This window comes from Monodon monoceros, unplaced genomic scaffold (genome assembly GCF_005190385.1).
Source record: "Monodon monoceros isolate NGI ecotype Baffin Bay Population unplaced genomic scaffold, NGI_Narwhal_1 Super_Scaffold_3, whole genome shotgun sequence".
NCBI lineage: Eukaryota > Metazoa > Chordata > Mammalia > Artiodactyla > Monodontidae > Monodon > Monodon monoceros.
This window is the reverse complement of record NW_021703780.1, coordinates 57,722,089-57,792,932: the sequence shown is the minus strand read 5'-3', so window position 1 is coordinate 57,792,932 and position 70,844 is coordinate 57,722,089. Positions and strand designations below refer to the sequence as shown.

At 51.7% G+C, this 70,844-nt stretch overlaps 1 protein-coding gene across 6 annotated transcripts; it reads left to right on the top strand.

Annotated features, from left to right (window-relative positions):
* Positions 1–28,277: 28,277 nt before the first annotated feature.
* Positions 28,278–61,321, top strand: VIPR1 (vasoactive intestinal peptide receptor 1). 6 transcript variants are annotated; one of them, XM_029244447.1, is made up of 13 exons: positions 28,314–28,482; positions 39,668–39,776; positions 43,748–43,855; positions 49,786–49,892; positions 51,253–51,356; positions 51,783–51,915; positions 54,489–54,642; positions 55,166–55,226; positions 55,432–55,498; positions 55,872–55,963; positions 58,838–58,967; positions 59,198–59,239; positions 59,897–61,321. In XM_029244447.1, the coding sequence occupies exons 1-13, from the start codon at positions 28,405–28,407 to the stop codon at positions 60,086–60,088; spliced, it is 1,377 nt and encodes a 458-aa protein (XP_029100280.1). In that variant the 5' UTR covers positions 28,314–28,404; the 3' UTR covers positions 60,089–61,321. The 6 variants fall into 6 exon arrangements, with proteins under 6 accessions (XP_029100282.1, XP_029100280.1, XP_029100279.1 ...); XM_029244446.1 differs by having other exon boundaries at positions 28,380–28,482; positions 51,250–51,356; XM_029244449.1 differs by lacking the exon at positions 39,668–39,776 and having other exon boundaries at positions 28,278–28,482; positions 51,256–51,356.
* Positions 61,322–70,844: the final 9,523 nt, after the last annotated feature.

The following is a 70,844-nucleotide window of genomic DNA, read 5'->3' as shown; positions in this document are numbered from 1 at the left end:
GAGAAAATATTTGAAAATATTTCCCATATAAGGGGAGGGAAATAGTTAATCAAGTCCAGGAAACACAGAGAGTCCCATACAGGATAAATCCAAGAAGAAACACGCCAAGACACATATTAATCAAGCTATCAAAAATTAAATACAAAGAAAACATATTAAAAGCAGCAAGGGAAAAACAACAAATAACACACAAGGGAATCCCCATAAGGTTAACAGCTGATCTCTCAGCAGAAACTGCAAGCCAGAAGGGAGAGAGAGGACATATTTAAAGTGATGAAGGAGAAAAACCTACTACCAAGATTACTCTACCCAGCAAGTATCTCATTCAGATTTGAAAGAGAAATTGAAACCCTTACAGACAAGCAAAAGCTGAGAGAGTTCAGCACCACCAAACCAGCTTTACAACAAATGCTAAAGGAACTTCTCTAGGCAAGAAACACAAGAGAAGGAAAAGACCTACAATAACAAGCCCAAAACAATTAAGAATATGGGAATAGGAACAAACGTATCAATAATTACCTTAAATGTAAATGGATTAAATGCTCCCACTACAAGATACAGACTGGCTGAATGGATACAAAAACAAGACCCATATATGTACTGTCTACAAGAGACCCACTTCAGACCTAGGCACACATACAGACTGAAAGTGAGGGGATGGAAAAAGATATTCCATGCAAATGGAAATCAAAAGAAAGCTGGACTAGCAATTCTCATATCACACAAAATAGACTTTAAAATAAAGATTATTACAAGAGACAAAGAAGGACACTACATAATGATCAGGGGATCGATCCAAGAAGAAGATATAACAATGGTAAATACTTATGCACCCAACATAGGAGCACTTCAATACATAAGGCAAATACTAACAGCCATAAAAGGGGAAATCGACAGTAACACATTCATAGCAGGGGACTTTAACACCCCACTTACACCAATGGAAAGGTCATCCAAAATGAAAATAAATAAGGAAACACAAGCTTTAAATGATACATTAAATAAGATGGACTTAATTGATATCCATAGGAAATGCCACGAAAAACAACAGAATACAAATTTTTCTCAAGTGCTCATGGAACATTCTACAGGATAGATCCTATCTTGGGTCACAAATCAAGCCTTGGTAAATTTAAGAAAATTGAAATTGTATCAAGTATCTTTTCTGACCACAACGCTATGAGACTAGATATCAATTACAGGAAAAGATCTGTAAAATAATACAAACTCATGGAGGCTAAACAATACACTACTTAATAACGAAGTGATCACTGAAGAAATCAAAGAGGAAATTAAAAAATACCTAGAAACAAATGACAATGGAGACACGACGACCCAAAACCTATGGGATGCAGCAAAAGCAGTTCTAAGAGGGAAGTTTATAGCAATACAATCCTACCTTAAGAAACAGGAAACATCTCGAATAAACAACCTAACCTTGCACCTAAAGCAAATAGAGACAGAAGAGCAAAACAACCCCAAAGTTAGGAGAAGGAAACAAATCATAAAGATCAGATCAGAAATAAATGCAAAGGAAATTAAGGAAACAATAGCAAAAATCAATAAAACTAAAAGCTGGTTCTCCGAGAAGATAAACAAAATTGATAAACCTTTGACAAACCATTGATAAACCATTAGTTCTTTGAGAAGATAAACAAAATTGATAAACCTTTAGCCAGACTCATGAAGATAAAAAGGGAGACGACTCAAAACAATAGAATTAGAAATGAAAAAGGACAAGTAACAACTGACACTGCAGAAATACAAAAGATCATGAGACATTACTACAAGCAACTCTATGCCAATAAAATGGAAAACCTGGAGGGATAGACACATTCTTAGAAACGCACAACCTGCCAAGACTGAATCAGGAAGCAATAGAAAATATGAACAGACAAATCACAAGCACTGAAATTGACACTGTGATTAAAAATCTTCCAACAAACAAAAGCCCAGGACCAGATGGCTTCACAGGCGAATTCTATCAAACATTTAGAGGAGAGATAACACCTATCCTTCTCAAACTGTTCCAAAATATAGCAGAGGGAGGAACACTCCCAAACTCATTCTACGAGGCCACCATCACCCTGATACAAAAACCAGACAAAGATGTCACAAAGAAAGAAAACTACAGGCCAATATCACTGATGAACATAGATGCAAAAATCCTCAACAAACTATTAGCAAACAGAATCCAACAGCACATTAAAAGGATCATACACCATGATCAAGTGGGGTTTATTCCAGCAATGCAAGGATTCTTCAATATATGCAAATCAATCAACATGATGAACCATATTAGCAAATTGAAGGAGAAAAACCATATGATCATCTCAATAGATGCAGAGAAAGCTTTCGACAAAATTCAACACTCATTTATGATAAAAACCCTGCAGAAAGGAGGCATAGAGAGAATTTTCCTCAACATAATAAAGGCCATATATGACAAACCGACAGCCAACATCATCCTCACTGGTGAAAAACTGAAATCATTTCCACTAAGATCAGGAACAAGACCAGGTTGCCCACTCTCACCACTCTTATTCAACATAGTTTTGGAAGTATTAGCCACAGCAATCATAGAAGAAAAGGAAATAAAAGGGATCCAAATTGGAAAAGAAGAAGTAAATCTGTCACTCTTTGTAGATGACATGATAGTATACATAGAGAATCCTAAAGATGCTACCAGAAAACTACAAGAGCTAATCAATGAATTTGGTAAAGTAGCAGGATACAAAATTAATGCACAGAAATCTCTGGCATTCCTATACACTAATGGTGAAAAATCGGAAAGTGAAATTAAGAAAACACTCCCATTTACCATTGCAACAAAAAGAATAAAATATCTAGGAATAAACCTACCTACGGAGACAAAAGGCCTGTATGCAGAAAATTATAAGACACTGATGAAAGAAATTAACGATGATACAAAGAGATGGAGAGATATAGCATGTTCCTGGATTGGAAGAATCAACATTGTGAAAATGAGTCTACTTTGCAAAGCAATCTACAGATTCAATGCAATCCCTATCAAACTACCACTGGCATTTTTTACAGAACTAGAACAAAAAATTTCACCATTTGTATGGAAACACAAAAGACCCCGAATACCCAAAGCAATCTTGAGAATGAAAAATGGAGCTGGAGGAATCAGGCTCCCTGACTTCAGACTATACTACAAAGCTATAGTAATCAAGACAGTATGGTACTGGCACAAAAACAGAAATATATATCAATGGAACAGGATAGAAAGCCCAGAGATAAACGCACACACATATGGTCACCTTATCCTTGATAAAGAAGTCAAGAATATACAGTGGAGAAAAGACAGCCTCTTCAATAAGTGGTGCTGGGAAAACTGGACAGGTACATGTAAAAGTATGTGATTAGAACACTCCCTAACACCATACACAAAAATAAGCTCAAAATGGATTAAAGACCTAAATGTAAGGACAGAAACTCTCAAATTCTTAGAGGAAAACATAGGCAGAACACTCTATGGCATAAATCACAGCAAGATCCTTTTTGACCCACCTCCTAGAGAAATGGAAATAAAAAAAAAATAAACAAATGGGACTTAATGAAACTTAAAACTTTTTCACAGCAAAGGAAACCACAAACAAGACCAAAAGACAACCCTCAGAATGGGAGAACATATTTGCAAATGAAGTAACTGACAGAGGATTAATCTCAGAAATTTACAAGCAGCTCATGCAGCTCAATAACAAAAAAACAAACAACCCAATCCAAAAATGGGCAGAAGACCTAAATAGACATTTCTCCAAAGAACATATACAGATTGCCAACAAACATATGAAAGCATGCTCAACATCATTAATCATTAGAGAAATGCCAATCAAAACTACAATGAGATATCATCTCACACCGGTCAGAATGGCCATCATCAAAAAATGTAGAAACAATAAATGCTGGAGAGGCTGTGGAGAAAAGAGAACACTCTTGCACTGCTGGTGGGAATGTGAATTGGTACAGCCACTATGGAGAACAGTATGGAGGTTCCTTAAAAAACTACAAATAGAACTACCATATGAGCCAGCAATCCCACTACTGGGCATATACGCTGAGAAAACCATAATTCAAAAAGAGTCATGTACCAAAATGTTCATTGCAGCTCTATTTACAATAGCCAGGAGATGGAAACAACCTAAGTGTCCATCATCGGATGAATGGATAGAGAAGATGTGGCACATATATACAATGGAATATTACTCAGTCATAAAAAGAAACGAAATTGAGCTATTTGTAATGAGGTGGATGGACCTGCAGTCTGTCATACAGAGTGAAGTAAGTCAGAAAGAAAGAGAAATACCGTATGCTAACACATATATATGGAATTTAAGGGAAAAAAATGTCATGAAGAACCTAGGGGTAAGACAGGAATAAAGACACAGACCTACTAGAAAACGGACCTGAGGATATGGGTAGCGGGAAGGGTAAGCTGTGACAAAGCGAGAGAGAGGCATGGACATATATACACTACCAAACGTAAGGTAGATAGCTAGTGGGAAGCAGCCGCATAGCACAGGGAGATCAGCTCGGTGCTTTGTGACCTCCTGGAGGTGTGGGATAGGGAGGGTGGGAGGGAGGGAGACGCAGAGGGAAGAGATATGGGGACATATGTATATGTAAAACTGATTCACTTTGTTATAAAACAGAAACTAACACACCATTGTAAAGGAATTATACCCCAATAAAGATGTAAAAAAGAACTGGAAAAGTCCTGGGTGAGGAGCTTCTAATATTGTACTTCCCAGCATACATGAGATACACAGGCGATGGAGCCCCGACCTCCTCATCCCTCCAGCCACCACCATGGGGAGAAACAAGCCACATAGCCAGCCTGGCCTATGGTTTGGGGGATTCAGGCTGAGTTGTCTTCGGTCCCTCCATCAGGTCAGAGAGAAAAGACAAACACTGGTGAACCCACTACCTCCCCCAGCAAGGCCTTTTGGGGCAAAGGAAAACCCATTTGAGGCCATGAATCCAAAAAACTCACATTCACACCCATTCCGTACTCATACGTGCACCTTTCTGCCTTGAAGGAAATTGCTTTCCATTTGAAGAGTTGTGAGCACAGAAAAGATGAGTTACAATCTAGAAGTCTGTGCCCAGTGCCAAAGCAGACGGGCCCACGGGAAGGACTATGGTGTGGAGACTGCCAGAACCTCTCCTGGGGCCCAGGCTCTGGGGGCATGGCTTACACTGGTCATGTCATTTTATGCTCCTGACAGCCCTGAGAAGGGGCTCTATTTCACAGAGGAGGACCCAACGCTTTCAGGTTCAGAGTAACCTGCCGAAGTTCACAGCAATAGTGAGTGGTGGACCCCAGGTCTGTCTGACTCCAGAGGCCATCCTCTTAAACCCACGCCCTGCTGCTTTTGTGCTCCAGGGACAGAAGACCTGGGTGGGTCCTGATACTGCTGCTTAATAGCTGTGTGACCTAGGACAAGAAACTTCACTCTCCAAACCTCAGTTTCTCTGCCTGAAAGATGGGGCTAGAAGTAGTGCTGACTTCATCAGGTTATGTGGAAAGTTCTAATCCATAATAAGCTCTCCATGAATGCCAAGGGCGATCCAGGAGTGCAGTTCAGAGGTGGTATAAGCGAGCCAGACTGATAGTGGGGGGAGCTAACAGGCAGAGGCTGAAGCCTGGGGCATCAGCCCGTTGGATCTCAACCCTGGCTGTACGTCAGAATCATCTGGGGAGTCACACCCCAAACCAGGTAATTATGAACATCTGAAAGTAGGACCCAAGCATCGGTATTTCTGCAAATCCTCAGGTGACTCCAGTGTGCAGACAGAGTTGAAAGCCATTGGCCTATAGCCCTTTGCTCTTAGACGTGAGGACCTTCGATAAGCATGGGTGTCACTGGGAGCATGTCAGAAATGCAGAATCTCAGACCCACCTCAGATCTGCTGAATCAGAATCTGCATTTGAGCAACATCCCTGGGTGATTCGTGTGCACATTATTTTCTTTTTATTTTGATTAATTAATTAATTTATTTGGCCACACCACACAGCATGTGGGATCTTAGTTCCCCGACCAGGGATTGCACCTGTGCCCCCTGCAGTGGAAGCGCGGAACCCTAACCGATGGACCCAGGGAAATCCCTTGTGTGTACATTAAATTCTAAGCATCCCTTGGCTGGCCTGTGGGTCACAGATGGGGTAAATCAGCAAAATGCCAGGCCCTGAACCCCATTAAAAGCCAAAGTACAAGTGAGGGGGGAAATGAGGGGTGGCTATTTAGAGCAATCATTCACGGATAACCTCATCTCCTGGCAAATGCAAAGGGCAAGGGCAGGGTAGGTCTTATATGTTTAAACTTCAATGAATCCACGATCGCGGACACTCAGGAAGTCGGAGATTCTACCGGCCGCCCAGTGTTTGCTCATCCACCACTGTATCAGCCAGAAGACTAACATTATCTGGTGTCAACAATGCATGTAGCCTGGGATTAGCAGGAAAATATCAGCCTGCATGAAGCCTTGGAATCATGATAGGGAAATAATTCCCAAAGGGCCTTTTCCTCACCCAGAATGAGCAGCTCTTCATCGATGGGCAAACAGGGGCTGCTGAGGCAGGGTCTGAGGAGAGTGGGTGGTGGCTGGGTCCCAGCAGGGCTATGAGCTCAACCTCTGTGACAGAGCTCGGGGCAGCCTCTGTTGTGGCCCCAGAAACAGGACTTTCTTGGGAGGGAAAAGGGGTCTACAACATCTGGAACCTGAAGGAATGATATAAAGTAAATTTTTAAAATAAATTTATTTATTTATTTTTGGCTGTGTTGGGTCTTCGTTGCTGTGCACGTGGCTTTCTCTAGTTGCGGCGAGCGGGGGCTACTCTTTGTTGCAGCGCGCGGGCTTCTCATTGGGGTGGCTTCTCTTGTTGCGGAGCATGGGCTCCAGGCACAGGGGCTTCAGTAGTTGTGGCTTGCAGGCTCTAAAGTGCAGATTCAGTAGTTGTGGCTCATGGGCTTAGTTGCTCCGCGGCATGTGGGATCTTCCCGGACCAGGGCTCGAACCCGCATCCCCCGCACTGGCAGGCGGACTCTCAACCACTGGGCCACCAGGGAAGCCCTATAAACTAAATTTTAATCAGTATTTACTATCTCTGGTAATCCCGATGGGTTCAACATATTTGATAAAAGGCAGCTGGAAAGCAGATTCTACATCTTATACTGAAAGCATTCAAGAAGACTGTATAAACACGAAGACTCAGTTTTAAAAAGCAGTTCAGTCTGGTTCAGTATTCACCGTTATCTTAGCAGAGGCAATTCTTTGGGTTGGCCTTTGATAATCTAATCAAAGCTATGGATCCTCTCTCTAAAAAAATGGACATAGGGCTTCCCTGCTGGTGCAGTGGTTAAGAATCCGCCTGTCAATGCAGGGGACACGCGTTCGAGCCCTGGTCCGGGAAGATCCCACATGCTGCGGAGCAACTAAGCCCATGCGCCATAGCTACTGAATCTGTGCTCTAGAGCCCATGAGCCAGAACTACTGAAGCCCACGTGCCTAGAGCCCGTGCTGCGAAACAATAGAAGTCACCGCAATGAGAAGCCTGTGCACCGCAACGAAGAGTAGCCCCTGTTCGCCACAATTAGAGAAAGCCTGCGCACAGCAACAAAGACCCAATGCAGACAAAAATAAATACATTTTTTAAAAAATGGACATAAACACAAACTACCTACACAAAGTACCGACAGCTTCAGGGAATCCACAGACCCCTGAATCACTTCCTTGAATCCATCTTAGAGTGTCCTGGAGCAGACCAAAATGGAATTCTGCTGGTTTGCTTCCCACCATTCATTAGCACTTCTGATTATGCCACATTTATTTCTTTCGGGGTCCACCTACTTCCATTCCCTGTACTCAAGGTTGGAGCATGTGACGTGGGGCTGAATCACGCAGTGCATCCCATACTCCTGGCTACAGTGACTGGTCAAGGGATAGACACATGAACCTATTTAGGACCAAAAAGTGTCAGTGAAAATTAAAGGAAGGCCATTTACTCTTTCCTATTGATGTGGAACAGGAATGCTGTAACCACAGCAGCGAGGAGCTGCCAGTTGCCATCTTGGGATCACAGGGGAGAGTCTTTGTGCTAATAGACTCAACACAAAGTAAGCAGAGCCCAGAAATTATGAGAGAAACCAGATCCTGAACCCGACATTTCAGCCTTGAAGTCCTGTCGTATCTATCTTTGGATGGTTTAGTAAATAAAACTGTAAGTTCGGGCTTCCCTGGTGGCACAGTGGTTGAGAGTCCGCCTGCCGATGCAGGGGACACGGGTTCGTGCCCCGGTCCGGAAGATCCCACATGCCGCGGAGCAGCTGGGCCCGTGAGCCATGGCCGCTGAGCCTGCGCGTCCAGAGCCTGTGCTCCGCCAACAGGAGAGGCCACAACAGTGAGAGGCCTGTGTACCGCAAAAAAACCCAAAAAAACCCGTAAGTCCATGCTTAAAGCAGTTTGAGTCACATGCCACAGAAAGTGCTCAGATGAATAATCTTCATTAACTCATTGGATAGCCTGATGGCCCTTCATGCAGCTACCAGTTAAATAAATAATGTCACTATGCAAGTGTTCTTTATGACTTGTTTCGGCCTTTCAGTTTCAGGAAATCTCTTCATCCCTACGGTTAATCCTCTGCTTATCCCAGACTCCTGTATAAATAAACCCTTTCCGATACAAGTCTCCTTCACTTACACGTACCAGTGATGTTTATCACGTACCACAGAATTGCACATTGTGATATCATATTACAATAGGTGAATTGTGTACATCTGATTAAAGCAGCCTAACCTGCGGTCCACATTTTGGACCTCAATACTTAACAACACAGGTATTCTGAAATCAAAAGTTTCAATGCTATGACTGTCATTAAACGCAACTTTAAGCAAGATCATTCTTAGGCCTCAACGATACGCATGTCATTGTTTTGCAGATTACAGATTGTTGATTTCTAGCAAGCCAGAGTGGAAAGAGGCTTCAGCCACCCAGACCCCAGATTTAGGTGAATTCTCTTCAGCCCTGTGAAAAAGGCTGTGCCATGCAATAAAGCCAGGCAGACCTGAGATGAAATTTGGCTCCTCCAATTTACTAACTCATGCTACATCCGAGTCTCCGGTTCCCCATCTATAAAAATGGATGTATTCGCTACTATATATAAAGTAGATAAACAACAAGGAGCTACTGTATAGCACAGGGAACTATATTCAGTATCTTCCATTAACCTATAATGGAAAAGAATCTGAAAAATTATAGATATATATTTATATGTGTAACTGAATCAGTTTGCTGTACACCAGAAACTAACACAACACTGTAAGTCAACCATACTTCAATAAAAAATGATTCATCAAGCTTAAGATTTTAAAACTGCACTGTGTGTAACTTATACCCCAGTCTTTTAAAACACAGACTAATATATATACATACCATATGCACATTATATATACACACATATATAATATATATGTATGCATTTTATATAAAATATATATGTCTGTATGTAGCTATTTTATAAATATATGTATTATATATTACATACATGTTACCATTTCCAAGTCTAATCAAGAAATTATTCTTTTGGCTACTGTTTTTTAAAGATTTTTTTGATGTGAACCGTTTTTAAGTCTTTATTGAATTTGTTACAATACTGCTTCTGTTTTATGTTTTGGTTTGGTTTTTTTTTTTTTTTTTTGGCTGTGAGGCATGTGGGATCCTAGTTCCCCATCCAGGGATCGAACCCACACCACCTGCACTGGAAGGCAAACCACTGGAGCACCAGGGAAGTCCCTTGGCTACTTTCACTCCTGGAGGTTTTGATTTTTGCTTTCCTCAAAATCAGTCTCCTTTTCTTCTCTTTAAATTTTGATTTTATTAATATGATTCTATTGTTGGCAAAAACATATTTTAAGCTTTTAATTTTAGCTATTTTCTAAATAGATGACTCATCTGGAGTCATGTAGTACTACTCTCAAACACACCAGGGATCAAGCCCATTTTGCCCAAACACACTGCATAACCTTCCTCCTTCTGAGATCTTGCCACCTCCCCAGAATCCACCAGAAGTGGGCAAGGTCCTCTTTGTCTCAGACCTCCGTGCCTTCACACATGCTGTTCCCTGTGCCTGGAAAACCCTTCCTTCTTTCTTGGCATGTCTGACTTCCATACATCCTTCCAAACCTAACCAGCCTTCTTGGTATCCTCCCCCTTTCCTTTATCTGCTTTCCATGCATGGCCTCTGTGTCAGACTTCTTCCCACTGAACTCTGTCTGTTTTCAACTCTGTGAATTTCTCCAGCTCATCTCCAGAGACATGTCTGCGTGGGCTTTACTTCCCCTTCCATTAGTGCCCAGCAAACAGAGGGGCCGCAGTTTGTCAGAACATGACCCCCCAAATGGATAGAAAAACCTTAAGTTCAACTGAAACATAACAGTTTTACAGGGTTTTCATAAATAAGAAATTTCCAATATTGCAGAAGTTCATCTGGAGACTGAGGAAATGAAGTGTTCATAAAAACAAAAGTGCTGTGAATGCAACGGTGTAAGTGAGAAGCTTCTCTTTTCTATGAAAACTAATTGCCCCCCACAGGTTGATGGCAAAAAATGGAGCAATGAAGGATGCCAGAATTATTTATAAAGATCTAGCTCCTGTGGCTTTGATAAATTTATCATGAAATGCCCTACAGAACCTCAACCCCAGTGGGAGCCTGTTGCTTCTGTGATCACAACCTGAGATATGTTTAAGGTTCTACCTCGGGCTGGGTTTCAGAAACATCAAATGCCTGAATTTGTGTGTGTGTGTGTGTGTGTGTGTGTGTGTAAAAGAAGTCGTAAACGCTTTGGAGAACTAGAGAACTATTTGGAAATATATCTCATCAGGGACTGCAAGCCTTTGAAATATCTATTCCAAATCCCCACTCATTTTTTCCTTCGTACAGCTCCTGGGTAGAAAGACACAGAAGACCTGCTTTTGTGAATTTAAATACAGGCTTTCTAGAAATCTGGTGGATGTTAGTGATTCTTGGGGATAAACAGATAAAAGCTCTGAGTAAAAACCTTGGTTCCACCCAAGATTCATGATCCCAGAGATGTATCCAACTCATCTACCTTCCTCCACGTTGCCACCAACTCCAGTCCTCTGGGGCTTTCCTTCAACGTGTGAAATACTTTTAGTAAATAAGTTGAAAGAAGAGGAGGAAAGAAGTCAGGTGGAGGTAATCATCATCTGAGCATCTCTGGACCCTCTCCAGGTGGCTCTGGGAAGACAGAAATGTTAACAGGATCTGAAAGTAACATCTCTCCATAAATTCATGGCAAACAGCATTTTCCTACTTCTGATTCTACTCTGCTCTAATGGAACTCGGCTCTACGAACCATGAAGCTCCCAATATCCAGGCAGGAGGACAAAAGGAAAGGAAACCCTGAGTAGTTGTATGATCTTGGTGCCTATTTAGAAGGATGTTAAAACGGGGCTCCTCTGGCCTCAGTTTCAGAAGATGCTTCCCTATGTTAACCACCAGATAGCCAAGTCAATCTGAGACACAGCCTTCCCATACACAAACTTACCAAGTAAGTGGGAACCTTCAGCTGGATCAAGGATGTCAAGCAAGATGAAAGCATGGAAAGAGATATGATTTGAGGAGGAATTCTTTGGAGAAAACTGTGCTGGGACTTCAAGAGTTTAGATGGAATGCTACCTCCATTGCTTTTGGTCTAGAGAGAGGGCTTCAGTGGGAATATTCAGAAGGCTTTTGGGTTCTCTGAGCTGGGGAACAACATGGCCTGGAGTAGTACTCCTGCCTGGGAAATCAAGGGCGTGTGTGTGTGTGTGTGTGTGTGTGTGTCCTGTGGACCAGGTGTGGGCCCTGTTGAGTCTTATTGAATTATATCTCGATAAGGCTGTTATTTTAAAAGAGAAAGAGAGAGAAAGAAAGAGAGAGAGCAGTGGGGTACCTCAGTCTTTGAGCCAAACAGGCCTGTGCTGATACCAGCTCCATCACTTACTGGCCATGTGGAAATCTCTCGAAGCCTCTGTTTCCTTACCTGTAAAGTAGGAACTTAAATACCTACTATACAGGCTTATTATGAAGACTGAGTAAGACTGAATAAGATCAGGTGTATGAGCTGCTAAATATGCTGTAAGAATACAGGATAGAGCACATAATAAGTGGATGCTAATAGTAATATTAGTAATAGTATTAAAGGATGAGATGTGCTTGGCCTCAGAGGTCTTTTCATTCATTCATTCACTCATTCATTCATTCATTCATTGAGTGAATACATACCAAGGGCTACCCTGTGCCTGACAATGTTCACAGCACTGGGGATATGGCAATGGACAAATCAAGAAAAAAAAAATCCTACAATGGAATACTATTCAGCCAAACAAAAAGAATGAAATTTTGCCATTTGCAGCAACATGGGTGGGCTTGGAGGGCATTATACTAAGTGAAATAAGTCAGACAGAGAAAGACAAATACTGTATGATATCACTTATATGTAAAATCTAAAACATACAACATGGGACTTCCCTGGTGGTCCAGTGGCTAAGACTCCGTGCTCCCAGTGCAGGGGGCCCGGGTTCGATCCCTGGTCAGAGAACTAGATCCCACATGCCACAGCTAAGAGTTTGCATGCCACAACGAAGATCCTGTGTGCCGCAACTAAGACCCAACGCAACCAAATAAATAAATATTAAAAAAAAAAAGTACAACAAGCTAGTGCATATACAAAAAAGAGGCAAACTCACTGTTATAAAGAATAAACTAGGGTTTACCAGTGCAGAGAGAGAAGAGGGGAGGAGCAATACAGGGGTGAAAGAGAGGGAGGTACAAACATTTGGGTGTAAGATCGGCTACAAGGATGCATTATACAACATGGGGAATACAGCCAATATTTTGTAATAACTGCAAACTTAAAAAAATTGTTATATTTTATTTTTATTATTATTTTAAAATTTTATTGGCATATAGTTGGTTTACAATGTTGTGTTAGTTTCAGGTGTACAGTAAAGTGATTCAGTTATACATATACATATATTCATTCTTTTTCTGATTCTAAAAATTATATTTAAAAAACTCCTGGTCTTGTGGAGCTTACATTCTAGAAAGGGGAGAAATACTACACAGACAGACAGACGTGGCAAATATCAGACAGGGACAGACGAAGGCCTCCAGGCCTTCTCAGAGCAGCTCGTTTTCAGGTTTTGCATTTCAGCCTTTAAATGAGGTTTCCCTTGAACCCATAATCCTCAAGGCTACAATCCTCAAGTTTGCAAAACTTCTGCCCATGGTATTCCCAAGACACTCCAAGCTGCATCTTGGGGCAAACTTGACATCTCAGGCATAACTATTCTTTCCATATTTGATGCTAATGACCTGACTTAAAACAGGCCCTCCGGAAATAGAGACACAGATGTAGAGAACAAGTGCATGGACACCAAGGGGGGAAAGCAGCGGGGGTGGTGGTGGGATGAATTGGGAGATTGGCATTGACATATATACACTAATATGTATAAAATAGATAACTAATAAGAACCTGCCCTATAGCACAGGAAACTCCACTCCTCTGTACAGTAGAAACTAACACAACATTGTAAAACAATTATAACCCCCCCAAAAACAACAGGCCCTCTTACAAAATCGATTTTCCCATCACTTTCGAGAGAAAGCTATACTTCCCAGCAAACACAGTTCCAAGTAGTCATCGAGATTCCTGCTGATAATAGGGCCTCATGTCTCTCTGATTCAGTCTGGATCTTTCAAAACGCCTTGATTAAATTTGGCTCTTCTGAAATGTCAGTGGCTTTGACTCAGGAAGTGTGAATTCTCAGCAAGTCTGCCAAGTGTAGGACGCTTCCCTTCATCACACATTCACTTTCTTCAGTGACTGAGGCCTGTGTCTTACACAAATGAGTGCATTTTTAGCCTGATGGCTGAGGAAGAACTCTTTCCAGAATTAAATTCCCATTTCCCTTTGTCTTGCAGGCTCACTGTGCCCTGTGGGGACGTCATGCCCAGGTCCCCTTAGTCTCCTGAGCCTGGCGGTGCAGGTTCCCAGCTCACTGGGCAGAGATGTTTGAATGACAAGGGGATGTTGAGGCAACATCTACTGGGAGGGTGTCCTTGGCTGTGATAAAGCACTTCTCAGTTTTCAGAAGTCTCTGCTGGCTCCTCTGTCTTCTCTCCCTCCCGAGCTCATGGCAGAGAGATGGGCTACGATTCTCTGCTGCGATGCATTTGACTGATAGAACAGACACAATGACAGTCCCCTCTGGGAAGCAGCTCGAGAACTGACTGCTGTATTTTCTGACAGATGACAAGGGAGGAGGATATGAATGGACCAGGTACACCTGTCCTTTAATAGCCTGACACCTGGAACAACCAGCACTCCAGTGGTCATGGAAACAATGAACAGGGTTGGGATGGGAATAGTGCCGAGACGGTGGGGAGATTTCACTGAGACCCTCTGTGTGTTGCTGGGGAACACGTGGAAATATTAGCTGCATCTCCTCGTGTGTCCTTGTTGTTTCTTAGCCCAATAGCTAAGACCTCCCACAGGGGCAGGATGAGAGAACAAGAAACTCAAAACCTTGGCTTGGCTTTTAAATGTCAAAAGTCATTCTGAGTTGTAAGAAACTGAAGGACTTGGCATGAAATTTACAGATCATCTAGAAACTTTGAAGACTTGTGATAGCTCAGAGCCAGTTTTCCCTGCCCCAAAGGAGAGGAGGGTCCCAGGATTAAGGAAGGGACAGCCTCTGGGGGGTCATGTGGGCAGCAAGGGAGGTGGACACTGGGGCTTTCCCTGGAAATGGCGTTGCTCCTCCACCACCCGCTATATGGAAACTGCGGGGCATTTCCTAGGGACCTAGGGACCAGGGGGATAGGATAGGGACCTCAGACAGGCATGGGGTCCACGCCTAAGGTTGCAGATAAAACACAATACTAGGGACAGACTAAAAAATCACTCATTGTTTACCTGAAATTCAAATTTAACTGGGTGACCCGTATTTTTCCTTGCTAAATCTGGCAGCCCTACTACTGGGAGAATCTAAAAGGCCCCCTCACTCTGAGCTTGAAGAGGGAGACGCAGGCAAGGAAGGGCCGCAGGACACAGCAGCCTGGGGTGCATCGCCACCCCGTGACCAGCAGCAGGGGAAGGAAAATGTTTGGTCTGCATCCCAGGGAGCCCCAGAGCCAGCCTCTGGGTGAGGTTTCAGAAATCAGTTGAGGAGAAGACAGCTGCCACCTGCAGGGACCCCTTTCTTCAGAGCACCAGAGCAGATTGATGGTGGGACTCAGACCAGATTTTCACACACACACACACACACACACACACCATACGTGTGCCTCTGTGCAAAAACCCCCCATGGATCAAGTCCTGTGCCAGTTGGTGTACTTTTATGCTTAATCCTTTCTAAATGCGTTATTCTTTCCTTTGTCAGCCCCTCTACCCTTGCAACTACCCCGTAAGGTAGGTGTTTTTTATCTCCATTTTCCTGATGAAGCAATATAGACAAAGAAGTTAGGTATCCCAGAGTCACCTTGCTGGCAGGTGGCAGAACTGAGGCGTGAGGCCGGCTGTTTAGTTCCGGAACCCGCACTCTCAACCTCCACGGGCTTGGTCTAAGGAATTCCAGAGCAGGAGGACACTGTTGCAGGTCTATGACTGAGGGCAGCCTGGGCAACGACACTCCCAGGACTGTGGAGAGCACCAGCCCAGCCCGAAAGATGCTCGGGGTCTCCAGCCATCCCTCCTGTCAGCCCTGGCCTCCCGGGAATGCAGGGATACACCAGGACACAGGAAGGAGGATTAAGAGATGAGCTTTAGGGCTTCCCTGGTGGTGCAGTGGTTGGGAGTCCGCCTGCCGATGCAGGGGACACGGGTTCGTGCCCCGTCCTGGAGGATCCCACGTGCCGTGGAGCGGCTGGGCCCGTGAGCCATGGCCGCTGGGCCTGCGCGTCCGGAGCCTGTGCTCCGTGGTGGGAGAAGCCACAGCAGTGAGAGGCCCACATACTGCAAAAAAAAAAAGATATGAGCTTTAGACACTGTGGATGGGCACAAAAGGGAGTAATGGCCCCAGAAGAGAACCAGCAATGCCTCCCTCACAAATCCCCACATACTCTAAGCCAGGACACAGAGACCCTCTGATCTGGAGTGGAAGGAATTTGCAGGGGTGGTGGAAGCTGTTCTCTCCAGGTACAAAAGACATCAGTGTCTTGTAGAAGACTCCCCCAACAGAGTCTTAAGTCCCCAGGTCATGAACTCTGGAAAACTGGCAAGGATTTGGGGTGACCTGATCATGAAGCATCTCTCTTTGTATTTCTTCTGATTTTTCTATCTTCCCAACACTCAGTCTCTGCCACAGGCTGTGGCCAATGACAGTAATGTGGGAGTAGAATGTAACACACATTGGTGTTAGACGTGGAATAGCACGATGGTTAGGTAAGAGAGGCTCTGAAGCCAGCCTGCCTGTGTTCAAATGCCAGCTCTACTGGGTGACATTGGACAAGCTCCTGACCCTCTCTGTGCCTCTGTTTCCACATCTGGAAAATAAGGACGATAATAGCACGTGCTTCACAATCTTTCGGAGGAGTAAATGAGATAATATATGTAAAGATCTTAGAGCAGGCCTGAAACATAAAAGCCCTCAAGAAGTTAAGATTCTGGGAGAGTGGGGCTCAGTTTAAAAGCTATTGCAGTGACACAATTAGTTTTGAGTCTGAGGGAGGAAACTGAGGAACAATTCTAGCCCCTTGTCCAAGGCCTGGAGTCGCTAAGTAGCAGAGCAGTAATTCCCATTTTATCTGGATGGCTCCAAAGCCAGGGCTCCGTTCCTTACACCCTCCTCTTTCTATTTACATCAAGTAAACTGGGCTGAGCGGCATCCTGAGGCCTCAGGAACTTGGCGCCACTGCCACCTGGTGGTGATGCTGCCACATGGCCCGAGGCTGGGACTCGCCACTGAAGGCAACCAGAGATGAAGAATCGAGGACTCCCAAGGGGCAGCTTGACCAGTGAAATGAGACAGGTCCCCAAAGTCTCTCTGGAAACCTTGTCCACAGGGAGCTCAAGATTCTCGAGATTAGAATCTCTCCTTCTTAAAAAGGCTCTTTGAGACAAATGCTTGCCAAGGTCTACATGTGTGATTAGTTGTTTAATCAGATTAGCCAGCTCTTGGGCAGGAGAAAAGTCAAGGGAATGGGACATGGGACAGGTAAATTTTGATGGAGAAGATGCATTCAGAAGGACTTAAAGCATAAGCCTCAGCTAAAGAGGTCAGATTTGGGCTTCTGCATATTCACAATGGAGGTGCTTAGCATGATCCGAAGGTGGCCTCCCCGAACAGCTTGGGCGCTGGTGGGGAGAAGGGGTGCAGTATTAGAACTCTTTCTATTTCGTGTGACAGAAGGCCGGCAGACACTGGCTTAGGCAAAGAAGGGAGCTGTATCTCAGAAACTAAAAAGTCCACAGGCAAATCGGCTTTAGGTACCTGCTGTATAGCACAGGCAACTCCACTTCGCTGTACAATAGAAAATAACACAACATTGTAAAACAGCTACACCCCAATTTTTTTAAAAAAAAGGTTTCAAGGAAAAAAAAAGTCTGCCTTAGGTGCATCTGGATCCAGGGACTCAAATAATGTCAGCAGATATGTCTCTCATCATCTCTTGGGTCTGATATCCTGTGTCCTGGCTCAAATCTCAGGCAGGTCAATGTGGCCACAACAGCAGCAGGCTTATGTTTTCCTGGCTTACTAGCAGAGAAACACACTTTTTTCCCAGAGTTCTGGCAAAAGTTCCAGGGCTGGTGCTCACTGGCTCAGCTTGAGGCATGTGACCATCAGCAAGGCTCTCACTGGTCAGGCCTAAGGCATGTACCCACTACTGGAGCCAGAGTAAGGCTGACCCCCACTCCACCATTGAACCATGTGGGCCAAGAGTAGGGGAGCAGTAGTTTCCACCCCAGTAATCAAGACGGTGCTACCAGAAGGGCACGTGTTCTGCATGGATATATTTTTCACCGTGACATCAGGAGGACTAAGGAAGAGTCTCCAATAGCTGAGTGGCCAGCATGTGCCAGGCTAGAGCACCCTGGCCATGATGAAACACATCCAGCCCCTCCACATGGAGGGAAGGCCACGACCCCAACCCTACTCTGGTCGCAGATTAAGGGATCCTCAGGCCCAAGCTTCCCCATGAGTTGATGTTTCTCTGAGACCAGGGATGGGACATTTCCTTAATGCACACAGTTGTGTACTTTCTTGGGGCAAGGCCTTTCTCCTGGTCCTCTGGTGGTGCCCAGTTGTCCTCAAATGTGGCCTTGGCTCTAGCTTGCAAGGCCTCTACCCTCTACTCCCTTCTTGCTCCCCAGCTGTAGGTTATACACACACACACACACACACACACACACACACACACACACACACAATCCCGCCTCCACCACCAGTTCCAGGCCTCCCTTCCCTTGTGCTCCGGCCCCTTCAGAGCACTGTTCCCACTGAGCCCCACCTCTGGACTGCATCACTCAGAGAGCCTAAGCCCAGCCTACGGCCTCCACTCACACCCTAACTCATCCCTGCAGAAGATTCTGGTCTCCTCAACCACTCTGAGGGCTCCAAGGGCAGGGGCTGAGCTTCCTCCTTGCCTCCTCACCCCTTTCAAGGCAGAGGACAGAGATGTCTCCACACCTCAAGGGCGGATAAATTATCTCATATCTGGAGCAAATTATCTCATATCAAGAGACAAGAGAGCCAACAGCCAATCCAGGGTGGCTACCCAGAAGCAGCAATGGGTGTGAGGATTCACTTGGGCTGCAGCAGAACTGTTTAACTTGTCTGGGCCCCTGGCCCCATCTTTCTGGGCCCTGTCCCATCCCAGGCAAGAAGAGGTCGAGGGCAGGGGGAGCTGACAAGTGACTTGGGCCTGGGCAGGGTCAGGATAAAGGGGAAGTAAGAGAGAGGCATGTGCAGCTGAGGCTATTTTTACCCAGATCTGAGCAAAAAGAAGTGTGGGCAGCTCTGGCCAGTTAGTCCCATCCCCTGGTGCCTGGCCACAAAGTCAAGAGACCTGAGGGCAGGGCTGTGTCTCCCCTCAGGGCTGTGTCTCCCCTCCCAGGCTCCGTGAGGCAGGGCTGCGTCTCCACCCTTAGACTGGGGCTCTTCGAGGGAAAGGCTGTGTTTTTTCAGAGTCATGCTCCCTGATTTAGGGCTGTGTCTCCCCTCTGACTGGAGGTCCTTGAGGACAGGCCTGGGTCTCCCCTCAGAGTCGGGTTCCCTGAAGGAGTGCTGTATCTCCCCCTCACTGTGGCTTCTCAAGGGCAGGGCTGGGTTTCCTCAGAGTGAGCTCCCTGAGCGAGGGCTGTATCTCCCCCTCAGACTGTGGTTCTTTGAGAGCAGGGCTGTGTTTCCTCATAGTGGGGCTCCCTGAGGTAGGGAGGTGTCTCCCCTCAGTCTGGTGCAGCACCCACTGGATTGGGAGCCAGAGGGAGAGATGGGAAGAGGACAGGCAGAAGTGAGAACTTCCCCCAGGTGTCCTGGAGACTCCCAGCCTTGAGGCCCTGGCCTCTCTCTAGGGATTGTGGACTTGGAGACTCAGGCACTGCCTGACGGGAGCCAGCCACATATTCTCACTCCCTGTGACAGGCAAGGTGGATTGGGGTCAGAAGCCAGGCTAGGCTGATGCCCATATTCAGAAGTTAGGTATGATCCTGGGGTCATGGGTCACTCTGGATTGAGGCCCATGATCAGGATCAAAGGTTAGTTTTAATTGAGACCCATGATAAGGGTCAGGGTTCAGGTTAGAGGCAGGGATCAGTCTAAAATCATGTGTAACTCTGGGCGGAGGCCTTAGGTCATTAGGGATCAGCCTGTGATCAAGGGTCAGATTTGGCCTAGAGTCAAAGATAGGTCTAAGCAGGATAGGCTTGCTGGAGGAGCTCCAGCTCTCTTGCTATCCAATCATCACCACTCTGGGCCTATCATCCCAGGTCTTCCCAGAGGCGGTGACTGACATGGACTCAAGCCCTGAAGCATGACAAAGTCTCCCCTGAGAGACGTGTGGAGGAAGGCATTCCTGACAGAAGGAACAGCACAGGCAACGCCAGGGAGGCATGAAAGAGCTTGGTGTTCTACAAGGCAGAGCCCAAGGCTTGGGCAAGAGTGGGGTAGAGTATCCAAGGCCAGACTAAGGAGGGGCTGGGGAGAGCTTCCCTCAGAGCCTGTGAGAGGGCAGCATTAGAATCCTGGGACAAAGGGAGGGCGGCGTCAGCTATGGGTTTTAGGAAGACTCATTCACTTATTTGTTCATTCAATAAACACCAGTAGAGGGCCATGTGCCAGGCACCATTCCGGGGACCTGAGATACACTGGGGAACAAAACACCTGGAAATCCCTGCCCTCGTGGAACTTCTATTCTAGCAGAGAGAAACAGACAATATGTGTAATGGAGTATGTTCACAAGTAACTAAAGGACATTGTACCTTAGGAGGTGATAAGCACATTGGGGAAAAGATGTAGACAGAGTGAGGGGGCCCAGTCCAGGATTCGGAGGGGAGGAAGCAGTTTAGAGTATGAAGTAAGGGAGTCAGCCTTAAAGAGAAAGGTGAGGAGCTATGGTGATACCTGGAAGAAGAGCATTCCAAGCAGAGGGACCTAAGACCCAAGAGCAAGAGTGGGCTAGGGATCGGAAAACAAACTTACGGGTACTAAAGGGGAAGGTGGGGGAGGATGAGTTAAGAGTTTGGGATTAACATATACACACTACTATACATAAAATAGATAAACTACAAGAACCTACTGTAGGGCTTCCCTGGTGGTGCAGTGGTTGAGAGTCCGCCTGCTGATGCAGGGGACGCGGGTTCGTGCCCCGGTCTGGGAGGATCCCACATGCCGCAGAGTGGCTGGGCCCGTGAGCCATGGCCGCTGAGCCCGCGAAAAAAAAAAAAAAAAAGAACCTACTGTATAGTACAGGGAACTACATTCAATATCTTGTAATAGCCTATAATGGAAAAGAATATATGTATATGTATAACTGAATCACTTTGCTGTACACCAGAAACTAACACAACATTGTAAATTAACTACATTTCAATTTTTAAAAAAGAGTGGGCCAGAAATGAGTTCTTGGACTAGCAGGGAGGCCAGGGTGGCTGGAGACAAGAGTGGGAGAAGCAGAGGAGAGGTAAAGAGGAGGTGATGGGGGTCTCACTCAGGATTTGTAAGCACTTTGAACTAAGAAGCAAATCACCTCATTTATGTTTTAAGATGTGTTTTAAAATAATCAGTCTTAGAGAAATAGTTAAATAACACCACAGAATGCAATCACCAAAACTCCGACTGTGGGAAGCCAGTGAACAGGACCAGTCCAATTTCTTCCAAGGAGAACTTGTGAGGAAAGGAGAGGCAGAGAGATGAGGGAGCCTCTATATTGAATTATAATATGTGAACCTTATTTAAACAAACAACTGGTAGAAAATAAAAGTATTTATAAGGCAAAGAAAGAAAATTAAATAATGACATTATTTAACGCTGTTAAGGAATTTTGGCAGGTGGCAAGGTGTGGTGAGCATAAAAATGGTATTGAGTGATCTTTTTTTGTGGGTATTGTGGGTCTTTCTTTCTTTTTTTTCTTTTTTTCTTTTTTTTTTGAGTGCTTATCCTGTAGAGGTACCTACTGAGATATATTAAATATAAAATGATAGATCGGTGATTTGATTTAAAATGATCATGGCTGGGGTGGGGACACAGAGAAAACAAAGTGATGGGGGATACGTGGGAGTTCATTATGCTATTTTATCCACTTTGTATATTTTGAAGCTTTTCTTAACAAGTTAAAAAACAATAATAATACTCAACTGGCCTGCTGAGGTTGGAGAGTAGGAGGCCAACACCTTGATTTCCACAGAGGACCTAGCTAGACCATATCTGGACTTCTGACCTACAGAAAATAGGAGGTAATAAATGGGTGTTGCTTTAAGATGCTAAGTTTGTGGTCATTTGTAACACAGCAACAGAAAACTAATACAGTTCCCTTATCCCTTTCCCCTCCCTTGCCTTACAGAGAGAAAACAGGACTTAGGCGTTTATCTTTCCTGGACATTTTTTAGACTTTTTCTATATATTTTTGTATCCATAAAAGTTACATAGTATTGTTTGCAGATTTTAAGTTCTATATAAGGAACACTGTATTTTACACCTCATTCTGCAACCTGCTTTTCTTGCTCAATACCATATTTTGAGATATCTATCCCTGCTGGGAAATGTGGCTCTAGTTAATTTTTTTTTTTTTTTTTGACAGCTGAATGGAATTCCTGAGGGAAGGGTGTTCAGGTCTTCCACTCTGACTGTAGATTTGACAATTCATCCTTTTTTCATGTATCTTGAGGCTATATCATTAGATGCTTAGATGTTCATGATTATTTCATCTTTTTGATAGATTGAATGTTCTAATAGTACGAACTATTCCCCTTAAATTTCCCATCTTAAATTCTCCTCCTTTCACATTTACTGTGATGATTAATGTTTGTGATTATTTCTGATATCTGATTTTATGCTTCTATGTATCATGTATTCTTGTTTCTAATCTCCCACATTGACGGAGTTTTCTTTGTGTTATTTTTCCTTCTTCTAGTTGTTTGGGAGTTCCATTGAGACTTCCATCTTTTTCTGTCGATAACCTTAAATTTTTAACACACACACTAGTCTCTGATGGCATCAATTATGTTACTTAATCCCCAGGTCTGTTTTGTCCCGTTGACATTATCTTCCTTGTCCAGAATCTCTGTCCAAGGCCAGCTACACAACAATTCACAGGAACCCGGGGCTGGGAGTGGAGAGGTGAGCGTGGGAACTGAGATCTTCTGTGGACCTAGGCTGAGCTCCTCCTGGGATCGGGGTGCTACAAGGGCCACAGAGTCCATTGCCTCAGGAATGAGCTCTGAGACACAGCCTGGTGCTGGGGTCCTGGGCACCCTCCCTGTGACTCATTCCCTCTCTGCCACTAATCACCCAGAGCCTTGCCCCTAACTCAGCCTCCTCCCAATACATGCTGGCCACGCCCTGCTCTCAGACCCGGCTGGGAGCAGATGCGTCTGTCCTGACTCACACCCATACACAGCACACACACTCACGTGCTCTTATACACGGACACACACACTCACGTGCTCTTATACACGGACACACACACACACATGCGCACACAGATACGGCAGTAGGCATTTGACCAAGAAACTGTGGCTGCTGTTATAGAGTAAATGGGGGAGGCGGGGAGTCCTCACCTCTGGAGTCTCCCAGACTTGCTGTACCACGATGCCAAGCCGCATGATGACAGACCGCTGACCCCCTCATAATAAGCCCTGGGATTCTGAGGAAAGGAGCTCCCTCTTGAGTCATCCCTGTCTGTGCCCAGAATAGGCATTCCCCAAGGGTAGGACCTTAGGCTCCTCTTCCTCTGTCTCCTGGAGCAGGAGCTCTCCCCCGGCCTTCATTTTCCACGCCTCAGTTTCCCCTCTGTGGTAGCCGCAGACATGCCTCACTTGGATCTCCTGTCAAGAAAGAACATGCCATTCAGCTGTGGGGAATGCAGTGAGCTGACAGGCTCTCTGAGTAGCGCTTTCAGGATTCACCACAGCATTTGAGGTGAGGGTTCTGCTCTTCCCAGATGGCCCCCAGACACTGACTGTGAAGAGTAGGGTTACTAAGGCATCCACGTGTCACCTTTGCTCTGCAGCTCCGGGTCAGGCTAGCAGAGGCTCTGTCAGAGCTAGGTCGCAGTCTGAGGTTCTCCCTGCTGGGTCCTGACTTTTCCTCCTTTGTCTTTCACAGGGTCCCCCTGCCATCCAATAAACTTCCAATACTACTAACTCCATCTTAGCATCTGATCACTGGAGGGCCTGAACTGATGCACCTAGAGTTGGCACCATCACCTCCCCTCCGCCGCCTCCCTCCCGAGCTCTAAGCCCAGCCTCCAGGACCAAGGGGTGATGCTGGCCATTTCCAAACCCGTCCCTGGGCTTCATTTCCCCATCTCTCAAGTCAGAACAATTCTCCCTCCATCACCTGCACTCCCATGAACTCTTGTTTTTTAGCTAGTGCAGCTGCAGCATCACCGGAAGATCCCTCCAGTGCCCTCTCAAGCAGTGATAGGCTGTCCTAGAGGGGCAGCCAATGTCTAAGTCACTGCAACATCCCCAGTGCTCATCAGAGGGCCAGGTCAGTGGAGGTGGTGATACAAGAGGGACGAAGGAATGCTATTCGCTGCAAGCAGTTACAGAAAGGATGAAGGGAATATTGCTTCTTTAAGCAATAGGCCTCTCCTGCCCTCCACCAAACCATGGCTTGGAGTTAAGAAACATCTTCTCACAGGAAGAACCGGCCCCAAAGAAGGAGAGGCCTGGGGAGGTGATGAGCACCTCTTATCCTTGGAGCTGCCAGCCCCACTCGATGAATAAAGACCTAAGGTGTCTTCAACTCAGAAGCCCAGAAAGGGCAAAGCTTGCTTGCATCCACACAGAAATGTGGATGGCTCCGGAAGGGGCATCCTGAGCAGTGACTCCCCAGGCCAGGTCCCTGCCAAGGAGGCCAAGACCACACCGTGGTCCCCAGCTGCCCTTCCCACTCCACTGCAGACCTCACCATCATTGAGTTCCTCAGCTGGGAGCCTTGAAGCAGTGAGTGCACGACTCAAGAGGTGGGAGAAGGACTGGGGGAGGCAAGGTGGCACCCACAGCAAGAATGAGGCAGGCAGCCAGGAAGCCACGCAGGCTCCAAATGAGTAACTGCCGACTCTTTCCTGCCTCGCCTGTCATCACGGGGGAAGGCAAGTGACTCTGCCTCTCTCTCTTTCCCCCCACCTTCTGCACCCCTCTGTTTCCCGCATCCAGAAGGGAGGTGGGGCTTGGGCCAGAGACTGGAGACTGGTTCCAGGGATCCAGGAGGAGAGACTTCAGAAGAGAATACCCTTGGAGGAATCCATTCAAGAGGACATGGGGGAGCAGAGAGCAAGAGGTGGCTGTGGCCCCCTCCCCAAACCTGGACTGATGAGGTAAAGGCCAACTCCAGAGGGACTCAGGCTTTGGGGGGGGGATGGAGAATGGAGATCCAAGTCACTGTTTCCCACCCCCTCAAATAGTCTGTCTCTGTGCCCCCCCAACACACACACACCTCCTGTTTCTGATATCCCACTCCCACCCCAGAAGCTTTCCCAGATCATCAGACAGGTGAAAGGATGGTTTTCTCATCAGATTCCAAGGACTCCCCGGGAGTAGGCCCCCAGGTGATCCCCACAATGCCTCAGGACATAGAACTGGACATGCGGTAACAATTCGTCAAAACAAGGTCAAGGGCTTCCCCGGTGGCGCAGTGGTTGAGAGTCTGCCTGTCGATGCAGGGGATGCGGGTTTGTGCCCCGGTCTGGGAGGATCCCACATGCCGTGGAGCGGCTGGGCCTGTGGCTGGGCCCGCGGCTGGGCCCGCGGCTGGGCCCGCGGCTGGGCCCGTGGCTGGGCCCGTGAGCCATGGCTGCCGAGGCTGCGCGTCCAGAGCCTGTGCTCCGCGACGGGAGAGGCCACAGCAGTGAGAGGCCTGCGTACCGCAAAAAAAAAAAAAGGTAAAAAAAAACGAAGTCAAACATACTCTTGGTTGAATTGTTCAGGTATTGGTTGTTTTTGCTATTTTCTTTTTCCTGCCTCTTTCACTTCTGAAGTTGTTTTGTGACTTTTGATAGGTAAGGAAGGGTGGGTCTCCCAGGAGAACAATTCTGAAAGAACAAAGAAGTAATTTTCATTGCAAAGAATCTGCATGGAAACTATTATTCCTCAGTCACCCTGGATGCAAGGGCATCCAGGGGCCCTGCCAGTCACTCTCGCTGCTTCCAGCCTGCCCACGTGTAGTCCTCAAGCTAAGGAGGGGGTGTTGTGTGGACACCCTCCAGAACAAGGGGAGAGGCAGCCACCCCCAGCTGAGAGCCTTAAGAGTCCCACCCCTCCTCCATCTGCCCCCTTCTGGGCCTGGCCAAGGGTCACTTGGCAAAGTGGGGTCTGGCTCTCTCCTATTCCCCGATCCTCACCTCCCTCAAATGCACCCTCAAGTAACCAAGATACTTGTCCTCAGAGAGAGCAGAACTTTAACAGGCCAAAGGACATGCTTTAATAGTGGGATTTCATCAGCATTCCGCAGCTGATCCGATGGGTGTGTGTGTGTGTGTGTGTGTGTGTGTGTGTGTGTGTGTGTGTGTGTGTGTAGAGTGGGCAAAGGTTTATGAGATCCAAAGCTCATGGATTTGCCATTCATATCTAGGATTCCTGGGTCACTGCGCCAAGCAAAGGTGACTTTCCAGAATGAGGACAAAATTCCACCGCTCTGCTAGAGCACTGAGGTCTGAGAGGGAGTAGCGGCAGGGTCGCAGGGGGAGGCAAGGACCTCTGACTCCCGAGCCTAACCTGGCCTCCAGAAGTGAGAATGTGATTCTTCAAACACTTCCTCCCCTGAGAAAGCGAGTTCAAACCCCAGAATGGCCAGGGCAAGGGCATCTCCACAGTTCTCCTGTCTGGGGAAGGGCTTATGTCCAGGCTTACTGATGATATCTGGAAGGAGGTAGAAATCTGGAGGGAGTACAATAGCTCCCCAGGTCCTCCTCAGGCAACAGGTGCCACTGTCTTATATGTCTCTGTGCCCCAGTGCAAAGCGCAGAGCCTGGCACACAGCAAACTCTTAATGACTGTGCAAGGGAGGGAAGGAGGGAGGGAGGGAGAATAGGAAGCAAATGCTAGCACCCCAAATAAGCCGAAATCGAGGAGCGGCTCGGCGCTCATCCCTTCCTGGCTTTCCCTTGTCTCTCCATAACTCCATCCTACCCTTAGAAGGTCAGCGGCCCGAGTACCCCGCGCTGCAGGGAGGGCAAGCAGGGTGCGCCCGCAGGGAACTCTGACGCACTTGCTGATCAGCCAGAGCCTGGAGTAAGACCTCCTTCAAGCAGACGCACATTCCGCAGGCGCCCAGGGACGCGCAGCCCTCTCCGCCTCTCCACTGAACATCGCCTGCCCTCATCCCCCTATCACAGTCACCCATCAGCCACCCTACCCCACTGGCACCACCGCCACCTCCAGCCTCGACTGCACCAGTCTCGAACCCTCGGAAAGAGGGCAAGGCAGCCACCTGCATTTGGTCCACAAGAAGGCGCCCTTCCAGGGCGCGGAGCCAGTGAACCTGCCCCTTATTCTAAGGAAGAATAAACCGAGCTCTGAGGATGCACGGTGGAGGAGGGCTGGCCCGATGTCCCCCGCCGAACCTTGGAAGTGAGGCATCAGAGGCCGGCTCCGGGCCTTTCTCTGTATCTCAGTTTTCCAGTACGTAAAATAGGGAAGGCTGGAGGAGGAGGGCTCTGGTTGTTTTAGGTCGGATGAGCGTAGACCGGGCCCGCGCGCTGGCAACAGACCTTCCCTTCCCGCGTGGGGGCGCTGGAACTTCAGTTCTGCCTCCTTCCCGAGGTGCCCCGGCCCAGACGCGCAAGGGAGCGGACTCGTCATCCTTCCTGAAGCACGACCCCCCGCCCCCGCCTGGTCGTGAATGGTCCGGAAGCCCAGCCGGTGCCGAGCGCGCCCTGCCGGGTCGCCGGGGCTCAGGGGAGGCACCAAGGAACCCAGCGTCGGGACTCACTCGCGCCCTAGCTCCCCTTAGCCTGGCCTCTCCGGCGCGAGGGATGAGTTGGGGTGACTGAAAATGGATCAAACAGTGAGCCCCACCTATCTGGGGCACTTGCAGCCCAGGACCCTAGGCAGGTCGCGCCCTCAGCCTAGAGGATCAGAAGTGATTTGTGCTGTCTCCTAATCCGGCCCGCCTGCACCAGCCCTCCGAGGCGCAGAAGTGGAAAATGGGGAGGCTGGCGGGGGGACCTCCTAGAGGAGGTGGCTCTGAAGTTGGACGAGCAGAGCGCCCTGGGGTGGGGCTAAGGGGGCGTGTGGGAGTGGGAGATCGTAACCTGGCGCTTGGAAACGTCGTGAGCCCAGCAGGAAAGAATGGGACGTGTTGGGTCTCCCGGGGATGCGGTCCGAAGGGACGAAGGCCTGCCCACACCTCGCCTCTGAGGACTGACGTGTGAGACTGGCGGAGGGAGCGCTGGGACACCCGACTCGCCGGGGCTTCCCCCAGCCCCGCCCCACACCTGCGCGGCCGCCCCGCCTCTGCCGAGCCATTGGCTGCACCAGCCGCCCGTCAGACGAGCCCCCGGGGCCCGCCCCCGCTCCGAGCGGGGCCTCTTAACGCAGGGGCACCGCAGCAGCGCCACTCTGTCAGTCTCCCCAACGTCCGCTGCGCGGTACGCCGCCCATCCGCCCGCCCTTTACCGGCGCCGGGCCGCCCGCCGCGGACCCGGGGCGGACCATGCGCCCTCCTAGACCTCCGCCCGCCCGCTGGCTCTGCGTGCTGGTCGGCGCCCTAGCCTGCGCCCTCGGGCCAGCGGTGAGTGTCCGCCGAGCCGCCCAGAGTCCCGGCAGCTGGGGGTGGAGCGAGGGTGACGGGAGCCCAGCCGTGTGCTCAAGTCCGTGTGGAGGGGATAAGGGGCGCGGAGCACCGTGTCTCGCCTCCCCTGCGCCTCAGACCGGATCTAGACCCGAGGGCGGGGTGGGGTCTCCGTCGAGCCTAGTCCCTTCCAGCGCTGTTTGGAGCCCGCTCAGCGCCGGGATCTGGGACACCGGTGGAGGGGAGACGGTTAAGGGCGGACTCCAAACTTGCCTTCCGTGTAGTACCTGTGGGTTGGGGAAGTCAGTGGATGCAGGGTCGGGGACTGTGGTCCACTGAAATGGAAGGTCTGCTAGACAGGAGGTTGGAGGCAGGCTGTGAGGGTCGTCGTTGTGTGCTGTGCCCCACCGGAGGTGTCTGTGGGGCCTTAAGCTACTTGTAGAAGTGACATTCAGCAGCAGACCAAACACCGAGGACCCCGGGACCTGGGAAGGGGCTTTTGGGATCAGGTGGCTGGCAGGCAGACCCTTCTGTGCCCTCCCACTGAGCAGAGCTGAAAGGTATGGAGCTCAAGGTGGAAGGTGGTGGGCAGTAAGGATTTGGAGTGGTGTTTCTCAGGGAGGGCCAGACATGTGCATGGGGAAAGCTAACCAGGGAACAAACAACCAGCAAACAGTGGCCACCCTCTTCCTCCCACTTCTGCTTCATCTCCATATGGGTGTGTGTGTGCCCCTGGTGCATGTGTGCCCTCGTGCCCCATGTGTGGGTGTGCCCATGTGTGTGCCTGGGGGTGTGGCTTACCTGGGCTGCAGGGCAGATTCTGGTTGAGGCAGGAGATGCATGAGTCATCTCTCTGTAAGATCAGGGAAGACCTGAAGACTACCCAAGCCCATTTTACAGATGGGCAAAGTGAGGCCCAAAGATAACAGAGCCACACCTGTCCCCCACCCATCAGACCTGGGCTGAGGTTGATTTCTTTCTACCCTTTCCCCAGGACTTGAGGAATCTGCAGTTGCTGCTTGGGCAGGGCCTAAAACCTGTGGGTTCCAGGTCTGGCACCAGCTCCAAGTTGGCTGGTGGGTGGATGGAGTATATTGGTCATCTAGTTTCCTCTATCCCATGATTACCTCCCTTACCATCACCTCCACCAGGGCAGGAATCTCTGTTCCATCTAGCTAATGTCTTGCACACTCCGGGACGGGGTGCTCATTGTTTGTCCTGGGAGCAGGCCTTAAGACAATTGGCATAATTCCTCTCCTCCCACTAATGGCCGTGGTGAGACCCACCTCCTGAGCACTCAAAGCCCCACCAAGTTCTGGCCCTGAGGCCGTAGCTCTGGCACCACTTACAGCCTCTCAGTGTCACAAAGCCTCCAGGCCTCACCAGCAGCCCTCGGGCTCTTCCACCCTTGGGCTCCAACCACTCAAATTCTCCCTGGAGGGGCTTCCCTGGTGGCACAGTGGTTGAGAGTCCGCCTGCCGATGCAAGGGACGTGGGATCGTGCCCCGGTCCGGGAAGATCCCACATGCTGCGGAGCGGCTGGGCCTGTGAGCCATGGCCGCTGAGCCTGAGCATCTGGAGCCTGTGCTCTGCAACGGGAGAGGCCATGGCAGTGAGAGGCCCACGTACCACAAAAAAAAAAAAAAAAAAAAAAAAATTCTCCCTGGATGAGCCAGGGATCTTGAGACCGCCACTGGCACCCCATTCTCCCATCCCTGGAGGCTTCTCAGCTTAGGGGCAGAGTGGTTTCAGTGGGGCCCCTTCTCGTGCAACATCTGCCCCCCACCTCCTGAGAAAGTCCAAAGCCTGGCTCTTCCCATGCCTACCCTCCCCTGTTCTTTCCACATTTTGTCTGGTTAGTTCCCAACTTGAGCTGCTCCTCCAGAAAGCCTTCCCTGATTGCTCCAGCCCACTCAGCCCTTCCCCCTCTGACCCCACCCGTCAACCCTACTCACCTCCCAGCCTGGGCTCTTTTGACCATCCCATGGGATCAAGGGCTAAGGTCTCTTACCCTCCCATGTCCCCTACAGCCCAGTGCAGGGCTGGGCCCACAGAGGGAGAAGGGACTCACCCAGGACTGGATGAGAGCAGAAGGGACTCACCCAGGAGTGGATGAGGGCAGGCTGGAATGAGGGGCCCCCATTTCCCTCTCTATTTCTCCCTCCTCCCCACTAGCCAGCACTTGCTCCCATAAGGAATGGACACCAGGCAATCCTACTCCAGCCAGACTTGGCGGGGGGTGGGGGGTGGTGGCGGGGGTGGGGGGGGAGTACGTTACCAGAGTCATAAAATGGTAGCTGCAAAGTTCAGTTTGAAAGCCCAAGGCCTTATCACTCCTGTTTATGGAGGCCTGACCTCAGTCTGTGAAGAGGAAATCTCTGAACAGGGAAGCAAAAAAAGGAAAGAAAACCTCCAGTGTCTCAGAAGAGGAAGTCCGCCCCAAGACCACCCTCCAGGCCTTCCACTACCCCCACCCCCTGGACAGCAGGCACAGGGGCTCCTCACTGGTAGCAGAACTGCTCAGGCCAGTGCCCAGCCCAGGGCAGGGGCGGGAGGTGTCATAGAGAAGGAGCAGACCCACGCCCTGCCCTGGGAAGATTCTCCAGTTGGTAGGGGAGAGCTGAGCCAGTGACCCAGGAGAACCAGCCCAGGTGGGTGTGGGGTGCAGCTGCCCAGAAATGGGGCAAGGGTCGCTGAGAGGAGCAGTCAGGGAAGGCTCCCTGGAGGAGGAAGAGCAGTCCCTGAAGAGTTCAGCCAAATGGTCCAACCTTCCACCTGAGACCATAAAACAACCTCTGTTGGCAGGACCAATGAGCCTGACCCCAGAAAGTGGAGGAAGCCCTCAGCTCCCCCCAGAGACTAGGGTGGTCCTGGGCTTGGGGGACACTTGGTTCCTCTGATTCTTCTCTGAAGCGGGTTGCTGGCCATCTGCTCCTGAAGGCTTCACCTTGCCGTAGGCATGCTGCCCCAGCCCTCTGCTTCCAGCTGCTCCAGAAGCTGTCCATGGCTACCCAGCCCTCCCGGCCCCCAGCAAGCCACCCTATGGGCTTTAGGAAACACAGCTACAGAGGGGTCAGGTCTCCTCCTTAAGTCAAGGGACAACGTCAGTTAGGCCTGCCCAGGGCTCCCCAGGGACTGCACTGGAAGAGCGAGCTCCCTTCAGAGGTTTCCACCCTCCCATGCTCCCCTGAGTCTCCATCTTTCCTGACGCTTCTAGAGCTTCCATGATAAGGAGCCTGAGCTGGGTCCTCCCCTCACTCCATGGCAATGGCCAGTTGACCTGGAGAGCATGTTTCCTTTCTGTGGAAGGGCCTCTGTTTCCCCATCACAAAAGGGAGGGTGAGAACCCTTGGCCCAAGATTCAAGAGAAATGGGAAGAGAGGCCAGCTCCACCCTGGCTGGGGCAGAGTCTTCCCACCCACCCACCCACCCCCAGCATCACGACTGACTGTGAAATGGGCTTGGCCGTCCAGTCAGGACTTCAGTGAGACTTGAAGGAGGTGAAAGTGCTGTGTGAACTATGTGACAGGTCTTTCTTTCCTCTTGATCCCCAGCTTGGGAGCCCTAGGGACCCTTCTTCAGCCCTCTCTTGCCCCCCTTGCCCAGGGGCTTCCAGGGCAGGCGGGAGTACTGGGGACAGGGATTAGTGCTTCCTCATGGGCGGCCAGACAGTTTGGGGGGTGAGGCTCCAGGCCCAGGCAGGCAACGGATGGTGGGCCTCCCTGCACGCAGGCAGCCTCATGGCAACCCAGCCTGGGTGGAGCCTGCCACTCGCAGGGGCCCTTCGCTGTGACACCCCTGGACGTAGATGCAGGAATGGGGCCAGGGGACTAGACAGAGCCCTGTCCCTTTCTCCCTGCTCTTTGTCATCATCCTCCCAGACTCAGCCCTCCCCTCTCTGACTTTCCCAACACAAAGCTGTTCTCATTGCACCCAGGAAAATGTACAATACATGCAAACTCTCCCACATACCTTCGATGTATTTCAGAAGAAAAAGAAATGCAATTTAATCTTTCCATCACATTATGGGGTTTTTTTAACTTTTATTGTGAACATTTTCAAACATATTTTTTTTAAGTGGAGTGAATAGTATAATGAACATGGAAATACCCATTTCTTGGAGTGATGTCAGCAAAATGGCAGGCAGTATAGGAATGTCCTGTGTTTGTCCACTCCCAATGTCTAGATTTGAAAATTATTAACCTTTAACCATTAATATTTGCATCATTTGCTTTTTTTGGCCAAACTATTTTAAAACACATTATAGACATCATAGAACAAATTATTTTAAGATGCATCTCTAAAATCAAAGGATATTTTCCTATGTAACTATGTATACCATTATCGCACCTAACAAAATTAACAGGGATTCCTTAATAGTCGATATTCAGATATCCCCCAGCAGCATTTAATCCAGCATCACAAGATGAGTGGTGATATTATCAAGGTGGGAGGGTTGCACCTACTACAAGGACCTTTCCTGCCTGTGCCATGATGGGACTGTACAGCGAGCTGGCAGGTGGGTGAGGGGATGAGCAGGAGGCCTGGAGCAGGGTGGGTGGGCAGGAAGCTGGGCTTCACTGGACAGGGCCCAATCTTATATGCAACTCCTCTCATGTGGTTCATGATGTGAAGGTCCATATCTCCCAGGAAGTGCCTCCCACCATCTTAAAAACAAGTTTTTCCTGCCCAGGGGGTCATCAGAGGAGGAGAAGAGGTCACCAGCCGACATATCGAGGAGTCATGGCTCCCTGTCAGTGCCCTGCTCTCTGCCGGTGACCCGACATCAACATCACCCACAGACACCGTGTTTGAAACTGAGTGTCTTTCCCCAGTGGTGCCCAGGATGACTTTCAAAGGACAGAGGATTTAAACCTGAGTCTCTGCCACCCCAGCTTTGCTGGCCATTCTTGTGGCGATCCTCTGCAAAGAAAGCCTGTAAGGCTTCATGCCCCTCAGTAAACCTTGCAAGAAGGGCCTCTTGAGGGACCAGGTTTAACCCCAGGCTGAATGCCTTTGCTTGCATTCTCCTAATAATGAGAGCCCTTGCCCTGGTACCACCCTAAGCTGAGGAAAGTTCTTTCTTGCCCCAAACCCAAGCCTGCATCCCAAGCCCTATGTCTCCACTCTTTTTCTTACCCCCCATCCACAAACACCAATTCTCACTCCACCCTCCTACCCCGCCAGAGCTCAGCCTTCCCCAGGACTTGCAGAGACAGGAGGCTTTGGACTATTGGCAAAAGGATGTCAAAATACAGGGAGGGGGAGAGAAATCAGACTGCAGTAGGGGGTAGGGGGTAGGGGAAAACCAGGCTTGAGACCTTTCCTCTGGAGGGCACTGCTGCCCCTTGTCAGTGGGCAGGACATTCAGACTGCCTGGGGTTCCGCAGGGCATTCAGGCTGGCGCTAGGCTGGGTCTGGGCATAGACAGCAAGGCAGCCGGGCATGAGGGGCTGGGCTGAGCTGGGGCTTTGGCAACAACTGCTAACCCTTGGCAATCCCCTCATGTCCCTTACATGTGACCCAACACAACCCTGGATGTAGGTGGTGCTGTCATTGTCCTCATTTTACAGATGAGGTGAGGTGACTTGCCCAAGGCCGCTCAGCCCAGAAGTGGCAGACAGTATGCTTCCAGAACTTGTGGACTTAACTAGGCTCTGCTGTCTTATAAGAGGAGCTACTTCTTCCAAAGTGGCAATGGCATGTCACATGACGCCCTGGGACTTTAGAGGCAGTTTTTAATTAGTGAAATGTACAAATCTGAAGTGATGGCTCAAGGAATTATCTCACACTTGTGCACCTATGTAGCCACCACCCAGATCAAGCTATTATACATTCCCATCAGCCCAACAGACTCCCTTGTGTCTCTTCCCACTAAGATGATAATTTCAACTTCTTTTAGTGCCCTCTGCAAAGCCAGGAGCATGTTTCTCCTGTTTTCCGTGACTGCTGGATCCCATGATTTACCTTACCTTCCTATGCCTGCCCCCATTCTTTCCTCCTTTTACTCCTTCTCTCCTCTCCCCTTCACCTCCTCCTCGGCTACAAGATCTCCATCTCCTTACCAATTCAAACACAAAAGCCGAAATGAAGGGGACAGCGGGGGAAGCTGGGTTGCAGTCCTGAGTGCCTTTGATCACACTGCTTTCTCTCTGGGTCCTCAGTTTCCCCTCATAACTCTTTATTGCCCCTTATTTCAGTGGGGGGCAGGGAGGAGCTTAAATAAATCGTGGGATATGGGATGGTAATGGGAGGATGGTAAATGTGACCCTCCCGAGCCCCCGCTCTCTACTCCCCATTCCCCAGCTTGTTCCAACCATCCCTAGCAGGAAAAAAAAAAAAAGAGCCCTCCTTTGACAAACCTCAGAAGCACAAATCATCCATGGTGGCCCACAGTGCTTGGTAATTTACAGGCAGGAAGTTCTTTCTCCTGTCTCACCTATTCCAGCCTGCTGCATTTTAGACCCCTCTCACAGACTAGCTGCTCCTCAGAGGGACTCATGCGCACCCACCGCCCTGCTTCTGTCTCCCATGGCTTCTCCAGCCGTAGTTCTCTGGCCCTGGGATGAAGCTGGAGGTTCTGATTCAAGACCGGTAGCTGTGGTCTCAAGCTTCCCTTGAGGGGGTTGCGTATGGCCCACAACACCTGAGCTGGCCTCACCCTGTCTCTCTGAGCCCCCAGCATCTAACAGCTACGACTCTCAGCACCTTCACACTTTCCCCCAGAACCGCAGCCTTTGCCCTATATCTCAGGCAGCCCCACGTCAGGAAGAGGAAGCAGGGCCTCTCCCAAGCCCCTCACGGTGGGAATAAAAAGGAAGAGGCCTACTGAGCAAGTGGAATTAACAAGACTTGGCTAATCCACGCCCCCAGCCAGATACTCAGGACTCTCCTACAAACCCCCAGTCAGTCACCTCCCACATCCGGCCAACAAATGGCAGGAGACACAGGGTCAGGATTGAAGGAATGCTATGGACTCCTTCACTCTTGCCTGAGTCCCTTCTTTTGGGCTCAGGAACTGCTGTCACAGAGAAGGTATTGGGGGTCCAGTCTGGCCTGAAACTCTCATCTTAAACCAACTGCAAGGTGAGACTGACTCTGAGGCCTGCTTCCTCCTCTCCACATGAGGTGGCAGGAGGCAAGTTGGGAGACCTAGGCAGTGGTGGGGTTAGGAAGGGTCTTGAATGCCAGTTTTGATGTCTGGGCTTTGACTCCTAGGACCATCAGAGATTTGATGCAGGAGAACGAGGATGGGGATACACATTTGACAAAGATCCCTCAGGTTGCAGGTGGTGGGGCTGAGAGCTACTGCACTAGTCCAGGCAGAGGTGATGAGGCCTGGCCCCTGCCTACGTCTCCCAACTTGTCTCCTGATGCCTCCAGCGCCCCTTGCTGCAGCCACATCGGGCTTCTTGCAACCTTGAATATATTAGGCATTTTCATGCCTCCACGCTTCTGCACACACTGCTCCTACTTTCTGGAATGTTCTTACTCTACCTCTAATTGTCAAACTCTTACACAACATCAGAGGCCCACCACTACTTCTCATTCTCTGTGAACCCCACACACCAGCTATATCATCCCCTGGAAACCTTCCCTGGGACCATTAGACTTGGCTACAACTGGCTGGGAATTTTCTAATTTTGTGTGTCTGGAGTCCAGATGGATAATGAAGATGTTTAGAATAGGGAAGTATGTAGAAGAGGAAGTCCATAGTCTGCCTGAATTCCTCAGTGATAAGGGCTAGAGACAGCTGTCCTGGCCCTGTCCTCCAAAGGGCAATGGCTGACCAGATGGCCCAAGACAAGGCCATGGAGAGGGATTGATGCAGTCCAGACCAGTGGCCAGAGACTTAGGTCCCTCTGGAAATGTGCATTGCTGAGTGACCTCCAGTCCCTCTTTGGGTCTCTATTTCCTTTACCCTTCTCCACATGGGGCCCAGCACCCAATTGTGGTGAAAGCAGAACTCATCCTCTAGACCAGTGGTCCCCAACATTTTTGGCACCAGGGACCGGTTTCGTGGAAGACAATTTTTCCACGGACAGGGTGAAGTCGGGGTGGGGGAGATGATTCAGGCAGTAATGTGAGTGATGGGGGGGATGGTTTAGGCGGTAATGTGAGCAACGGAAGCTTCACTCGCTTGCCGGCGCTCACCTCCTGCTGTGTGGCCCGGTTCTTAATCCTGCAGCCCAGGGGGTTGGGGACCTGTGCTCTAGACCACCCTCACTTTATTCAGAGATACCCCCCAGGCTCCCAGGTTATCCCAAGGGCTCCTGCCCTTCCTCTACACACTGCCTCTCAGGAGAGACACTGTGGCTGTGCTGCTGGGGGAGCAGAGTTGCCCAGAGAAGGTGACCCCACACCCCTTCACCCTCAGAAAATAGCAGGCAGAAGCCACCAGGAGCCCTATGATGCCCTCAGTGACTGGAAAATAACTGTGTCCCGGCAAACAGCATGGCCATAGCCCAGGCTTAAGAGGGCTCAGCAAATGAGGGCATCCATTGTCCTGTCTTCAGAGCACAAGTCTGGACTCTTGGTTACAAGGACAGAAAACTCACCTGGCTTAAGCCATACAGAAAGTTATTCAGTCATGTTCCTGGAAGCAGGGCTGATTTCAGGCATGGCTGCGTTCAGGGGCTCAGACAATGTCAAGAGGATCCAGTTTTTCTCTACCTCTTTATCCTTCCTTTAACTGTGTGGCTTCATCATTGTGCTATACTTGGCAACAAGGTGGTGGCGGTAGTTCTAGCCCCTGCATCCTTTGAGGTTTCCAGTCCAGTGGGAGAGAACAAATCCACTTGCCTAATTGCTTAATCCAAGGTCCCAGGAATGAGCTTCCTGGCTCTGAGGAGCCTGAATTAGGCCATGCGCCAGGGACTATGGCCAGGAACACTTTGACTGGCTTAAATCTGGTCGTATATTGACCCCCTGGAAGAGGGTTCATCAGAACCCCATAGACCAAGAGTGGGAAAGGACGTGGTTTTCCAGGTAGAGGTGAGGACATGGCGTCAGAGGAAGGTGAAGGATGGTAGAAGGCAGCAACACAGATGTCTACTACTACCCATTCTGCTTTCATGTTGTGGGGTGATGGCAGCTGAAAATGGGCAGGAGAAGCAGGCCAGGCCAGGGGAGAACCAGAAGGCGGAACAAACCCTGTTGCTGAAGGACAACAAGCTGGGAAGTTACCTTGGGGAGAAACATGCTCCAAGCAAGCAAGAGAGACCAATGGTGGGACACAAACTGGGGTGGCCAATCCCTGGGTTCCTCTCCCAGAGGCCACCTCTGGGATCCCTCTGGCCACCCGTCTTCCCATGCCCCAGCAGGATGAGCCAGACACAGATCCCTTAAGACAAAGCACCATGAGTATTTCCGTCCCTCCTGGGCAGGAGGGGAAGCATGTGACCCCAGCACCCAGACCTCACTCGCCATGAGCCTGGAAGCCACATAGTGAACGTGGGTTCCATCTTGGACCATTAACGCTACCAGCCAATTAGGGTAAAGATATTAGCTGGAAAGTCATTTAAAACTTGGCATATGGAAAGTAACACAGATCTATTGTGGAGCAGGATACGCTTGTTCATATAACTGTTTAAAAGAAAAGATATGAGGGGGCTTCCCTGGTGGCGCAGTGGTCGAGAGTCCTCCTGCTGATGCAGGGGACGTGGGTTCGTGCCCCAGTCCGGGAAGATCCCACATGCCGCAGAGCGGCTGGGCCCGTGAGCCATGGCCGCTGAGCCTTGCGCGTCCGGAGCCTGCGCTCCGCGACGGGAGGGACCACAACAGTGAGAGGCCCGCGTACCGCAAAAAAAAAAAAAAAAAAAAAAGAAAGAAAAGACATGAGATTTAAGAGTATGGTCCCTCTTTGGGGTCACATGCTTACAATGGGATTGACTTGTTTAGAACAATGCCAGACGGGGACCCCTTAAAAGAAGGAAATAATGGAAACCCCACTATACCTATGCTCTCCCCACAGCCCTACTGCAAGAAGCCTTTGGGTCAGCAAGGGAGGTGGTTGAGGCCCATTTAGCCCACCAGGAAACTGAGGTCCAGGGAGGTGAAGACCATGTCCCAGGGTGAGGGGGGACAAGTGGAAGAGATGCTGATAAACTCTGATTCTGGAGCAATCTTGCTGGCCTCTCCCCACAGCCTGTTGGGACTGTGACATTCTTCTCCCCGGGCAGAGACGAGGAAGCTGATGTGAGGTGGCAGCCACTTCCCTAAAGCCAAAGAGACAGACAGAAGCTGCCACCAGCCCAATGATTCCTTCACGGAGGCCTTTACCCCCCTTCCTCACCCAGTGGCTCCCAAGACCTGCTTTTTCTGGCTGTTCCTGTGCAGCTATCACCCCTACTCACATGTCAGACCCAATGCCAATGTCTCCCTGGCACACAGGTCAGATCTCACCCCTAATCCCTGGCCAGGGCACAGGGGAGGGGAGGGGAGAAGCTTGGGCTTTCCCATCCCTTTTCCTTACCTCCAGCCATCCTAAAGGGGCCTCTTGTACTTCCTGAGACCTCCCTCATCCTCATTAGATCTGACAGAGCTTCAATTATTCAGAAGCTAAGGAGGCGGGGGTGGGGGGTATCTGGCCAAGGAGGCCCAGAATTCCCTTCCCAGCCTGGTGACCCAGGGGGACTGAGCACAGGCTCCTAGAATGCGGACAGAGGCTGGAAGATGCAGCCAGACTCCTGGATTCCTCCCAGGCCTGGCTCCAAGAACAGGAAGCCAGGGTCCAGCTCATAACGAGGTGACGCCTCCTGGGCCCCACTCATCCATGGAGTCTGAAGCAGTGACTGAGGGCTCCCAACCCAAACTGGAAAGTCCAGTGGGCCAGCTCTGGGCTCTAAGGGGAGGCCCTCTAAACTCTGTCCATAGCCGTACCACCCACAAAGAGACAGTGTTGTTACAGCCATGGTACTGCTAGGACCACCAGGAAACCATGACAGGGCCCTCAAGGCAGACCCCACTTTGGGGACAATGGACAAGAGTTTGGGGTCAGATCTAGGTCAGGGTCAGGCTTCCGTTTAAGGTCGAATTCACTCTGGGGTTGGGATTGGGGTTTAGTCTGGAACTTGGATGAGTCCGGTGACTGGGCCTTGCCTGGCGCTGTGCTCCTGGAGTCCGTGGATGACAAGTAGGCTGTGGATGAGGGTGACGGGTCCCCCTCCCTGTCTCTGTTCCCCAGGGCGGCTGGGAAGTCGGGCTGCAGCAGGAGGAGTGTGACTATATGCATGTGATCAAGGTACAGCACAACCAGTGCCTGAAGGAGGCCCAGCTGGAGAATGAAACAACAGGTGAGGCCCCCAGTGGCAAGAAGGGGCCCCCAAGGAGGCCCCCTCCCTCACACCGTGAGCCCAGATCCACTCTCAGGTCGAGGCCATCAGATCAAATGGCAGCACCCTCCGGTCTTCACTCCCCAATCCTGTGCTCCCCGCCTTTGGCTCAGCAGCCCTGGGGTGAGAACGGAAGGAAGTAGATGGCTTCCTTCAAAAGTTGCAGCCTGAGCCAGACTCAGAAGGGTGGGCAGGATTGGGAGAAGCAGAGAGGCTGGGAAATTGGAAGGCGCCCAGGCCTACTGCCCGTGGCAGGTGGGGAGCAGCTATGGAGTTCAAGGCTCCCTGTGAGGGAGGAGGAGGGCTGGAGCAGTGGGGAGCCCAGACCAGCTCCGGGCCTCCCTCCCAGAGGTCACCTCCCCGAGGCCGAGCTTACAGCTACGTAGCAGCCTGGCTCAGGAGCAGGGAGCATCTTTCTTCCTGGCTCCCCAGTGCCCCCATCTCCCTGAGGCTGGCAGTTATGCACGCCGTCCTGGGCCCCTCCTCCTGGGCCCTGCCGCCCAGGCTCTCTGCCTCCCGTAGAGGTAGTGAGTGTGTGTATAGCATCACGGATGGCCTCTGCCTCTCCCAGCTCGCAAGGGGGGCCGGCCCTTTGTCTCCCAGGGCCCTGAGACTGCGGCCTGGGTAGAGAGGTGGCCGGACCTGCCTGCTGCCTATGCCCCACCCACCCGCCAGGGCAGGGAGGCAGGACTAGGCTGCAGACAGGCCTCGGAAAGGCTCCACAGTGGGATCCGGGATCATGCGCAGCCCAGAGAGGCCCAGACCCCAGACTATAGGCCCCAAGGGCAGGCCACCCTCGTGATCCCAATGAGGTCATTGCTGGCACAGGGTGCATGGCAGGTGCCAACACCCTGTCACCAGGCAGCTGGCCCGAGATCCAGAGGAGGGCATGTATGGGTCTGTGGGCGGTGAGTCTGCCCATGACCTTGTGAGAGGCTCTGCGCATGTTCACGCACATCCAGCTGTGTGCTCCTGGCCCCTGTCTGTCTAGGGCTATGGCTGTGCCTCTGGGGCGTGTAGCTCCGTGACTCACTCTGAGTGTCTTTGTGTGTTGGAGGCATGTGTTTGTGTAAGCCTGGACCTGCCTGGATGTGTCTGCCTGGTGTGCTGTGTGTGTGTGTGTGTGTGAGTGTCTGTGGCATGCTCAGTCATGTCTGTACATGTGTGTCTGTGAGTTGTGTGTGTCTCTCTGTGCCTGTGTTTGCTTGTGTCTGGTTTTTCCATGTCCAAGTAAGTGTACATGTATGTATATGTGCGTGTGTGTTTGTGAGTCTGTGTGCCTGGGGGTGCTTGTCAGTGTGCGTGTCTCTCTGTGCACACACGTCTATAAAACGACAAGCGGAGGCCCCCCACCCCTGCCTCGCCACCCCCCACCCCAGGCTGGGCTTTCTTTCCTGTTGAGGTGGCAGCACCCAATGGGCATGTTCAGCCAGCCTGGGCCGTGGGTCTCTGTGGGCCTGATGACGTGTGCGGTGGGACCTGAGTGGCCTCCCTGGGGCAGACACACAGGGAATACTCCCAGGCCCAGCTCACAACCACAGGCCCTCCAGGCGCCCAGCATTTTCTTGCCTGTCACCCCATCTCAGCTTCCCGACCCTGCTGTCTCCAGCAGGACGCCTCCCTGACCACGTGCCCCCTACCAGCCCCTCTTCCCTGGCTCTCCCGCTGCCTGCTGGCCTGCACCCCAGCACAGTTCACAACCCAGGCCTGGTGGTGCTGAGATTTCTTGAGGCCAAGCGTGGCCGCCCTGAGAGCAGAGCCCAGCCTCCCTCCCCTCTGTGCCTCTTCTGGTGAAGCTGAACTCAGGGCCAGAGACCCAGCTCTGAATCCACTCCTGATCTGGACCACCGCTGGAGATCCAGAGAGCCTGAAGCCTGGCAAGTACCCAAACACAATAGCCGGCCTGCAAGACAGGGTGTGCCCAGCATTGTCAGGGCCATACACACTCCAGCCATGCAAGATTCCTGGAAATGGCACTGAGCCCTTCAGACCAGGCAGAGTGCAAGAGGTTTGCTGGAGATGGAGCGTGTGAACTGGCTGTCCCCCTCGCCAGCGACGTGACGTGGGGCTAGTTACATAATTGCTCTGTGCCTCAGTTGCTCATCTGTAAAATGGGAGGGGGTTAAATAAGTTATTTATGTAAAGAGGGTAGAACAGTGTCTCCCATATATAAAGGCTACATAAATGTTTGCTGTTGATATTATGAACAGGGTCTTAAATCACTAGCAGGATTTGACTGGCTTGAAGAGCAGCTACATGGCCTCCAGAGATGCTGGCACAGGAATGGAGGAGAGACTGGGAGCCAGAGTGAGGCCACAGAAGACTCAGGATAGGATGAGTGGTAGCGGATGAGGTCCCCAAGGCAGGGAGGCTGTGCACTCTGACCAGGCCACGGAGATCCAGGCATTCTCAGCCTTCAGCTGCAGGTGCCACCTGGCTACCGCAGCCCCAGATGGCACCCCTCCCTGCTGTCGGCCCACTTTAGCATTCAGAGGCCCGAGGCTCTTCCCCAGGTGGGGATGTCCCTCCACCTCCTCTTCCCAGGCCCCCTTCTTGGGAACTTGTGAACCTTCGGACCTGGGCTGGGCTGGGTTTGGCCCAGCTGGAGTTGACTTTAGCTCAGGGGTTGGGTTTCCTGAGTAAATCTATGGGACTGGCAGGGTTGCAAAGAGACAATTAAACCTCCCTCCGGGGACAGCATCCAGAGGAGTCCTTGTTCCTCGGGGCCACCCAGACCCTGAACAGGCAAAACCGTGGCATTTGCATCTGCCTATTAAAGTGGACCCCTAGAGACCCCTAGGGGGTCTGTGCATCCGTCACCAGCCAGGCCTTCAAGGCTAATAGGTACACAGCGGAGAGCTCAGCCTGTGATGCAGGGCTTTCTCCAAACTCACTCCCTAATCACCACCCCTGTCACAATTCACAGTGTGACTGGGTTGGAGGCATCTGTGTTGTATGTGAGTTTTATGAAGACTCTTCAAGAACTAGCTAAATCCCAATATACCCATCACCCTATCATACCCAACAGCTCCTTTTTGCAAGAAATATTTTCTAATGCCTCCCTTACTATTATAAAATGAAATTTAGGACACACAGTTTTTTTTTAATGATGTTCTAGTTATACCGTAAAACAAAAATAAAGACACATATAATAAAATACTATGTGTGCTGGAATACTATGTGTACATTCCAGCACAATCACACCAAAAGATAAGAAGACATAGTCTAAAGGTTGTACCTATAAATATAAATTCTGGGAATGTGAGAGCTTTAAACATAGATTGATACATATGCCGGTTGCATCACCGACCCAGGTTCACGGCAGCATTGTCGTAGGTGATTTTCCAAAACATTGAACAGCTCTTAGTGAGAACAACTCTTAGAGCACAACGAAGCCCAGTCTTCTCTTCCTTTGCTTGGCGGTTGCATTCCTGGAAAACTCGTATTGTCAAACCCGTACAATAAGTACCTTGTGTTTATATGTAAAATGGAGTAAGAGTCTAGCCTCTGGTCATTACAAAAGGTTTTCATCTATGCAAACGCCCAGCAACTCATTTGAAAGTCCCAAACACTACACAATTCATCGCTGTGCACGACCATGCAGGATACCTGCCTGGCATCCCTGTCGCCTGCCCATTGAATGCCGGGGAAGGCCCCCCTAGTCTCTGCAACAAACAAAACCCCACCACTGTTTGAAACACACAGGGGGCACTCTGTCTCTCACCAAGGACCATGGGGCTGTACTTATGCCTCCTTCTCCCCCTTCCCTGTACAGCCTGGACAGGGCTGTGCCTCCCCTCTCAGACTGGAGGCTCCTCAAGGTGGGAGCCTGGAGGAGGAGGAAAAGAGTGGGTGCCTGTGGGCTCAGGCCCCAAGGCTGGAGGCACCTGGTGGCCACGCTGACCCATGTGTCCTCTGCCTTCACCCCACAGGCTGCAGCAAGATGTGGGACAACCTCACCTGCTGGCCAGCCACCCCTCGGGGCCAGGTGGTCGTCTTGGCCTGCCCTCTCATCTTTAAACTCTTCTCCCCCATTCAAGGTAAGAACCCTGGGTTGAAGGGCAGGAGCTTGGTGGCAGGAGTAGAGCCGGCTGGAGTAGGGACTCACCTCTCAAGGAAGTGAGAAGGCAAAGGAGGTGCTCAAAGAGGCTGGAGCAATCAGGGGCGGCTTCCTGGAACAGGTTGCACTGACATTAGTTCTCTGAAGGACTCATGGGATTTGATTAGCTCTTCACAGAAAGATAAGCATGTGGGAAGGTCTCACTAAATATTTGCTCAGCAATTGATAACTGATTGGCTGAGTTATGGCTGCCATGTTCCCATTGTTTTGGGCTGGCCACGAATGAGTCTTTCACTTCTCGGAGGCAATGACCTTTCTGACTTTACGAAACTGACCTTTCTTACACACCTTGTCAAGTTCTGCTTAAGTGAATGTTCACATATAAGGCAGAAAGGAAAAGCAGGAAGCTCTTTAGGAAGTGGGCTGTCTTGCTACCAGTAATTAAAGATGACACAGTAAGTCATCCTTTCATTCAGTGAATGTTCATTAAACACCTACTATGTTGACTGGCACTGAGCTAGACAAGCACAGTGAGGGGCAGAGGGATAAAATGCTCTGTCCTCGGGGAGCTCACGTTCTAGTTGGAGAGGCGTGTAGCAAGAAAACAAATGCATGTATTATAAATTATAAGCGGTGCTGGGAGAGAGAAGAGAGGGAAACAACCTAAGGCAGGCGTCATGGCGGCCTCTCTGAGGAGGTGATACTGTAGCTGCGGTCTGAAGACCTGGGCTGGGAAAGAGCCGCAAAGGTCCTGGCAGGGGGATCGCTCAGAGGATCAACAGCCCATGGGATGAGCCCTGAGGAAACTCAGTGGAGGCCAGTGTGGCTAGAGCAGTGAGCCCAGGGGAGGGAGGAGAGGAAAGAGGTAGGCGGGCAGAGGCCAGACCACGCAGGCCTTGAGGACTGACAGGACTTGGGCTTTTCCTAAGTTCACTGAGAAGCCACTGCAGGGGTTAAGCAGGCGACGGAAACACTCCAGTTCGGGTTTTTAACTGATAACTGGTTTCTGTGCAAAGACAGGATTCTAGGAGTACGAATAGGAAAACCCAACCCCAAGGCAGACGAGAGATGATGATGGTTTGGACTCGGGTGGAGAGCAGGGCAGAGGAGGGAAGCGGGAAGGTGCGGTGGAGGGGGGATTGGACTCGAGTGTGCCCCGCTCAGGTGTGGGTTTGATGAGCTGGGGGAGGACAGAGGGAGGAGCAGGGCTGGGGTGGGAAGGGTTGGTGATGAATGGGACCTAGATAAGGGCTCAGAGGATGAGCAGAAAGTCTCTCACTCCAGGTGGCCTTTGCCCCTCTGGACCTGTTTCCCTATTTGTAAAGTGGGAATGGGAGATGGACCAAATGGTCTCTTTGGAGCAGGCCAGTTTCGCTCCCCAGTGCCCGGCGTTGTGACCTCAGCAGTGAGGGAGAGATCCGGATGCCCTCCCTGAGGGTCAGCCACAGGTGTGCCGTATTCCAGGCCAGTGCCCACCTAGCCCAGCCCTCTTTCAGCGGGACCCAGCACCTGGGCAGACAGGAGATGAGCTCCTCTGGCATCTCTCATAATGCTCCCTTCAGCAGAGCCCTGGCAACCAGCCTTTCTTGGGATCCCTGGAAGCGCCTGCTAATTGCATTCCTCCTGAGGCTCTTCCTTCTGTCCCTGCTGGAATTGTAAAGGCAGATCCTTCACTTGAGAACCTGGAGTCCAGCCCACCATCTGGCTAACCCCGAGGTTGCCAGCCTCAGGGGGGCCCACACCAAGCCTTTCGGCAGATGAGAGAAAGGCAGCCCTTCCTCAGGTGGATTCAACATCTCACCAGAACCTACCTAGTGACAAGCTGAATATGAAGTACACTTTAGCCCCCAGTGTTCATCAGCCAGATGCCCTTGTTGTGCAGTGAACAACCTGTCTAGCTATACTTGGCAGCCTTAGCCTCTGAAAATGATGGCAAGAAATAGGAGACTGGGCTAGGGGCTGAATCTGTAAAGGAAAGAGGCTGTGTTTTCCTGGGCAACTAGATGAAGAAGGTGTGAGCCTCAATTCCAAAGAGGAAAGTTTACATGTAAGGGAAGTGTGGGATAGCAGTGATGGCAACCCCAACTCCTGCCCCTCTGGGTAACAGGACTGGGGAAGGAGTGTCTTCTCTGGAAGGGCTGGAAGGGACCTGGTTCTACAGGGAAAGCTGAAGAGAGTTAAAAGACGTCATTTGGCCAGGCTGGGTAAAGAACCCGGGAAGGAGGGGTGGCCAGGCAAAGATTGCTCACCAAGGCACCAAAATGTTTGTGGAGGTCTAGTCCTTCTTTTTTCAATTTATTTATTTTTTGTTGGAGTATTGTTGCTTTACAATGTTGTTAGTTTCTGCTCTACAGCACAGTGAATCAGCTATACATGTACACATATCCCCTCTTTTTTGGATTTCCTTCCCGTTAAGGTCACCACAGAGCACTGAGTAGAGTTCCCCGTGCGATACAGTCGGTTCTCATTAGTTATCTATTTTATACATAGTAGTGTATATATGTCAATCCCAGTCTCCCAACTGTGGAGGTCTAGTCCTTTTATTTGTGGTCTGCATGTCTTTCACCTGTGGTGTTTTTGCCATTAAATATTTGAAGAGACTTTTTTTAAGAGTAAAAAGTAGGAGGGCTATTTTGATAAGAAGACACCACAGTCTGTATTACCTGTGTCTATGGGGTCTGTGGGACACCTCCTCCCCACAGCATCACATGAAGCCGTAGATGAGAAGGTCTTGTCAACCTAAGACGCCTGCCCTGGTTGGCTGGGGTGGGCTGCCATTGACAGGATTTCAGCAAGAGAGTGCCACGATCAGGTCTAGATTTTAGAACAACCCTCCAGGATTCAGGGTGCGGAGTGGGTTGGAGGGGCAGGAAAACAGGGAGAACCATCAGGAGGCTCCTACCTAATCCAGGGGAGATGAGACGGTCGGTGCTGGTGTCGAGGAAAGGGAAGCTGGGGCAGGACTGGTGACTGATGGGGGAGGTGAGTGGGGAGAAAATGACCCCCGATTTCTAGCCCCAGTCACCGAGTAGGGCTTTTCACGTGGAGAACTGAGGGAGGAAAGGGGGCAGGGCAGCCGTGACTTCTTTTTTGAGACATGACAAATGGGAGGAGACTGGGAGGATGTGGAGTGGCCCTCCCAGCACAGGGTTAAAGTCCCTTGCCCTTTCTCATACCCTCCGTAGCCCCCTCTACACACACAGGGTCTGTCGGTTCCCCAGCCCAGACTGGGGAAGACACTGTTGACTGATCCTCAGGGTCCCATGGTGACTTCTACTGAGATCATCTCAAGAGCAGTTCCCTTGGAGTCCTGGACTTCAGTCCCAGGCTCTTCAAAGAGGCCACCCAGCCCTGAAGATGCCCCACTATCCCCTGCCCTCCCTTGCTCTCTGGGCAATCGGGGCTCCAAGGGACAAAGTCCCCCTTCAGCCACTGCTGGGAGCCCAAAAAGATGTGGAGTCAGGCTGACCTCGGTCTGCATCCCAGGCCTGCTGCTTCTTTGCTGTGTGACCATGGGCAAGTCACCCAACCTCTCTCACTCTTGGCGTCCCCGCTTTTAATGGGACTATTGGTAACTCCTGATCACGAGCCTTAACACATTAATGTTTGCTCCCCACTGCTCCCACAGAAGGCATGTGATGCTGCTGTGTAGACATTGATGGGCCACCCAGGCTCGCTAGCTTAATTCATGATAATCCCAGGTGTCCACTATGTCATGGGCCTGGCCTCATCGAGCCCTGGACCCTCCGGCCAGTGGGGAACCCAAAGCCTGAGCTTTAGTGTCCCTGCCTTAAGGCTGGCTGGTTTGGCCTTGTCCCCTTTTTCCTACTTGCCCCAGTCTGGCAGGGTCAGTCCCCCAAGAATCAGCTCCTGGGAAGGGGCATGGCCTCCGGGCCCCCAGTGAGCTCCTGAGATCTGGGGCTGATGGGGGCCTGCAGTTTGATGAGTGGCTGCTTGAAGCCTCCAGGCCGGCCCACCCTCTGCTGCAACGGGAGAAAGCTGAGGGGGTGAGGAGGGGCGGTGTGCAGAGGGGCAGTGTGAAGATTTTTCTCATGCCCTGGGAGCCTCCTGTGGCAGTGCGGTTGGGAGGCCTGTGCAGAAATGGGCCACCAGGGCAAGAAACTGGCCCAACCTAGGGTCCCTTCCTCAGCAAAGTCCTTCTTGCCACCCCTGGGACCTCACAGTGGAAAGAGACCCAACGGGCTGCTCCTTCCTGGTTATCCCCCTACCCCTAGTTGTCCCTCAGTTCCTCATCCATAAAGTAGGGTGACAAGAACCTCTTTCAAATGGTGGCCAGGAGGATTTACAGAAATAGGGAATAGGGAATCACCTGGGATGTTCTGAGCACACGGCAAGGTTTGGAAATTTTAAACATATGCACAGTGACCCTCCCTGAGCTCAGGATGGCTTGACGCCTCCTACAGCTCTGCACCTGGACACCCGAAACAAGTCCTCAGTCACCTCAGTGCAGATGAGGGCCAAGGTTACCTGGGAAGACTATGGGACCACACCTGCTCTACCCTGTCCTATGTATGTGGCCTTGAGCAAGTGACCAGCCTCTTGGAGCCTTACTTCTCAACTGTGAAATGGTATTACTTTCCCACTGGGTGGTTGAGGGGCTTCAAAAAGATAATATGCCTGAAGTGCTCTGTACAGTGTACCTGGGAAAGGTTCTCAAAACGTGCATTGTGGTGATGGTGATGGTCATGGTCATGGTGATGCTGGTGCTGATGGAGGTGCTGATGGTGGTGGTGCAGGTGAGAAAGGAGCTAGACGGCAAGGATGTCAGGACCCATCTTCTCTCTCAGCTCTTCTTCATCGCCTCGCCTTATCTCTTTCCCTACTTTTCTCTCCCCTCCCCCTTCTTCCTCATCCTCTTACCCCCTTCTCCTCCTACCTGTTCTCTCTCCCCTCATCCTCCCTCCCTCTCTCTCCTTTCCTTCTTCCTCCTTCCCCTCCCCCTTCCTCCTTCTCCTTTCCTCTCCCACAACAAGCCTGGCAGGAAGGCTGTGTCCTGGACTCAGTGCCTCTGTAATGAGTCCTGGGATGGGGGCAGAGAGCTCTTCTCTGGCTCACCCATTTTCTATTCAGCCTCTCCCCTCCCTGGCGGGTGGGGAGCCTTGGGGTCACCCCTCACCTCACGTGGCCGCTCAGTGGTCCTGCCCCTTTGCTGCAGCCCTGGTCCTCCGGGGACAGCGGACAGTGCCACTGTCCTGGAACCCCAGCCTTAGTGGTTCAGCCCCGAGATTCTGCAATGGTGTGCAGCTCAATTATTCTCATACTTGCCTTTGCCTGGGCAGGTGCCCCTTCTCCGTGTGTGAGGACTTCACACCTGTGCCCTTATCAGAGGTCCTCCGACACCCACCCACCTCCTGCCTCACCTTTGGTCCCTCTCCAGCAGCACATCTGAACCCCCAGCTCCCAGGCGTGGGAGGAAACCCAGACCCATAGGCCCAGGCAGGCTGACCCAGGAGGCTGCTGTCTGTACCTACAGGACAGACAGAGGAAGCATCTGCCACACCAGCATCCGTGGCCCTGTGACGGGGGTCAGCATTCAGCTCATGACAAGGGTCAGGGATCGTTCCACGCCAAGGATCCAGGCTGCTCGTGACAAGGATCAGAGTTTAAATTGCGCCTGGGGTCAGGTTCCGACACAACAAGGGGCAGGAATGTCTGCTTTGGCTGTCATCTGTGTTGGTGCGTCCCCTGGCCACCCTGAAGGTGCTTCTCCCTGACCCAGGCTGCCCCGTGATGCCCTGGGTGTCCAGGTCAGAACAGCTGGAGCCTGATGCCGCAGGGGGTGGTGAGAGTAGGGCTGAGCAGACAGACAGCCAGGCCCCATGCCTACTACTCCAACCTACCCACTCCCTGCCTCAACCTCTCTCCTCTCTGCCCCTGCCCTCCACCCAGGCCGCAACGTGAGCCGCAGCTGCACTGACGAGGGCTGGACGCCCCTGGAGCCTGGTCCCTACCCCGTTGCCTGTGGCTTGGATGACAACGCATCGAGTTTGGACGAGGTGGGCCTCAGTGCACCCCACACACACACGCTAGAGTACTTGGGCCTGCTAGTTCCTTCCACTCTCTCCCACCAAGGGGCACAGTTGCCTTCCATGTCGGAGCCAGGACTCCCAGGGTCTGCCCTCCTCAAGCCTCCTCCCTCTCCAGGCCCACATTCCCAGCAGCGCATCCCCTGGCTCCCCTGACAGGGTCCAAGAGGGGGCTTCCAGGAGGATGACTCACAGCATCAAAGCAGAAGTAGCACCCCCAGGCCAGGCCACTCCACTCCCTCGTGGGAGCCTTGATACAGCCCTGGCAGGGCAGACAGAGCCCATCCCACCTGTCACATGCAGAAGAGAAACTGAGGTGCGGACCCCGGAATGAACCAGCCTCAGATACCCAGGAGCCAGTCAGGGGCAGGGACAGGGACAGGACTATTGTCCTCAGTCCCAGGATGGGGATCTGCCCTGGAGCAGGTGGAGCATAGGTGGTCTCTGTAAGGATGTGGGGCCAGGAGCCAGGGAAGGATATTGATGGGGAGGCTGGTGTATAACTGAAGTCCCGAGCTAGGAGCCCCTCGCTGCTTTGGTGGGTGAATGTAGTCTGTCTGTGATGACCTCTGTCCCACCCCCAAAGCCCTTCACAGACAAGGCTTTCACTTCTCCCAAGAGGGCAGCAATTTCCTCAGAGGCCTTAAAAGCCCACCAGATCCTCGGGCAGGATCCTTCTTGACCACTGGCCTCTGTTCCAGCAGGGTGTGGAAGGTGGGGAGGAAGGAGGGGCGGCCCAGTGACCATGGCTCTGCGTGTGTGTCCATGGGGAGGGGCCAGCAGGAAGCCCTTGGTGTCCAGCTTTGTCCCTCCTCCCGCTAAATCCAGCCTCTGAGAGTCCCAAATGGGAAATTACCCTCCCCCTAGCGTCTTCTTTACCATTGTCCATTCCTCGCCACTTGGTGAGAGGGCCTCATGTCGGGGGTCTGAAGGGCAAGCAGTCTTGTGCTTGAGGATGTCAAGCCCAAAGCTGGCCCAGAAGGGCTGTTGGACACGTGACTGAAGAATGAATGGATGGACCAATGGGTCGTGTGAGGTCTTCGCTCCTTCCCCCGCTGACATTTCCCTTGTGAAGGAGCGGAGAAAGGGCATTCAACCCCCTCCCGACCCTGGGAAGCAGTCCTGTCTCATCTGTGGAAACCAGGGAGAAAGGGGCTCTGGGAACTGGAAGGGGCCACTCAGCTACTCCCGGGAGCCCTGGGCCTCAGGCTCCTCATCTGCCAAGGCAGGGATGGGAGGCAGGATGTATAGGGCACCCCGCCTCTGCCAGCACCCCCTAGGTGAGTCCCCCCACCCCCGCCCAAGATCCTCACCCACCTCCCTCTAGCAGCAGCAGACAATGTTCTACAATTCTGTGAAGACTGGCTACACCGTCGGCTACAGCCTGTCCCTCGCCACCCTCCTGGTCGCCACTGCCATCCTGAGCCTGTTCAGGTGAGGACCAGCTCCTGCAACAGGTCTCAAAGCAGACCAGCCAGGTCACTCCTCACCCAGGCATGCTCTGCCCCCTCCGCTGTCAGCTCCCAGGTATCACACAGTCCTTCCCCAGCGCCCCCGCCAGGCCAGCCTCCCCTAGAGACAGCAGGGTGCTCGAAGTGCTCACCTGTGTCGGCCTCATCCCTCACAGGATGCCCTGTACCTGGGGATAGGGCACCAGAGGGCGGGGCCTGTGCCCTGGAATGAGGCACCTGCAAGCCAGGCTGCACACATGGGTAGGACACCTGGGGACAGGGCCCCCCTTCGGGGTGGGGTCTGCATTCAGAGGCTACAAGCCCTACCCTTCCTCCGAGCACTGGACTTGTTGGTTGGGGTGGGGGTCTGAGGCCCCTTCGGCCTCCTAGATCTGGCCACCTCCCACAGGAAGCTCCACTGCACGCGGAACTACATCCACATGCATCTCTTCATATCCTTCATCCTGAGGGCCACCGCTGTCTTCATCAAAGACTTGGCCCTCTTCGACAGCAGGGAGTCGGACCACTGCTCCAAGGGCTCGGTGAGGACCTGCCCAGGCCCACCTCCCTGGCCCACCTCTGCCATCTCTCACCTGAATCTCCTCTTCTCCCTCTCCCTCTCCTCCCTCCTGTCTCCCCTTTTCTCTCTCTCTCTCCCTTTCTCTCTCTCCCTCTCTCTTTCTCTCTCTCTCTCCAAAGATGGCCCCCCTCCGACCCTGCCTGCCAGCTCCTTGGATCCCGCTTCCCTCCCAGCAGCAGGAGATGCTGCTTGGCCATCTGGGAGTTCACACACCTACTCCTGCCAATGAAAAACACCTCTCCTGGGTGCAAAGTGGTACACTTCGTGCCAGAGCCCACAGCCCCCTTCCCGCCTCTGCTGCTAACTTCCTATGTGACCTTAGGGAAATCCCTTCCTCAGTTTCCCCATCGTGCAAGGACATTCAAGCTTCCTTCCATCCCTCCTCTCTGCCATCTGCATACCCATGGCTCTGCTCACTGTGCCCCCCTTCCTACTCCCCCCGTTGCCTTCTGGAGCCAGTCCAAACCCACACAGCCCTCCTCTTCTTCTATTCTTCCCCTGCCCTCAGTCACTCTGGACCTTCCTAGGCAAGGGAGCTTAAGAGAGCATTTAAGGAATTCATCGCCCATCACTAAGGGGTCCATCTGCAGGTGATTCTGTGCTCAGGGCCTCCTCCCTCAGTGCCCCCTGAGCTGAGACAGAGAGCTCAAGACCAGCCCTGGCTCCCATTCGTCCCTTGTGGTCAGTGACTTTTTGCCTCATGAGTGACCTCGGAGACAGTGCATTATTTCAGGGTTCAGAAGTACCTTCTCCCCAGAGAGTGAAATTGAAAGTGAATCTCCCCAGGGAGTTCCCTGGCTGTCCAGTGGTTAGGAATCCACGTTCTCACTGCCAAGGCCCCAGGTTTGATCCCTGACCTGGGAACTGAGATCCCACAAGCCGCGAGGTGTGGCCAAAAAAAAAAAAAGTGACTTTCTCCAGAGAGTGATGGTGGTATCTCAGGCATCTCGACAAGGGGGAGGGGAGCCACCCTGGCCATTCCCAGAGCGCCTCAGATGATCCAGCCTGGGAGTAGGGCTCAGACCTGTGTGAGCCCCGGAGCCTGGGGAGCAGCCTGAAGCCTCCAGCGCACTTGTTGAGGATAATTGTGGAAATGAGCTTCCCGATTCATTAGCAGCCCTGTGAAGCTTTTCTAAGGCAAGGAGAAGCACAGATAATAGTCCTGTTAAAGAGCTGAGTTATTCTTGCTGTAAAGCAGGTGAGGGAAGGTGGGGGAAACAGACTGCCTGTAACAGGAGGGACTGAAGTAAGACCTGAGGAAGGACTTTCCAACCATTGGGAGAGGAGGGTAGGCTGCTCTCTGAGGGTGCCTCAAAGCCGAGGGCACAGGAGGAAAGGGTGGGAACCTGTGTTCTGGGTACAAGGAGGAATGAAATCAGAGGGGCTTCCTGGAGGAGGGTGGCTTTAAGCTCTGGCTTATAGGTATCTGGGCTCAATCTGAAACAGCAGATAATTTCTGGGAGAGGACAGATGGCCCAGAAGACCTGCTAATCATGCGAGCTGGGCCGCCCAGAGCCCCTGATTTCCCTGCCCAGGGGTCTCCCTAACTCCTCCATTGTCCTCACCTGCCTGGGGAACCCCTTCTTCCTCTAGCTCCTCTGGCCCCCAGGAGGAAGGATCATCCCTCCACTCTCTTCTTTTTCCTAACTTCTACTTCACCCTCCTCTTCCCTCTTCTCCGTCCCCATCTTTCCCCCAACAATTCCATCTAAACCCCACTCCACAGTCCACAGCCCATATCCCTACACTTTCAAGGGATTCTTGCTAATGCAAGCAAGAATACGTCTTCCAGCTACCTTCAATCGTAATAGGAATAAGATAAATGAGTAGCGGAGATGGTAAGTGGATGGGTTGGTAGCTGGATGACTGAGTAAATAGTGTGTGGATGACTAAGTGGAAGGATAGATGGATAAAGTAAGAAAAATTGGATAGATCATGGGCGGGGGTATATTGGTGGTTGGATGGATGAGCAGATTGATGGACAAGTGGATAAATGAATGGATGGATAGACGTCTAGGTGTGTGGGTTGGTAGTGGATGTCTAGTATGTGGATAGTAGATGAATGGAGAGATAGACAGGTGAGTCTGTGGAGGGACTGATAGATGGAAGACGATGGATGCAGATAGATAGTTAATGGTTGGATGCATGGATGGTAGATGGATAGATGGGTGAGTTGGCAGTGGATGTCTGGTGGGTGGGTGGTTAAGTAAGTGGACAAATAGATAGGTGGGTAGGTGGATGGTTGGATGGGTAGGTGGGTGGTATATATATCTATAGATATATAGATAGGAAGATGAATAGATGATAAATTGATGGGTGGATAATTAAAATTGCAAGCTTATTCCAACGCATCAGATGATGTAAAATTAGGGATAATGGGAAAACCACTGAGTATATTTCTAAGGGAATAATACGAAAATAACTAAGAGAGTAAGTTGGCTGTACTGCAATCCTGTTTGTCACCCCAGACAGAGATGTGGGCAGGCAGGGACCCCTGCTAGCTCCACTGGGCCCCCCTCTTCTCCTCCCCCTGCAGGTGGGCTGTAAGGCTGCCGTGGTGTTATTCCAGTACTGTGTCATGGCCAACTTCTTCTGGCTGCTGGTGGAGGGCCTCTACCTGCACACCCTGCTCGCCGTCTCCTTCTTCTCCGAGAGGAAGTACTTCTGGGGGTACATATTCATCGGCTGGGGTATGGTACCAGGGAGGGCTGCCAGGCTGGGAACAAGGGGGCAAAGCCTGGGGAGCTCATTAGGGGGTGGGTACCAACCCAGCCTGCTGCCTTAGGTCTTGCTGGGCTGCAGATCCTGCCTGCAAGGCACTTGGCCGTGGGTTGATAAAAGTCCTCCCGTCATCTAACCCCTGGGCAGGTGCCTTCTGGCTGCGGCTGCACCTCGAGCTGACCCATGGAACAGACAGGTTCTCTGAGCATCCTTCCATTTCCCCTCCAGTCCTTGAAACACACAGGACCGCTGCTAGTCTATACAGTGCCTCTGCCAAAATGAGAAAACGAGTCCCCTTTAGGCAGACACAGTCCCTCAGACATAGAGCTTCACCCCCTCAATGAGGCATCTTTGCGCACTGAGCTACCTATATATGCCACCATACGTGGCCACGTTGGAAACGCACCCTTTTCTCTCCCTGGCTCTTCCTCCTTGATCTCCCCCTCTTCCTGCCACACTCTCTCCTCTTTCTCTCTCCTTTGGCCCTGACAGGGGTGCCCAGCACATTCACCATGGTGTGGACCATCATCAGAATCCATTTTGAGGATTACGGGTGAGCTGTCACCCCACCCCGTCCTCCTGGCTGCTGTCACTCGGGGCAGATCCCCCGGGTGGGATGAGGGGGACCAGGGAGTAACAGACTCTGGACCAGTGGTCTCTAAAGGGTTTGGGGGCAGAGCCGGGGACAACAGGAGGACTGCTGACTCTCTCTGGCCGAGGACGATCTCTCTCATTCTCCCCCACCATACCCTGCCCAGATGCTGGGATACCATCATCTCCTCACTGTGGTGGATCATAAAGGCCCCCATCCTCGCCTCCATCTTGGTAAGGCCTCCTCCCACCACTTAGGGATGGGGAGACTGAGGCCCGGAGTGGGTAGACAACTGACCAAGGTCCCACAGGAAATTCATGTCTAGGTCAGAACTGAACCCTAGGCTTCCCAATGCCTAATGCAGGACTGTCCCCAGCCCTTTCCCCACCAGTTTTTCCTCTAGAGTAGGGAAAGCAGATTGGGAGGCCCAGCCCTTAGGGATGTGAGGGAGAGTTCCTGGATGACTTTCCCAAAGCGGGAAGAGGTAGGGGAGAGGTAAGATGGATGGATAGCTGGGCCCTGGGGAAGAAGACAGGCCATCAGCCCAGGGGGCTGGACACCCTGCCTCCCCTCTCTGACCACCCGACCTTGGCCCCCACCCACCAGGTGAACTTCATCCTCTTTATTCGCATCATCAGAATCCTGGTTCACAAACTGCGGGCCCCGGATGTCGGGAAGAGTGGCAGCAGCCCATACTCGTGAGTATGGGCCCAGGGCCCCGGCTCTCCCGGTATCCCCAGCCCCAGTCCCCAAATCATCCCACGTCCCCTGGAAGCCCCCCTCCAGAATCATCAAAAACCCACCTTGCTCTTGCCCACCTCTGCCCCCATGGCCTGGCTCAGTGCACGAGTGTCCCCTGCCCAGTCCCACCCTCACCAGGCCCATGAGTCCCAGGTCTGCTTCTCCTGCATGACTTACCTAGCAGGTGATCGGCCCCGCTGTGTATCTGCCGTCAAGCTAGGGAGCTCGAGAACACAGTAGATAACCTGTGTCCTGTTCACACCGTGTGCCCAGTCCCTGCCATGGGCCTGGCACAGAAAAGGGGCACAGTAGATGCATGCCCCGGGGGAGCCCCCAGTCTACCAAGGAAATGGCCATATTCGGGACTCAGTCCTCCCTGAGAGTAGTAACAGCATCCACAGGTTACATGCCAGGTGTGTGCAATGGGGTTTCCAAGCATCATCTCATTTCGTCTGTACAGTCTCCTCCAGATTGTCCCCATTTCACAGATGAGGAAACTGACACATACTCCCTCCTCCTCTAGGGTTTGGGAGCACATCGTCTTGGCAGAGGGAGGGCACGGTGTCTGTGGGACAGGGGTCATATCCTTGCTTGGAAAGGTGTGAGGGCTCTTCCTGTGCTTGGGGGGCCTGGAGAACAGGCAGGCTTTCATGAGAGCAACAAGGCTGGAAGACAGAACTGCAGAAACATGAATGGGGTGGCTGTGGGAGGGTGAGTCGGTCTGTGTGCCCACAGATGGGAACAGGAGATTGATTATCAGCACTGCACAGACAAGACAAACCTGGGGTGTCCTACAGGGGCCTTCCAGTCCTGTGATCCAGAATGTTCTCCTGGGCCTGTCTTCTCTCTGGGGAATCTGTGCTGTGGTTCTAAGATTCCTGGCTAGAATGTCACGAGCTGCTGGATTTAGGATTCTATTCTGGAATCCTGTGATTCTCTCTGATGAGACTAAGACTCCCGTTCCTGGTGTGACAGCACTTCCTCCCTCGGGGTGTGGAGGTGGAGCTTCCCTTCCAGTTTGAGAAAGGAAGGCCCTGCAGGGGTCTGCAGTCTCCCAGGGGGTAGCACATCAGGCCTGTGCCCCCTCCTCCTCTACTTTCCCTGTGGGGCCTTGTTTTCCCCAACATACAACTGCTCAAAAGGGCTTGAATCTGAGGCAAAGAGAGCCGGTCATCACCAGGTCCATGTGGGTGAGGTGGAAACTGAACAGCTGTTGGCAGGCAGAAGGGGTGGGGGGAGTAGGAGATGGAGCTCCCCGCGGAGGGACTGTCAGCTCCCACTCTCCACCTCCCCACAAGCCTCCAATTTAAAGAAAGCCTCCATCTGTCAGCCTCAGGCGCGTGGGATAGGTTTGCAGTCAAGGAGCGGTGGGCAGTGCTCGGGACACTGGCGTGGCTGGGGACCAGGTCCAGGAAGGAGTGGAGGGGCAAGGCCAGCTCCTCTGCCCCCAGTTTGCTGTGGGTCCTCGGGCCCAGGGCTAGGCCACCCTGGACTGACTGTCAAGGCAGGAGACACAGAGGCAGAGACACACTCACCCCTCAGACCTCTCCCAGCCAGGGAACTGTGGGTTCACACTGCCTGGACCAGCTATGAGGTCAAGTGGCTGGGAGGCCTGAAACAGGATGAGCTCTGCTCCATGGGAAAGGGGCGAGTCATTTAGAGTGACTGTGGACCCTGCTGAGCACACATGGCCGGTGAAGGAGGAGCTGGTCCTCCAGAGAATTCTGAGGGTGCATGTATTGGTGTGGGGAGCGGGGGTGGGGCGGAAAAGGGTGTAATCCCAGAAAAGGTGGCAACTCCTGGGGAAGTAGATACAGCAGAGAAGCCAAAGACAGGGCTTTACTAGTTGACCCTGAGTCATCCTTGGTGACCAGGCACAAACTTGAGCACCCATTATCCTCCCAAGTGGCCTCGGGCATCTGTGGTCAGCAACCCAATTACAAAAACTTACTTCCCAAACGCCCTCATTTCCAGTAGAGTATTGGTCTCTCATAAATGCACTGTATTTCATAGCACCCAAAGCGCTTCCAAGTTTACAGTGGGCCCTGCTTCTATTACTTGACCATGTTGAGCATACACTTGCCCCATTGTACAGATTGGAGAAACTGAGACCAGGGGAAGGGAAACCAGGATCTCCTGTTGCTCAAGAAACTATCCCCATTAGCGGCCATAGAGCCTGAAATACCACTATTACACGTAATCCTTGGGATTGAGCCCTGGCCCTCCTTTATACTCCCTCCTCCAGAAAGTGAAAATAGAGGGGTTTCTCTCTCCTTGCAAGCTACATTTGCTAGGATTCTTTATCCACTTACTTCTAGTCAAATTTGACCAGTGGGAGGCTCTGGAAGGGTATTAGATAGGACAAAGGGGAGGGAAGCTACAGACTTTCTTTCATGGCTCCAGCATTGACTCTGGCATGGTCTCTGGCATTGACTATACCTCTTTGTGGCTCAAGCTCATTCAAGAAGCCCTTCTCAACATGTTTCCATCTCATTCAAGGGACTCCTCCCATGTTGATTTTAGCACTTACTTAGTAAGGCCTCTACCATAGGATCCCAACCCTTTCCAGGTAGCCCTGTCCTTGGGTTCTGGTAAAGCCAGCTCTTCCCTTTGTCCCTCCTTCACTGGAGCTGAAAGTCCAAGGGAGGAGGCCCAGGGGGCATGAGGTCATAGGCACTGCAGATATGGAACAGAAACAGTTGTGGACATAGGACTGATGGGAACCAACAGTCTATCCTCACACATCCTGGTCGTTGTCCCTGTCTTCTGTGCCCCATGTGCGTACATGTGTGGACACCCATACCCACTGCCTGCCCCTCCCCTGCCCCCAGGAGGCTGGCCAAGTCCACCCTTCTGCTGATCCCCCTGTTTGGAGTGCACTACATCATGTTTGCCTTCTTCCCCGACAACTTTAAGGCTGAAGTGAAAATGGTCTTTGAGCTCGTCGTGGGGTCTTTCCAGGTATGAACTGTGGACTTAAGGCTGCGTTCTTCTCTGGGCTTTAAGGGAGGAAATTCACCTGGGGCCTTGGCCTCTTGCCGCTAGATTCCAATCTTTTCATTGCAATAAGTATTTATTAAGCACAACTGTATGTTTGGCCCTTTGTTTCACCAGGGGAACACAGGGGTGGGGCAGGGTTTGGGGCTCCCAGGGTCTGTCTACCTCACCTCTCCCGCTCCCTTCCTCCCCAGGGTTTTGTGGTGGCCATCCTCTACTGCTTCCTCAATGGCGAGGTAAGCCCCTCTCAGACCTTGGGGGTCAAGGAACAGAACTCTGGTAGCCCCAACGTCCAAAACCCCTGACGGGATATGTGCAGAGCAAAGAAGAGTCAAACCTTGCTACTCCAGCTGTGGTCCTCAGACTAGTAAATCAGTGATGGCACCTAGGACCTTGTTTAAAATGCTGATTTCTGGGCCCACCCCAGGCCTGCTGACTCTGAATCTGCTTTTAAGAAAACCTCAGGGGATTCATGTGCACATCAGAGTTTTAGAAGTGCTGTGTTAGGTGGCTGTGTGCAGAGTGAGTGGGGATGGGTGAAGTGAAGCCTGAGTCACTGTGGAGCCCTGGTTACAAAGCACAGAAGTCTATTGGGATGAGCTCAAGGTGAGCTGGAGGGCAGGGATCAGGAGATTGGGCCGCATACCTCTCCCTCCCTGGACTGAATTCTCTGATCCTCTCTGGCTCCCACCTCCCCCCACTCCAATCCCTTGATTTGACCTGGCCCCTAGGAGGTCCCATCTCTGCACTGCCCAAGGTAGCATCTGGGCTTTCAAGTTAGATTCCCCAAGAGGCTATGACTGTCTGGCTCACACACCCTAGACAGAGTGCAGCCCAATCTGCAATGCAGGAGGCTTCACAGGGGCGCGCCTGACCACCCTCCCTTCTCCCAGGTGCAGGCAGAGCTGCGGCGGAAGTGGCGGCGCTGGCATCTGCAGGGCGTCTTGGGTTGGAACCCCAAATACCAGCACCCGTCAGCAGGCAGCAGCGGGGCCACGTGCAGCACTCAGGTCTCCATGCTGACGCGCGTCAGCCCCGGCGCGCGCCGCTCCTCCAGCTTCCAGGCCGAAGTCTCCCTGGTCTGACCGCCAGGTGCCCAGGCGGGTGGGCGGCCCCTCCCGTCCGCACCGCCCCCCACCCCGCGCGGCAGCGGGGGGCAAAGGCCTGCCAGGCGAGGTCAGCCCCAGCCCTGAGCTCGGAGGCTGCCCGGGCACCCCCAGCTCACTGTCCGGAAGCCCCTGGAGAACGCTGCCCTTGCGCCTGCCTGGGGAGACGATGGGGGAGAGCTGGGAGCTCCTACCTAGAAGATGAGGGGTGGAGCTCAGTCTTCAGACTCCGCCCCCAAAGGCCCCCTCCGCCCATTAAGGGCAAGAAATCTGCATACTCTCACCTGATTCCACGGCCTGGTAGATCTCGCTACCCACCCGAGGAGGGCCACCGCCTATCCCCTGACAATGCATGTGGGAACGTGGTGTGATCTGAGGGGACAAAGGTCTTGCCCCAAAAGGTCACCTGCCACCGCCACCTCGACAGTGCCTGAAGTTCCACCATTGCTGTCAGTTTCCTTTGGGTTAAGCATCACCATTCAGGCATCTCTCCAAAGACGCGGTCCCCTCCCTCAGTGCCTCCTCATAGCTGCCAGCTCTTCAGGGTGAATGAGTTTTTCTGCCTCCGGCAGATGCGGTTGTAAACGAGGGGTTTTAGTTCGGGGAGGGCAGCTATCTTCATAGTCCCCGCTAAAGTGGAGTCATCCCGGGATGGCTGGAACAATCCCAGGAGCTTGCCACCAGCCCTACCAATCCTTATGGGCTGTGGGAGCTGCCCCTGGCTGCCTACCTATGTGCCAACTATTAGGACCGGGCTCAAAGATGTACACTCTTGGGCCCCTTAATCCTCAGAGCAACCCAGCAAGGCGGGCGCTACTGTCCCTATTTCACAGTGAGCCTCACAGAGAGCAGGTACCTCATCTTGTCACACAGACAGCATTTGAACTCAGATCTTGCTGATGGGAAAGTGAAAGCACAGACTCTTAACTGCTGCCTTTTATATATTGTAACAAGCTGGATCCTCTTGCTTATTTGTATCACCACTGATATTGTTATTACCACCATCCCGCAAACCCCATTCCCACCCCACCCTCCCTGGAGTGTGGCTGAGGAGTCCCCCAGCCCATGTATCATCTGGACAAGAGCCTGGTGGCTGTCGTGTCCTGTGTCCGCCCTGCACCCCTGTGGCCACACGGCTTCCTACTCACGCCCCAGCCAGAAGATCCCCTTGGGACTGCAAACAGGCTTGTGCAACAGTAAACACTGGGTTGGATTCGCTTGGTTTTCCTGGTGGTTGGTGTTCCCATGTGGGCTAAAATGGAGACCAGCTTCCAACTTGCGGCCATGCCCCCCACCCCCCTTCGAAGGAGGGCTGGTCCAAGACATCACTGAAACCAGATGCCACCACCCCTCTGGCTTCCATGTGAGGAACACACAGTTCTAAGGGCTTTCAACTCACATCTTGTTGAGTGGTACCCTCTCTCCTCTGAGTGTGGTGAAGTTATACCCCGTCCTCGTAGTGTCCTCCCACCCCCTGAATCCAACCAAGAAGAGAGAGTTCTATTCTTGGATCTATACAGAACAGCTGACAGCTGCCCTTGGTTCCAAAAGTGGTTACATGGGGGTACCTGCACCCAAGGAGCGCATGGGGTGTGAGATGACCATGTCGCCAAGAAGTGGCAGATAGAGGACAGGGCAGATGTCACCAAAACAGAGACAATACAGCAAATAGAAAGGTTTAGACACAGAGGCTGCAGGGCGAAGAAGATGACGCTGGTCAGCAAGGAATGGATTCAAAGCCACTGCTCCAGCTGACCTCCCTGGCTTCCACTTCCTGCAAACGTCCTGCCCGGACCTGGCCCATCCACCACCGTGCCTGAAATCCCACCATTAGTGAGTCATGTCTGGGGAGAAGCAGAGTTATCAGCCAGGAGGGTAAAAAGTGAATAAAACAGAGAGAGACCCAAGACAGGGACAAAAAAGGGAGGACAGAAGTGGGGCCCCGCCTCGGAGGTAGCAGGAGGTGAAAAGCTCCCCACCCCCCAAACCCTGGTAGTGGAGCATTCAGGAATGGGGAGATGGTGAGACCCTGTCCCTGGCCAGCAGAGGTCATAAGCAGACATCCCAGGCTGCCTATGGAGTGGGAGTGGAATAGGGGTGACCACGAGCAGAATTTCTCCTGCAGCCCCTCTTTCCTCCGGCTCCCCGGTCCCTCTCTCTGCCTTTCCCGGCACAGACCAGACCAGCTCATCTCTATTGCCACCTGGTGGTGCCTCAAGGACAGCACCAAAGTTGGCCTCAAGGACCCAAATACCTGAGTGCAGGCCCCTCCCCAGGAAGCCAGTTGACACAGAGGGCAGGCCTCTCTCCTCAGCTCCATTTCAGAACGAGATACAAGAGAGAGGAAGCGGTGAGGACACAGGATTGGTGACCCCAGGGACAGTTTGGGATTAAGGAGACCCAGGACCTGGCCCTCAGATCAAGGCCCCTGACCTTGTGGCAGTGATTCCCATCCCAGACCCAGCTGTGACCCTAGGTGGAACCAGACCTCTGGTTCCCCACAGGCTAGGCCCTGACCCTTGACCAAGGCTGACCCCAGATCCTGAGGGCAAAGCCCAGTTAGCTCAGGTGGGCTCCCTCTGGGAAGACAAAGACAAGTAGCCCCTCACCATCCCGGCACAGACGGCCACCATGTGGATGACTCCTGCCGCTCCAGGGGACAGGCTGCCCAAGGAGGGTGACCAGTCTGCCAGTAGAATGGATAGGGAGCATCTTCCCAGGTGAGGGGTAGTCCCTGTGAACTAGGCAGTAGTCTCCAGATCCCAAGGGAGCATGAGAGATGCCAGGGACACCTGAATCGAGGTGAGCAGGTGCGGGGAGCCCTTTGCAGTAGGAATTCAGGGGAACACTTCTTAAATGAGGCCAAGGGGATGAGGGTGGGTTTGGGGCAGGCCACTCGGGCTGCTGAGAAGGGCCCCAGGGACAGGCCAAGGAAAAGCCGCCAGTCCTTCATCCAGGTGAGGGAGGACCTGGTTTGGGACGTGCTGAAGCTAATGTCTGTGGGGCATCTGGGGAGAAGTCCCAAGGCTGTTGGAAACTGACCTAAGGCAACAGGGCCCAGGCAGGAGTTAGGGAGACCAGGGCAGCCCCCGGGGGGCTGGAGTACAGGGAGTCTGTATCCCCAGGCACCTCCATCTGGTGGGCAAGGCCAGGTGGGGTGAAGAGCTGGTCTCAGTGCCTCAGTTCCCATCACTTGCCCAGGGCCTGTTTTAATGAGCAAGGCCCACTCCCCACCCCCATGTGGGAATAGCAACTGCTCTTATTTCTCCCGGGGGAGCGGGCCGGAGCCACAGCTGGCCGTCATTAAACACCCTGATCAGGCCAGGGATGGCCGAGATATTAATAGCCAGGACACAGCCTCCCAGAAAGAGGGACAGGAACCTCTGCAGGTCATGGGGTTGAGGAGGATGTGTCCGGAGGCCATCCTGGCAACGACCCAGCCCCCATGCAGGGCAGATTATGTCCAGAGAGGAGGGAAGGGACTTGTTTGGGATCACCAGCAAGTCACTGGCCCAGCCCGGCCTTGAACCCAGTTCTCACAGTCCCAGAACCCTGCCTCATTGTATGAATTGTCATAGGTGCCATTCACTGGGATTGCCCTGTGTAGAAACATAGAAGCAGACCTGGTTGGTGACCCTGAATCTTCATCGTCTTTATTTAAAAATCTTGACATTTTTTGTTCGCTTTGTATTTTTACATTAGTTTTGATTTTTTTAATATTACATTAGGGCTTCCCTGGTGGCGCAGTGGTTGAGAGTCCGCCTGCCGATGCAGGGGACATGGGTTCGTGCCCCGGTCCGGGAAGATCCCACATGCCGCGGAGCGGCTGGACCCGTGAGCCATGGCTGCTGAGCTTGCGCGTCCGGAGCCTGTGCTCCGCAACGGGAGAGGCCACAACAGTGAGAGGCCCGCGTACCGCAAAAAAAAAAAAAAAAAATTACATTAAAGGGAATTCCCTGGTGGTCCAGTGGTTAGGAGTCACTCTGTGCTTCCACTGCAGGGGGCACAGGTTCGATCCCTGGTCAGGGAATTAAGGTCCTGTAAAACATCGCTTATCCTAATTACCTACTGAGTTTTTTTGTGACCCTCCTTAAATTTTGCATCCAAGGACAGTGCCTCACTTGCCTCACCCTAGTCCCAGCCCAGCTCCCAGAGATCACAGCATCTCTGAGCCCAGCATACTGGCATGGAAAAAACTTTGAAGAGCTCTGAACAAGCCTCTATGTGGCCCAGAGGGAAGGGGTCCTGCCAGGGTGATGCCCACGAGAAGTAGGGGGCTCCAGGGTTAATTCAGAGGTTCAATAATGTCAACATAGACCTAGATGTTTTCTACCTGTCCACTCTGCCATCCTCAATGTGTTGACTTTCATCCACAGACTTATCCCCTCTTGATTGCAAGACAACTGTTTCTGCCCCAAGCATCATGTTCTCACAGAACTCCATCCACTGGCAGGGAGGAGAGTGCTTCCTGTGTGTCTCCTTTTGTTAGGAAGATAAGCTATCCCAGAACCCACCTTCTACGTACTCTCTTCAGGCTCCTTGGCCAGGACTAGGTCACACACCCAAGCCCTGGCTGCAAGAGAGACCAGGCTTCCAGAGGGAAGTTGATCTGATAAGGAAGAAGGATTGATCTGATAAGGGAAGATGGTTGTTGAGTAGGCAACCAACAGAGTCTGACTCTCAATCTCCTTTTGGACGTCTCTTTGGGTAAGTGTGTGGCCTTTCAGATTCCCTCCATCTGAGCCTGGTGGTGTGGTAGATGGTGGAGGAGAGGAAGCCAAATCAGTCATGGGTCAGTGCAGGAAAGAGAAAACACTCTAGGTCTTTCGTGCAGAAAGAGATTTAAAGTAGGAAGTTAACCACAGTGTTCATTGCAGCTCTGTTTACAATAGCCAGGACATGGAAGCAACCTAAGTGCCCATCGACAGACGAATGGACAAAGAAGATGTGGCACATATATACAATGGAATAGTACTCAGCCATAAAAAGAAACGAAATTGAGTTATTTGTAATGAGGTGGATGGACCTAGAGACTGTCATACAGAGTGAAGTAAGTCAGAAAGGGAAAAACAAACACCGTATGCTAATGCATATATATGGAATCTAAAAAAAAAAAAAGTGGTTCTGAAGAACCTAGGGGCAGGACAGGAATAAAGACACAGACGAAGAGAATGGACTTGAGGACACGGGGAGGGGGAAGGTTAAGCTGGGACGAAGTGAGAGAGTGGCATGGACATATATACACTACCAAATGTAAAATAGCACAGGGAGATCAGCTCAGTGCTTTGTGACCACCTAGAGGGGTGGGATAGGGAGGGTGGGAAGGAGATGCAAGAGGGAGGGGATATGGGGATACATGTATGCATATAGCTGATTCACTTTGTTACACAGCAGAAACTAACACAACACTGTAAAGCAATTATACTCCAATACAGATGTCACAAAAAAAAAAAAAGCAGGAAATTAAACGTATAAAGATTTGGAGAAATGGAAAATAGGGCACACCTAGCTTCATGGTCACATCACCCCAGCTGCCACCTTGTAGGAAATTATTGTCAGTGTCCTACTTGCACATCCATTAAACTGGTGACAAGGAAGTAGAAGGAACAAAGTGTCCTGCTGCTGCAAGAATTCACGTCTGCCAGATCCCACCCGGCAGCCACCGCACTGCAGGTAGAAAGGCCTCCATCTCCCTTCTGCCTTCCAACTCTCTCCCACAGCGCTTCCCTCCAAGTTGCATCTAGATCTCCAGCAGCGTGGCGGCCTGGGAAATGTAGTCTTTAGCCTTCTAGGCCCTGCAACACAGGGAAATATGGAAGGGGCCAGAGAGGGAAGCCGAGTGCCAATAGGCAATTTCTAGCACAGAGGCTCAGGTGGTGGCCTTGTAGCCTGAGTCCCGAGAAAGCAGAGCCTGTGACCAGGAAACAGGAACAAGGAACAGAGAAGTGTGATGCAGGGAAACAGAGAAAGCCAAAATCAGGGTGGTTTATTGAACTGGTCACTGCTTTGCCAACAGGAACTCGTGTCCCACTGGGACCCTCTGAGGAGTGGGCAGAACACACCTCAAGGTCTGCCCACAGCAATGCCCTCACACTGCCAGGCTGGGCAGGCCTGAGTGTAAGTGGGTCCTTGCAGGCATCCTACACTGTGACTCCAGAGGGACTGGGGCAGAAAGCGAGAGCTGTGTGGGACAGCTGAGATGGGGGATGGTCCCGTTATTCCTGCAGGAGCTGGCAAAGGTAGGTGAAGAGGATACAAGGCAGGGTCCAATACGGGTGGCCTCCTGGCAGGAGAGAACGGAGCCTGGCACCAAGCTAGGGCTAGGGTCTTCTACTAGGGTCTCGATGGACACTCAAGGTGGCCGGGTGCTCATAGCTTGTGAGCTCACAGTCTGTTCTCTTGGCTGGGGTCCCACCTCAGCTCACTCTGGCTCCTCAGACCCCTCCAGGCTCAGCCATGCCTCCATCCAGCCCTGGGGATGAGTTGCTCTCACCTCAGCACTGGCCCTGGCAGTGCTGAGACAGGCCCACCAGTCCCAGCTCAGCCACCTTCCCCACGCCCTGTGGAGCACACAGGAACTTCTGGACTCTTCCAGGCCTCTGGGAGTGGAGGGAGGCTTGAGAGAAGACACCCACTCTGACCTTCTTGCCATCAAATCTGTAGCTCCACCATTTTTACCCAGCAGGGCCACCTGAGGGCCACAGGCTGCCTGGGGGGCCGTCTTCCAATGCAGAGGGGGACACACGCCCCCTCTATCTTCAGCTTTCAGTTTCTTTCCCTTCAAGATTTCATCCCAGAGGATGATACCAGGACACGCGTCTGAGAGATGCACTCACTCCTGTTTCCACCACTCACCAGCTGAGGCTGGGCTTTCCTCCCTCCCCCTCCCTCCTCCCTTCTCCTTGAGATGGCTTCACCCACCCCACCCTGCCCCGGTCATCCAGGTGGAGGGGCTTCAGAGGAATACGATTTCAGGGCTTAGCGGATGAGAATGCTATCGGTTTAATATTTTTCAAAGTATTAACGTCATCATATTCACTCAGCAAACAGTTACTGAGCACGTCCTGTGTGCACAGTTCCAAGCAGCGACCAAAGCAGAGGCCCTGTGCTCACTGAGCTAAGCCTCCAATGGAGGAGTCGATAATAAATGAGGAAAATTACAGAAGAAACAAGGCAAGAAGCGGGGCTTGGCTAAGGGGTGCTCTGTTGGTTGGAGTAGTTGGAAGAGGTCTCCCCAAAGGGAGATAGTGGAGCAGCAGCAGGTCATTCCCCTTTCCTGGTAATCAGAGGGTTTTAAAACCATATATATATATATATATATATATATATATATATATATATATATATGTCAGAACTGGGGCCCAGAGACCTTGAGGTCTAGGTCAAAACGTCCACTCCCCTGCCTCTGCAGCAGCAGCCCGGACAGTATGTGAGAGCCAGGTACTGGGACTTGGGGCCTCGGTGCCATCCAAGCCTCCCCTATGTAGGGGCTCCAGTGCCCACTGCTCACACACTCACCAGGAGGGGATACCTGCCTAGACACGGGGAGGGTTGTTCCTTGGAGCTACATTGTGGCAGTGACCCGGGTCCAGAGACTCCATCTGGGCAGGGGGGCCAAGTGGCACCCTCCCACCCCCGGTTCAGTGTCCTCCGTGCCAAGTGACAGAGAACAGGCAGCTCTTGAAAAGACTAATATTTGCTCTTCAAATGGGAGCTGGCACAGGCTGTTTCCTGCAACTGGCGTCTGGCTCACCCCATGGGATGGACACAACAGGAGGCACTCCAGGAGATAGGCAGATATCCCCGCGGACACCAGCATCCCGGACAAGACGATGTCTTTGAGATGGGGACAGCATGTTCCAAGGTCCCATCTGATTCATCTCACATCTGCTTGCACACCTTCATGGCGGAGTGCTCACGACCTCTCCGAGCACTGTTGGACAGCTCTGTGAGAAAGTGCATCCTCACTCTGGCCCTGTGTTCCTTGTTTCTGGCCCTTGCTCTCATCCCTGTGGCCTCAGAAAATGTGCCTGGAACCACCCCTCAGGGCAGTCATGGTCCTGGTCACCTTCACGCCTCCCAGCCCCAGGCCCCTCCTGCTTCACTTCCGCGGGCTCACACTGCTGGCTCCGTGGCCAGAACAGGCTATTTCTGGGGTGGGAGGAAAATCTTGCCTCGGGTGCACCTCTGTCCCCCAGCAGCTGTGTGCTTTTTGTCCACATGAGAGCCTTTCAGCTGAGTGCCTCATGTGGGAGAAAGTCTCCGTCAGGAAACTACTAGTCAGACAGCCTGAATCTGAGAAGGAGAGAGTCCTGGTGGCCAGAGTCAGCTCCCACCCGCCTGCATTCCCTCTCTGGAGCCCCCTCCTCCCTGCTTTCTCCCCTCCGCCCCTGCCCCCATGGGTCCCAGAAACCCTCTCTGCCCATTACAGCCCCTGCACTCGGCTCGAGTTCCCCCCACCCTGGTCGCCCACTGAAGAAGCTCTGGAGGCCGAAACACTCTGGCAGCTCGTGGGGCTTTGGAGGCCCCCAGGGGCAGGCCCTGTCGGCCTCGTCAAGTCCAGTCAGGGCTGGGCACCCTGGGAAAGCTCTCCAGGGGCAACGCGGGCCCCCTGGTTCTCCCAGGGCTCTCAGACCTGACTGCTGACTTTAGCCAGCCCTCCTTCTTTTAAAAAAATTCCTTATTATCTCTATATGTAACTCACAAACTCCTGGCCCCTCTTAGGGCAACCATGCAAATGAATTTGACATGTATCTTTTGGAGTACATTCTTAGGAAATATTAGATCATTTTGTGCACATATGTTTCTAATCGTATAAATATTATTTTTCACTCGGTTCTATTATTATTTTTTTTTTTAGTTCTATGTTTTGAAGATGCATCCATGTGACTACATCTAAATCTGGTACTTCTGCCTCCTGCCTGCTGCTCCATGGTGAGCCTACACGCTTCATCTGTCCACGGTAGACACACAGATTGCTTTCTGCCAACACACATAGTGCTTCAGTAAACATTTCTCTTCATACGTGACCCCTTAAAGATCTGTGTAAGAAGTTCCCAGGGACATAGAACCAGAAGTGAAGTTTCCACATCATAAGGTGTGTGTACAGTAAATTTCAGTAGGCAGCTGTATTAGTTTGCTAGGGCCACCAGAACAAAGTACCACAGGCTGGGTGGATGAAAGAACAGAAATTTATTTTCTCACATTTCTGAAGGCTAGCAGTTGGCAATCAAGGTGTCAGTGGGCCTGGTTTCTTCTTGGCTTGCAGACGGCCACCTTCTCCCTGTACTTTCCCATGGTCTCCCCTCTGTATGGGTCTGTGTCCTAATCTCTTCTTATAAGACACCAGTCATATTGGATTTGGGCCCACCCACATGACCTCTTATATTTTTAACCTTAATTACCTCTTTAAAGACCCTATCTCCAAATACAGTCACGTTTTGAGGTACCGGGGGTTAGGACTTCAACATACGAATTTGGGGAGAACACAGTTCAGCTCATAACAGTAGCACTGCTCTTCAGATTTGCTGTACACGAAGTCCTAGATCCCCATACTCGCTCCAATACCTGGTCCCATCCAGGTTTCTAAATTTTGCCAAACTCACAGGCGTAAGGTGATGTCTTATGGCTATTTTAATATGTATTTCTCTGTACTTCTAATGATTTTAAACATCTTCATATGCTTACGAGCTTTCTGGGTTTTCTCTTCTGCAAATTGCTCATTTTTCTATTGAAGCTGCTCGTCTTTCTTGCTGATTTAAGGAATTGCTTGTATATTAATCCCTTACTGGTTTCAGACATTGTAAATATCTTCTCTCATTCTTTTAACTTTGCCCGTGAAATCCTTATTTGTATGTCATCAGATTCATCAATCATTTTGCCTTAAGGGTCGTGCCTATGACGTTTTGTTTAAGAAGTACTTTTTCACCCCAGGTCACAGATACTCTCCGTCGTGCTCTTCGGTGAACTTAATAGTTTTTGACCTGCACATTCGATCCGGGGATGTCTTAGAGCTGACTCAGCAGAGCCAGGCGCACTCAGGTGGGCCCCTTCTCTCTGAGCCCCTTCACTCCTCCGCTGGCACTGCCCAAGGATGCTGGGCAGCTGTCAGGCATCACTTCTGCTACCTGACCCCACAGGGGGTTAGAGTCCAAGAAAAAGGAAGGCAATTCATCAGCCTTCCCGGCACCCAGCCTTCCCGGCACAGAAAGGGCATCCTTCACGGGTCAAGATCCCTTTTTATTCTTTGTGGGTGCCGCCAAGTGCGCTGATGGCACCTTGGTCTCAGCTCAGAGGACAGAGCTCCGGGCTACACTGTCATTGGCTACCTAGGACAGACCTCAACTTCCTCACCTGAGCAACAAGGGGGGTGAACCCAGTGGTATCTAAAGGGTCTGCCAACGCCCGAATCCCAGAACTCAGTGCCGTCAGGAGAGGCTGGTGCATTTGTTTCCTTTCTGGGAATTTCATCAACTGCTAAAGGAACGATCCTGCAAAACAGCACAGTCCCCTGAGCTGGGAACCTGACGATGTGCCCCCTGGTGGCCATTTCCTGACAGAGCTCGTCCTGGGAAATGCAAACGACATCACCCTCAGAGTACATACAGACTGGAGCTCAGAGCCCAGAGCAGGGAAAGGGCTGGGCAGAAGCAGAGCCTGCATGGAAGGCAGCCCCCTCCAGCCCCCAGGGCAGTGCGGCAACTGCTATTTTGGTTTTTCCAAGGTCTTTCCTGGA

Excerpts from the sequence above, each read along its gene's own strand:
- VIPR1 (XM_029244446.1), top strand. The coding sequence starts at position 28,405 with ATGCGCCCTCCTAGACCTCCGCCCGCCCGCTGGCTCTGCGTGCTGGTC. Across the intron at positions 51,357-51,782 it reads GCCATCCTGAGCCTGTTCAG|GAAGCTCCACTGCACGCGGA; the intron begins GTGAGGACCAGC and ends CACCTCCCACAG. Across the intron at positions 55,964-58,837 it reads AGTGGCAGCAGCCCATACTC|GAGGCTGGCCAAGTCCACCC; the intron begins GTGAGTATGGGC and ends CCCTGCCCCCAG.